This window comes from Hippopotamus amphibius, chromosome 1 (genome assembly GCF_030028045.1).
Source record: "Hippopotamus amphibius kiboko isolate mHipAmp2 chromosome 1, mHipAmp2.hap2, whole genome shotgun sequence".
Lineage (NCBI taxonomy): Eukaryota > Metazoa > Chordata > Mammalia > Artiodactyla > Hippopotamidae > Hippopotamus > Hippopotamus amphibius.
In genome coordinates this window covers 38,891,170-38,962,002 of record NC_080186.1, presented here as the reverse complement: position 1 = coordinate 38,962,002, position 70,833 = coordinate 38,891,170, and the positions used below count along the sequence as shown (strand labels likewise).

The window sequence follows — 70,833 nt, the reverse complement described above, 5'->3', positions numbered from 1 at the left end:
GAAAGAAAAAGAAAAGAAAAACACATGGACTATTGCCCAGTATATAGTTAGTGCACACAATGAATGTCAGCTTTTGTTTTTTATTACTATTGTTATTCTTACAGGATGAACTCGGTTGGATGCAAGACCACACTGTGTCTGAGCTAGCAAAATCCTTAGAGTCACTGAGCCCAGTTTACGAATATCGCGCTGTGGAATCTGTGAGAAATAAAGCTCACTTGTCCGATTACCAAAGAAAGGACACGGAAGCCCAGAGTACAGCAAGGCGAGACTTTAATATTTGTCTTGCGGGAATGGGTGTCTGCATGCAGGCCCACGCGTGATGACCATGGCAATTCTTTTATTAGTCTGCAAATGCCTCCCCTGGTTCCTCATTGGCTGAGTACTACAGGGTTCACACGCTTTCCTGAACGTCGCCCACCAACGAGGTTACAATGTGTACTCTACTACTATTTGATTGGAGGGCTTAGGCCTCCTCTATGACGTCGTGACAGCTACCATGCCTCCCTTTGTTCTGCTACTTTTGGCGGGAAACTTTGCCTGTTACTTTCTGGTATGAGCCTTTGGCCATGTCCGCAAACTTTTACTACTTTCCTTGGAAATGAATCACCAGACATCTGTTATCTCTCACAATTCCCTCCTCTTTTTGTTTATCACTTCTGATTCATTTCCACTTTTTTATTAGGCCCTTAAGACTTGTTGTTCAAACATATCAAGCAAATATTGACTTTCTTTTTCATGGTTGACTTTCTCATCTAACAGTAGGAGGTTATTTTGGGTATAAGTCATGGGCATTCATTTGGTTACAGCTGCTTCTATTAGCCTCTGGGCTAATCCCCTTACACAGGGAATACTATAACATCCTGTGGCTGTTAGGACTGCTGCAACAATGACCAGGGAAGTACGGACTGGAGCAACCATCCACTTCCACTTGCCAAACCATCCCTCTATCCAGTCTGTGAATGGGTCTTCACTTTTTGAATTTTCAGCTAGTTTGTTAGCCAAGGTTGTTAATCCCTGTAATGCTCTAGTTATCGTACCCTCTGGGGCTGTGTTGTCAGGGATGAAGGTGCAACATTTTCCTCCCAACATGACACATACTCCCCCTCTTTCTGCTAAAATCATGTGCAGGGCTATTCTATTTTCCCAGGCCATCCAACTGGTGGCATCTAGTTGGCTTGCTACTCCTTGCAGTGCATCTCTAGTATAGTTAATAAATCTCTGATTGTAATAAATATAATTAATCGAATCAACATTTTTATTAATGGTGGACCACCAAAAGAGAGCTGACTCAAATCCTACAGCCATCTGATTCCTGGCATTGAATTCATTAGGAACTCCCCTAGGTATCCCTATTGAGTCTATATACACATTAGAATCAAATGATCCCTATATAGACCTCTCACTTCTACGCTGAAGTTTTCCTTTGGAGTTAGAGCAAAATGCCAGGGTGAGTGGAGTGGCCAATTGGAGCAAAGCACAGATCCCAGTCCAGCTGTACGGCAACTGGTTACGCAAGCTTTTCCCTCCACAGTATCACCAAACATCCACTCCGGGGATGTGCAGCCTCGAGTAGTTGCTGCCAGGTTCCTTGGAGACATCTAGGACATGGGCATAAGTCAGCAGTTGCCCCACAGGAGTTGTGAAACCTTCCCCTTGCCTAAAGAGACAGGAGGAGTGATTCATCATCCCTGTGGAGAAGGAGGGGATTGCCCTTGGGTCTGACTTCTGCAATGCAGGGAAGAGCAGAGAGAAGCTTTTACAATCCTCGTTTCCCCAAGTGTCCTTGTCTTTGTATAGGGCAAGCATACAGCTCATCCCAGTGGGGTCTGTGTCCCAATTTAGAGGAAACAGGACCACTTGCACCTGTGGCCATCCTGCGGCGCATACATAGTAATTGCTTTTGTTCAAAGCTAGTACTGAAAATTTGACCCATTCTACCCAGGCATTAGTGTCCCCATAACCTGTCTCAATTTCTAGAGTTTGCCTTAAGTCTTAAACTTCAATTACTTTCACCTGAGATTTGTTCAGGACAGAGATATTTGTCTACCTGTGAGAGTTGCCTCTGAGCTTCTAGATTCCCACAAGGTAAAACTTGACAAGCATCAAACTTTACAGTTAAGGGTGTAGCTGAATTGGTTACATTAATTGTTAACTTAGCGGGGTAGTAATTGGGATCTTCATTATAAACTGAGTCCCACCCTATGTAGGATGCGCTAGAGACCATTATCTGGTCTACCCACATTAACCCTCATGGAGTTCGCCAGCATTTAGTTGTCATTTTTGAACATCTTCCTTAAGACATCTTTCTTAAAGTCAGCTTTAAAGTTTTCCCAGGCACTTTGTGCACTTCCCACCGTTCTTCCTCCTTTCCCCCTTTTAAGTCCTCTATTAATCCCTTGACACGCGTATAATGAGTCCAGCCCTTTTCTGCTGTCCGTATGGCGGTCTCAGTGGTCAGGAGCACTTGATAGGGGCCTTTCCGGCTGGGCTGGAGTCAATCTTCCTTCCAGGACTTAATCAGCACCAGGTCTCCAGGCTGGAAACAGTGAGTGAGGAACTCAAGTGGAGGAGTCTGGGCAAGGAGTCCTTTCAACCTGAGGGAAGACAAGGTGGAGGACAAGGCCAGCACATATTCTCTTAGAAACTGATCTTTTGTTTCCATAGTGGGCAGGTCAGCTGCCCTTCCCAGGTATGGCAATCCACATAATAACTCCTAAGGGAAAGTCCTAGATCCCTCCTGGGAGCCATTCTGATTCTTAGGTGTGCTATAGGAAGATATGTAATCCAAGGTAACTCAGTCTCCAGCATTAATTTGGTTAAATGTTTCTTAAGGGTCTGATTCATTCTCTTTACTTTCCCTGAGGATGGTGGATGCCAGGGTGTATGGAAGTCCCACTGCACCTGGAGGGCCCCCATTATCCCTTGTAACACCTTTGAGGTAAAGTGACTCCTGTTATCCGAATCAACGTTTTCTATTAAACTGAACCTAGGAATCACCTGTTCCAAAAGTACCCTTATTATTGACCCTGTTGTTGCAGTCGTTAACAGGTATGCTTCCACCCATCCAGTGAGATGGTCAACGATTACCAGTAAATATCTGAATCTTCCACTCTTTGGCATCCCAGTAAAGTCAACTTGAATGCTCTGGAATAGCCTTAGCCCTGGGGGCCTACCCCTCTTCACTGATTTTCTGATAACCTTCTTGTTTACTTTCTGACAAACTATACATCCTCTACAGACCTGTTTAGCAATGGTACAAATGCCCATACACCCATAGGTTTTCAAAAGTGCATCACACATCGCTTGAGATCCCCAGTGGCTTCCCTTGTGTAATATGGTCATTAATTCCCTCATAATTGGTTTACTGACAATATCCTTCCCATCTGGGAGAAACCATTTCCCCTCTCCATTTGGGGAAGCTCCTAATACTTTCATTCTCTTCATTTCTTCTTCAGTAAACTGTGGCCTTATGGTGACCGCAGGTATTTTGGGGGTGAGGATTAGGAGTTCAGCCTCATTCTCTAAGGTGGCTTCTTTGGCTATTTCATCAGCAAGTCTATTACCAACTGCCTCAAAGGAGCACCTCCTCTGATGGCCACGGACATGTGTTAGTGCTATCTCCGCAGGGGGTAACAGATTTTCTAAAACTTCTTTAATCAATTCTCCATCAATTCTCCTCACAGTCATTGCTTTAAATATAGGAACTTGAAACTCTTCTTTTTCCAATGGGGGGGCACTATCTCTTGAAGTGACCCCCCTTTTTTTAGATATTTGTAACATTTCTTTTTTCTAGAAAACTTGTCCTCTTAGAGAGAAAAGCCAAATTCAAGTTTTGCACCAGCTTACTTTTAAAATTCATTTACTCAACTAAATTTATTCTAAATTTAGTCAATCCTGACCATGCACAAGACTCTTTTCTCAGGGTCCTCTTTCCACAAAACTTCTTATCACTTTCTATATCATTACTTTCCTATTAAAAAACAGCCACATGTAATTCAGACCTACTTTCTTTTCCCTAAAATGAAATTCCATTCCTCATCTCCTCGTCCCATTTCACAAACACTTTCTGTGCCTCTAAAGAATTCTTCTACCGGTTTTTCATTTTACCCTTCAAGTTTTCCTGTATATTTGTTTACCTGGCTGGGTTGTCAGCCAGAGGCTGGCTTTCTGACGTCCCTTGTTCCTGTTTGAAAGGTCCTATCTTCTGATTTTAAAACTGAATTTGTCAAGGATAAAATTTACTAGGGAAACTGTGTGGTGGGCCAGTGTGCTGTTTGTGAGCTTAATTCCTCTAGGAGTCACCCCAGAGTCGTTTCAGCTTTCTTGACCACTGCGCGGTATGAGGACTCTGCCTCTACCACGCCCATAAATTTCTCAGTCACCTGAGAAAGCCGTAACCCACCGGGAGGAGTCTTTGTCCCTTTTCTTTGGAGCAAAGCTCTCATGTAAAATTCTCAATTTTTATCCCAACAAATTCTCCTGGAGCAGCTAATTTGAGGAAAACCATCAGGTCAGCAGCCTTGTATCTAACTCTTCACCATTCAGCCAAGACCGCTCAGTTCTCTACAACTGAGCAAACCTCAGTGTTTTCAACTGAGCCCTTCCCCTAGTGGACTACCCAGGGGAATATCCAGGGGAAATCTTCTGAACTTAATTTCCCTAGGCCTAGACTTTTTCTTTCCCATTCTCGTTTGCCAGGTGAGTGATTTAGTTCCCAAGCCCCCCTGAGGTACTCACCCCCCCTTCATGGAGGTCTCTCGCACACATCAGGACCCACTTGTCTGTCTCCAGTCGTGTCCCCTGCTCCCTGGGAGAAGAGAGCCGCGGATTGAGACTCTGCACTTGCTTTGTATCTGGGATACGTCTCAGTTATTCACACTCAGCCTCTGAGAATTCCCCACCCCCAAGGCAGTACATAGTCCAATTTTCCTACCTTGGCTCATGCACAAGATTACCGGGTCACTGCAGTGCCTGTCATTTTCTCTCTCTCTTTTTCTTTTTCCCCCAGCATGGTCTTAGCTGTCTCCAAAAATCAGTCTCGGGTTCTGTGGATCCGTGGAGGCCAGGAACTTCCCGAACAAAGGGAGGCCACCCAAAACTGGGGCAGGATGCGTCTCCCTCCCCAGCAGGAAGACCCAGGCCTCACGAATCGAAATAAATCCCGAATGAGCCTCCAGATTGTGAGAAATAAAGCTCACTTGTCCGATTACCAAAGAAAGGACATGGAAGCCCAGAGTACAGTGAGGAGAGATTTAATAATTGTCTCACAAGAACGGGTGTCTGTGCACAGGCACATGTGTGAGGATCACAGCAATTCTTTTATCCTAGTCTGCAAATCCCTCCCTTGGTTCCTCATTGGCTGAGTACTACAGGGTTCACATGCTTTCCGAACATCGCCTACCAATGAGGTTACAATATGTACTCTACTACTATTTGATTGGCAGGCTTAGGCCTCCTCCATGACGTCATGACAGCTACTATGCCTCCTTTTGTTCTGCTACCTTTGGCGGGAACATTTGTCTGTTACTTTCTGGTACTAGCCTTTGGTCAAGTTTGCAAACTTTTATTACATTCCTTGGAAATGAATCACCAGACATCTGTAATCTCTCACAGAATCTGAAGCCCAAGGAAGGGATGGCACCTGCCCAAGGTCATGTGACAAGTTGAGGTGAGAGGCAGGCTAGAGGCTCTGCATGGCTGGTGGGTACAGAACATATTGCACCCAGCTGCTCCCCTGGACCTCCGGAGGCATCAACATAATGGGGCTGGTTTGCTCTGCATTGCTGAGGCCGGTACAGTTCTATACATGGAGTTTGCAAATGAATAACCGGGCTCCTGACCGGTTCTGGCTGTGAGCTTGGGGTGTGGGATGGGAGTGGTGGTGAGGATGGGTGCTGGCAAAGTGGGGATGGGATCAAGGAGGAGAGGGAGCTCCAGGGAGCAGAGGGGAAAGGGAGAGAGAGGGATGGGAAGAAGCCAATGGAAGAATCTTCCAGATGCCAAAAGATAAGTTGGAACAAGAGACTGGGAAGGGCCTTCCCTCAAACCCAAATGCAGTGATGGTTGTGGCGATGGTGGTGGTGGTTTACACGTTGAAGCTGACGGTGACTGTATGGTGTGTAGGATGCTGTTTGGAGACTCATTTTTTTTTTTAAAGCTCTTTATTGGAATATAATTGCTTTACACTCTTGTGCCAATTTTTGAGGTACACCAAAGTGAATCAGCTGTATTTATACATATGTCCCCTTATCCCCTCCCTCCTGCGACTCCCTCCCACCCTCCCTATCTTGGCCCTCTAAGGCATCACCCACCATTGAGTTTATCTCCCTATGTTATGCAGGAACTTCCCATGAGCTATCGTAAGTGTATCTATGTCGATGCTACTATCTCACTTCGTCCCAGCTTCACCTTTGCCGCCCCCCCACCCCACCATGTCCTCAAGTCCATTCTCTACATCTGCATCTTTATTCTTGCCCTGTCACTGGGTTCACTAGTACCATTATTATTTTTTTTTTTAGATTCCATATATACGAGTTAGCATACGGTATTTGTTTTTCTCTTTCTCGCTTACTTCACTCTGTATGACAGACTCTGTCTATCCACCTCATTAAAAATAACTCCATTTCATTCTTTTTTATGGCTGAGTAATATTCCATTGTATATATGTGCTACATCTTCTTTATCCATCCATATGTTGATGGGCATTTAGGTTGCTTCCATGTCCTGACTATTGTAAACAGTGCTGCAGTGAACATTATGGTACATGTTTCTTTTTGGATTATGGTTTTCTTAGGCTATATGCCCAGTAGTGGGATTGCTGGTAGTTCCATTTTTAGTTTTTTAAGGAACCTCCAAACTGTTTTCCATAGTAGCTGTACCAACTTACATTCCCACCAACAGTATAGGAGGGTTCCATTTTCTCCACACCCTCTCCAGCATTTATTGCTTCTAGATTTTTTGATGATGGCCATTCTGTCTGGTGTGAGGTGATACCTCATTGTGGCTTTGACTTTCATTTCTCTAATGATTAGTGATGTTGAGCATTTTTTCATGTGTTTGCTAGCCATCTGTATGTCTTCTTTGGAGAAATGTCTATTTAGGTCTTCCGCCCGTTTGTGCATTGGGTTATTTGCTTTCTGGTTGTTGTTTTTTAAGCTCTTTATTGGAATATAATTGCTTTACACTCTTGTACCAGCTTTTGAGGTACACCAAAGTGAATCAGCTGTATTTATACATATATTCCCATAAGCCCTCCCTCCTGCGACTCCCTCCCACCCTCCCTGTCCTGGCCCTCTTAAGGCATCACCCATCATCGAGTTGATCTCCCTTCGTTATACAGAAACTTCCCACTAGCTATCTATTTTACAGTTGGTAGTGTATATATGTCTATGTTACTCTCTCACTTCATCCCAGGTTCCCCTTCGTCCCCCCCACCCCCCCAACCCCGTGTCCTCCAGTCCATTCTCTGCATCTGCACCCTCATAGAATGAGTTTGGGAGTGTTCCTCCTTCTGCTATATTTTGGAAGAGTTTGAGAAGGATAGGTGTTAGCTCTTCTCTAAATGTTTGATAGAATCCGCCTGTGAAGCCATCTGGCCCTGGGCTTTTGTTTGTTGGGAGATTTTTAATCAGTCTCAATTTCAGTGCTTGTGATTGGTCTGTTCATAGTTTCCATTTCTTCCTGGTTCAGTCTTGGAAGATTGTATTTTTCTAAGAATTCATCCTTTTCTTCCAGGTTATCCAATTTATTGGCATATAGTTACTTGTAGTAGTCTCTCATGAGCTTTTGTATTTCTGTGGTGTCCGTTGTTACTTCTCCTTTTTCATTTCTAATTCTGTTGATTTGTGTCTTTTCCCTTTCTTTCCTGATGAGTCTGGCTAATGGTTTATCAATTTTGTTTATCTTCTCAAAGAACCAGCTTTTAGTTTCATTAATCTTTGCTATTGTTTCTTTTATTTCTTTTTCATTTATTTCTGGTCTGATCTTTATAATTTCTTTCCTTCTGCTCACTTTGGGGTTTTTTTGTTCTTTCTCTAATTGTTTTAGGTGTAAGGTTAGGTTGTTTATTTGAAATTTTTCTTATTTCTTGAGGTAGGACTGTATTGCTATAAACTTCCCTCTTAGAACTGCTTTTGCTGCATCCCATAGGTTTTGGGTCATCGTGTTTTCATTGTCATTTGTTTCTAGGTATTTTTTGATTTCCTCTTTGATTTCTGCAGTGACTTCTTGGTTGTTTAATAGCGTATTGTTTAGCCTCCATGTGTTGTATTTTTTACAGTTTTTTTCATGTAATTGATATCTAGTCTCATGGTGCTGTAGTCAGAGAAGATACCTGATACGATTTCAATTTTCTTGAATTTACTGAGGCTTGATTTATGCCCCAAGATGTGTCCACTATATACAGAGCAGTCTTGAATAAACTGCACACATGTAACTGTTATAATCTGAAAGTGTCTTCAAAATATGAGCATTCTAGCCTAAGAACAACCCCCTTCTTTCTCTCCCCCCTCCACCAACCCAGAGGGCTATAATGCTCAAATTTTCAGAAGAAAATCTTTCCTAGAAATTTTAACACAAGATGTACAAAATGTACTATTTACTAACTCTATTTCTGTCATACACTGGCAACCTCTTTAACATCTAGAAAGACTAAATGTTGTAAATTAGGACTCATTTGTCCATTATATACAGTATATACACAGCAAAGTGAAACAAAATGCACGAACATAAAAAAGGCAATGGTTAATCCTGCCTCACTATAAACACACTGGCACAGAGCTCTCTGCATGTCCTTCTCCTCCCCCTACCACCTTGAACACTGGTTCAAACACAATGCGTACTGTTCAAAAAGGTGATTTGGCAAATCACCCCCCACCCCAACAACATTTCATATGAATTTTAACAAAAAGATATTTACAAAGTGTCTTTTTACTACCTCTACTTCTAACATATATCGGGCACTTCAGAACATCTAGAAAGACTAAATATTTCAAAAAAGTAGTTATTGTCAACTATATACAGCAGTGAGGAGTAAAATGCACACACAAAACAATGGTTATAATATGGAAATGCCTTCTAAGTATGACCAGTCTGGCATAGAACCTTCTTTTCTTCTTCAAGGTCTTCCATTCCATGTCCTCTAACCCACTGAACAAACGTGGACCTCTGTGGCTCCTAATGTCGCTTCTAGAGGTGGTCAAACAACTCCATTTCGAGAAGTCATTTCCCATTTTCCATGGTTTGTTTGTTTTTTTAAATAAAAACAAATGGGCATTTACAAGCGTGATTTTCTAACTCTACTTTATCATGCGTGGGCAACCTCTTTACATCTAGAAGGCCTAGATGTAGTAAAAGTTTTCTTTTGAAAGGTTGGGGGGTAAGTTGAGAGCAGCTTTTTCATATTATATACACAGGCCTTCTATAAACGGCCAGTACATCTTCCCAAAGGGTGGTGGGCACTTCCTACTGGCCACATGCTGTCTGTTATTCTACCATTTCTATCTTCCCACATCAAGGTTTCGGGAGAACGACGACCAACGGCCCGATGACCCGCTGACGTTGCACCGGTCCTCGACCCGGGCTCCGCTCACCTTCCGGGCCCGTTAAGGCCTCTGTCCGTCCTCGTCCAGACGAGGTGAGGCTCGTCCAACTGGGACAGAGAGGTCACCTCAGGTCTCGGGTCCGCGCGGGCTCCAAGGCCTAACGGCGGCCGAGCTGGCGTCCACGTAGTCCCGCTTTCCTGGGCCGTCGAGGCTCTAACGGGCCCTCCGCGGTGTTCGGTGTTCGAGTGGCCGCCATTCTTCTCGCTCTGCCACGCCCGACGCCCAAAGGCGCCACGTCCTCGGTGGCCCGGCGGAGGCTTCGCTGCAGCGTTGGGTCTAGAGACCCGGCGGTCGGCGGGCTCCGGGCTCTGAGGGGCCGCCGCTGTTAGGTCGTGGAGGTGGGCATGGGGGAGAGGGTCGCTGCGGCGTCCAGGCTTGGGTCCAGCCAGTGGGCGGCTGCGGCGAGGACTCTGGGGCTCGGCAAGACCCAGCCCGAGCCGGTCCCGGGGCCCCCCAGTTCACAGGCCGACCGGAAGCCGGAGGACCTGGAGGGCCCCGGGCTAGAAGGCCGCAATCCGCTTCTCACCCCGCTCTCTGCTGGACCTGGAGACTCATTCTGATCCTATTTTCTTGAGGGAAAAATGCAGACTTACAGAGGGAGGTGACTTGCTCAAGGTCACACAGCCTGGTAGTGGCATTGGACTCTGGTCTTTTGACTTTAAATTCATCGCTAGTTCTACCTCAGTATAGGGTTCTGTGTGTGCTCGTGTGTATGTGAGCGAGAGAGAGAGAGAAATGGGGAGCTGAAGAAGAAAATAGAGTGTTTGCCACTGCAGCGCTCACAGTCCATTTGGAAAGAGGCATCTGTGAACGTGGAGAGCGGTCCCTTCAGCATCTCAACACAGTGGTTGGCAGTGGCTGCTTCAGCCTCTATCCTTCCTGCCAGCTCCTCCACATCTTCCACCCCCAGCACTCTGCCAAGATGGCTCTCACCAGGAGCACCAGAGTCCCGTCTTCTTGTTGCAAGATACAGTGGCCTGTCTGATCCTCTGCTCTCAGCATAATAGGATGGTGGCTGTCTTCTCTGGGGAGCTGTTGTTGACCACCTGCCATCAGCTCACCAGGCTCCCAGAGGCTGGTGGACTCAGCCTCATGTTGGTCATGGCATTGCTCTGTGAACAAGGCTGTGAACACTGATCTCCTCAAGGCCACAGAGACCACAGCTGTCTTGTGATGTCCAAGTGTCCAGCACAGGTCTGGAATACAGGAGGCCCCCGGTCAATGGTGGTTGAATAAATGACACAGGGACCTTATCCTCTCCATTCATTTACATCACTTCCCACGAAGTATCAGCTTCCGAGTCAGCACCTTCAGCCCTGTCCCCTCCAGGACCCAGTTGCCTCCTGCACAACTTCATGGGCACCAGGCCCAGATGGAATTCCTGATCTCTCACCCACCTGAGTCCCCTGTGCTGTTAGTGGCACCACCACTCATCCACCCAAGACAGAGGTGGGATGCACCCTGAAGCCTCCTCCCTTACTCCCCTGCTTCAGGTCTGCGGCTTGCCTGAATGTTTGCAGCTACCCTCCACTCTTCTTGTTTTCACTCTCCCTGCATGCTCAAACTGTCCTCCACACAGCCACTAGAGAGACCTTTCCCAAACACAGAGTCACCTGGGACCCAGCCCTTCATGCCTGCAAGGTGAGCCTCCATCCTCTAGGCAGGTGTAGCTTAGTGGCTGTGGGCCCCATGCTTGAAGCCAGACTTCCCTGGGCAAATTCTACCCTGCCAATTTTATATTAGTGGGACACTGGACAAGTTAGTAACAAAGACGCCTCAGCGCCTGAATCTGAAAATTAGCAGCAAAATGATTCCCATCTTATTGGGCTGCAGTGAAGACTAAATGAGCTAAGTTATGTATAGGAAGCATAGAGTAAATTAATGCTCAGTGAGTGTTAGCCACGGACATCTTAATTTCCCCTCCTGCTTTGCCTGCAATGTCTTAAGCAGCCACTAGATGGCCACACTGCAGGCTCTTTGTGATTTCCTACTCCAAGCTCTCCTTCCTTCCCTCCCACAAGGTTCCACGTCTGAGTGCCTATTTGTTCATGTTCTGGACTCATGTTTTCCCTTTTGCCAGTCTCACTGCCTTCAAGCAAGCTGTCTTATACATCTTTACCACTCCACGCTCACCAAGTGGGCTATGCTTTATGTTTGTGAGCTCCCGGAGGAGGTCCTCTCCTGGACACCTGGTAGAGTCCCTGCAGAGAGTTAAGTGCTCAGTGTTTGTCAGATGAATGAATACGTGTCAGCCAGTCCCAGCTCAGCCACTTAAATAATTTGCATCGGGCAAATCACTTAACCTCTCAGTTTTCTTTTCCTTAAATGGACGTCAGAAAGAGGCTCTACATCATATTTGTGGAGACAGTCCAGTGTAAAGCCCTAGCATAAGATCTGGCATGCTGTGGCCCCAGGGCTGCCACGCACCAGGCTCCTGTCTACCAACCACAGCTCATTCTCATCACCCACTAGCTATTACCTACTTGTGCTTACCCCTGTCCCCTGTCCCAGTCGAAGTTTTTAAAAATTGTTTTATTTCTTCCCAAAGGTCTATCTTTACCAAGTATGGTCTGGAACTCATCTGCAAGCTGGCTGGGCTGGGTAGGCCTAGGCTGAGTTGATGGTTCAGCAGAGCCCAGTGGGCTCCCATTTGCCTGGAAAGCACAGGCTCAGCCTCCCTGTCCCTGAAGGCCCCACCATCCTCCAGAATGAGGCCCTCCTGGGCTTCATTTTCTCCACCCCAGTTCCTGATGTCCCGCCTCTGGCTGGGGTGGGGCAGAAGTTCTGGTTCCTGGATCTTGGCATTCTGATACTGCTTTTGTCTGGATGACCCTAGTCATTGTGCCTCTCCCATCAAACCTCTGCCCTTCCTTAGGACAGACTCTCAGGAATGGGATGTCTCCATCAAAGAATATGAGCATTTTTGAGGCTCTTGTAAGATACGTACTAACTTGTGATTTCCTTCAGAGTTGAATCCATTTACACTTAAACAGTTCACTGTAAACAGTGGGGGTGGGGGTGGGGATGGGGGGAAGACTTCAGTTTGCTTTGAGGCCAAACACTGTCTAAAAGGTTGTTCACAAAGTATAGTGCTTTCTTTTTGCGGGATGTCTGTTCTGTCCTTTACCTTCTCCCTATTGCTTGCAATATCTTGAACAGCCACCAGATGGCAGAGCTCACACACTCTGTGATGCTCAATGCTGGACCAGCAAACCACTTTTCCTGTGCGTAGAGGGGAGTCTGCCCAAGTTGGGGGTCTGAGTGTAGTGGCCACTGATAGGATCCCTGGGGATATTTGGGGGTGGCCCAAATGGAGACATCCCTGGCTGGAAGTCAGGGAGTTGTGTGTAAGGGCAATTCTGCAGCCCAAATCCATCAGGATCTCAACAGATTTATCCGAAGCGAAGAAAGTTACCCACAATAGTAAAAAAAAAAGTGACAAAAAAGTAAAAGCAAAATGAACCAGAGAGCACCTGGATGGGAAAAATTAAAAGGCATGTTGATTCATATTTTGTACATGTAGCTTTTGTGTGAGCACAGGGATTATAAAATTGCATGGATTATGGGCTTTAGGGGATCTAGAATAGAGGCAGAGAAAAGACTTTTCTTGAGTTGGAAGGCAGCAATAAATCATTTTATGAGGTTGGAAAATCTAAAACATTGACCAGATTGAGGTATAATTGAAATAGAAAGATAAGGTAAAAGATAGTAAAAGTTGACCCTGAGTTGTCTAGTTGAGCAGCTAGGCACATGGAAAGTTACGTAGGTAATAAACATTATGAGGAATAGTGTGTGAAAAATACCATTGCATTGAATTAAAAAGAGAAAACTTCTATATCTACTAGGTGATAGCAGAGATCCTCATGAACAAGTAACAGGAGAGACCTCAGAGAAAATTGGAATTATTGCTTCAATATTGTAGCTAGAAGAGCTTAGTTAGACCCTGCAGTCTAACTACTTCGCTTCATATCCTCGCTCCACCATTTACCAGTGGTAAAATTTCACCTCTTTGTGCCGCAGTTTGTCTAAAATGTGCTTTTTAGGCCCTTCTAGTCCCTAGGAGCTTCATAGCAGAACTATTGAGAGGATCAAATGAGTTAACACATGAAAAACATATAGAACAATGCTTAGTAACTAGAAAATACTATATAACTGCTTTTTTTAAAGCAACTCTACTGCCTTTTATTACACTCTTTACTAAATTCTTCTTCTTCTTCTTCTTCTTCTTCTTCTTTTTTTGGCTGCACAGTGTGGCATGCAGGATCTTAGTTCCCTGCCCAGGGGTTGAACCCGTGCCCCCTGCAGTGGAAGAGCAGAGTCTTAACCACTGGACTGCCAGGGAAGTCCCTGTTTGCTTTTTTTATGGCAGTAAAGTTGATTTTGTAGGACACAAACACTTAACTGCTGTTGGGCAACTATAGTAACAGAGCTTCAATAGAATATAGCTACATTTTTTTTTTCCTTTGGCTGTGTCGGGTCTTAGTTGTGGCACATGGGCGTGTATGGGCGTGCATGGGCCTCTTTCTAGTTGTGGTGGTGGGCTCAGTAGCCCCACTGCATGTGGGATCTTAGTTCCCCCACCATGGGTTGGACCTATTTCCCCTGCACTGGAAGGCAGATTCCTAACCACTGGACCACCAGGGAAGCCCCTACGGCTACAATTTAATTGGACTACTACATCTGCCTAGCACTTGAAAGAGGATTTAGAGGAAGCTGTAGAAAAACACCCAACATAGTGAAAGATAAATTTTGGCCTATTCCTTTATATGTCTCTAATGTCATCTTTTCCAATTTGTCTTGCATTCCACCAGCAGATTCATTTTTCTAAAAAAAAGGACTATAATTATGGCACCCAGCTCAGGTGTCTTACATATTCTCCTGCTTGGCCAAGAAAGGCTGAACGAGAGCTCTATGATCTGGCTACGTCAGGGCTCCATGTGTGGTCCTGCAGCTTCCCTCTGTGGATCCTGGAGCCTGGTGGGTTGTAGGAGCTGTTCCAGTGACATGCTGCCTGGTGTGTAGGGAGGGGAGAAGGCAGGCTGACTGCGGCTTCACATTTGTACTTCAGCCTGCCCGCAATGCTGCCTCTTTCATCCTCACAAGTCTCCCAATCTTTCAGGGTTCAACACTGAAGCCATGATGCTTCATTAGGTCCCCCAGCCCACCCCTCTGTCCGTGTGGCAGGATTCTGAGGCTTCTGCATCTTTGCAGCTTGAATAATCCTGCGCAGGTTTGGGGAGTTCTGAGAGCTCTCTCCTCTTTCTTTTTAATACATTTATTTATTTCTTTATTGGCTGCATTGGGTCTTTGTTGTTGCGCCCAGGCTTTCTCTAGCCGAGGCAAGCGGGGGCTACTCTTTGTTGCGGTGCTTGGGCTTATTGTGGTGGCTTCTCTTGCTGTGGAGCATGGGTGCTAGGCATGTGGGTTTCAGTAGTTGCAGCATGTGAGCTCAGTAGTTGTGGCGCATGGGCTTAGTTGCTCCACAGTGTGTGGGATCTTCCCCGCCCAGGGATCGAACCCGTGTCCCCTGCATTGGCAGGCAGATCTTAACCACTGCGCCACCAGGGAAGTCCCCTCTTTCTTTCTGAGAAATAAAAACTCCTATGGCCTGAGGCACCACAGATTCTAAGGACAAATATCGGTTGGAAACATGAGCGTGTTAAGGCGTTTCAAGACCTGCAGGTCAGGAGCATCCATATGGAAAGGTCATGAATCTGTTGAGAACCTGGGAGAGGTTTGGGGCAGGTGGGTTGGGGCAGAGGCACTCCTTGCCACACAGTATGGTGCAGGGCATCTGGCTCAGCTGTTCTCTGAGTGGAAGCACAGTGGGAAGATGGAGGAAAGGTAGGCAGTTAGCCACTGTATTGAAAAACCAGGCTTCTTCCAATTCTGTAACTGGGAACATTTTTTTTTCTTTACCCAAAGGTAGAATTCTGATGTACCAAATACCTCTTTTTTTTAAGGAAAAGCAAAATGTGAGTATTAGCCAATTTTCACAGATGTGACTGGAAAGTTTATTTTATTTTATTATTTATTGGCTGTGTTGGGTCTTTGTTGCTGCATACGGGCTTTCTCTAGTTGCTGTGAGTGGGGGCTACTCTTCATTGTGGTGCTCAGGCTCCTCATTGTAGTGGCTTCTTTTGTTGTGGAGCACGGGCCCTAGGTGCATGGGCTTCAGTAGTTGCGGCACATGGGCTCAATAGTTGTGGCTCACAGGCTCTAGAGCACAGGCTCAATAGTTGTGGCGCATGGGCTTAGTTGCTCCGTGGCATGTGGAATCTTCCCAGGGAAGGGCTCGAACCCGTGTCCCCTGCATTGGCAGGCGGATTCTTTACCACTGCGCCACCTAGGAAGTCCAAAAGTTTTCATTTTTGTTTTTCTCACAGATATAAAGGTCTTGCCCTGAGACACACCTACTCAGAGTCTAGAAGCGGTATTTGTACACCCATGTTCACTGCAACAGTACTCACAACAGAAGCAACCTAAGGGCCCGTTGGTGCTGATAGGATAAGCAAACTGTGGTGTATACATACAATGGGGTATCATTCAGCTTTGAAAAGAAAGGAAATTCTGACAGTTGCTACAACATGAATAAACCTTGAGGACATTATGCTGAGTAAAATAAACTAGTCACAAAAATAGAAATACATTATGATTTCACTTGTATGAGGTATTTAGAGTAGTCAAAGTAATAAAGACAGAGAGTGTAATGGTAGTTGCCAGGGGCTGGGGAAAGGCAGAAATGGGGAGTTAATGTTTGATTGGTGTAGAGTTTCGGTAGTACAAGGTGCAAGAATTATGGGATGGATGGTGGTTATGGTTACATAACAATGTGAAGGTATTTAATACCATTCTGTACACTTGAAAATGGTTAAGATGGTAAATCTTATAAGCTCACACACCTAAAGTCAATTTATCTTTGACAAAGGAGGCAAGATTTTACACTGGAGAAAAGACATTCTCTTCAGCAAGTGGTGCTGGGAAAGCTGAACATTTGCATGTAAATCAATGAAGTTAGAACATTCCCTCACATCATACACAAAAATACACTCAAAATGGCATAAAGACTTAAATATAAGACATGGCACCATAAAAATCCTAGAAGAGAACGTAGGCAAAACATTCTCTGATGTAAATCGTAGCAAGGTTTTCTTAGGTCAGTCTCCCTTGACAACAGAAATGAAAGCAAAAATAAACAAATTGGACCAACAAAACTTATAAGCTTTTGCACAGTAAAGGTAACCATAAACAAAACGAAAAGACAACCTATGGATTGGGAGAAAATACTTGCAAACGATGCGACTGACAAGGGCTTAATTTCCAAAATACACAAACAGCTCATACAACTCAATAACAACAAAACAACAAGAACCCAGAAACAACCCAATCAAAAAATGAGCAGAAGATCAAAATAGATATTTCTCCAAAGAAGACATACAGATGGCCAATAAACACATGAACAGATGCTCAACATTGCTAATTATTAGAGAAATGCAAATCAAGACTACGAGGTACCACCTCACAGTGGTCAGAATGACCGTCATTAAAAAGTCTACAAATAGGGCTTCCCTGGTGGTGCAGTGGTTAAGAATCCACCTACCAATGCAGGGGACACGGGTTTGACCCCTGAGGTCATGTGCATGAAATTGCCTCACCCAGTGCCTGGCATCCAATGAGTGACCAATGAAGACCACTACTGTCGTTTTCTCTGTGTCTGTACCCTGTAAGTTGTCAAACCACATGAAGCTCGAAAGCTTCTGTCTCCTTCAGTGCGTCACTGGACCCAGCCTACAGGTCACAGAATTCAGCCTTCTGAAATTACAAGATCTTTCCTGGGAGTGAATGAGTTTTGTTGCTTCCCTGGGCTACCTGAGACATTTACAGTTTGTAAATCACTTAGGCTTTAGGCTGGCTTTAGGTTCTGACAATCACCTCATTCAGGATGGCTAAACAGATCCAAACACCAAGAGGAGGGGCTTGGAGACTTAAAACTGTCTCCCCTATGGGTTATATATGATCTCACGAAAGCCTCTGAACCCTCTCCTGCCTCAGCTGAAGCTAAATTTCCCCTTCCCTCCTACCGCAGGGTTGTCCTCTGTCTGATATCCCATATCTATAAATCCTGCCTGTTCTCCAAGCCCTAGCTTACAAAGACTCACTTACGAAGTCTTTCCTGATTGCTCCCGAGTAGGAATTTTCTGCCATGTGGGCATTCCTACTCCTATTTTGTCTGAGCCATAGGATGTGATGCTTTGCTCTTCTGTCTTGTTTTCTCTCAATGCGGTGAGTCTACTGGACTGAGTCACGCCTTCATTCAAGTAACTCTCACTGAGCACCTACCCTAAATGCATCCCTAGAATAGATACTGGCTATATAAACATGGTAAGATAAGGGCCTTGCCTTTCTGATGCTCATGGCCCAAGAATAATATAACCCTATACAAATGGCTGTGAGCATAGTTCTGAGGGAGCTCAGAGTCTCCTGTACCATGTGCCTGGTAGCACCTCAGTCCAGGGGCTTGGTAGGAATGCTCTCGCCTCCTTTTACCAGCAACACCTGTACTTTCTCAGATATCATGGTTATGCAAGTTTTCAGAATGTGATGTTGAAGCCAGGTCTTACAATCTGGAGCTGCTGTAGCCACTTAGAACCATGCAGGGTCACCAGTCCTCGACCTTATGAAATGAGAAGGGCAAATACTCAGATTGCAGCCCAGGGAAATGAGGAGAGACTGGTGCCCAGGCAGTAATCCTTTGTCTATGGCCCTGGAGGGGAGAAGTCAGAGCAAACAGAGCTCCGAAAGAGTGAATGAGTGTGAGTAGATCTTACATTTTGGGAGTTAAGTCCAAACCATGCTTGATTAACTAGTAATTTCACACCTTAGTCATTTTATCCAGCTGGATTCTGAGCTGCTGCTCAAAACTAGGGTAGCTTGTCCTTCTCTAAATGCACTGTGGTACCTGGAACAGTGGCTCCTCTCTATAGATGCTCGCTCATTGAACAACCTGGTTTTTTTTAAGAACTTTTATTGAGATACAATTAACATACAATAAATTGCATATATTTAGAGTGTACAGTTTGGTATCCCAATCTTGCAGTTCATTCCCCCTAACTCTCCTTGCTTTCCCCACTTGGTGTCCATATGTTTGTTCTCTACATCTGTGTCTCTATTTCTCCCTTGCAATCCTGTTGATTTGTACCATTTTTCTATATTCCGCATATATGTGTTAATATATTTGGTTTTCTCTTGCTGACTCACTTCACTCTGTATGACAGTCTCTAGGTCCATCCATGTCTCTACATATGTCTCAGTTTCATTGCTTTTTACAGCTGAGTAATATTCCATTGTATATATGTACCACATCTTCTTGATCCATTCATCTGTTGATGGACATTTAGGTTGTTTCCATGTCCTGGCTATTGGAAATAGTGCTGCAGTGAGCATTGGAGTGCATGTGTCTTTTTGAATTATGGTTGAACAACCTGATTTTATTGCTGCGAGTGACAGTGGCTCCTGAGGCTTGTACACATCCTTTCCCTTCCCATGGTTTGACTGTTCTGTAGGTTCCATAAGCCAATAAATTATCATTTTGCCTAGTTTGTGTTTTTCTCACTTATAATTGAAATAGTCACGATTAAAACAAAACTTACAAGAGTTGCGCTTTTAAAAAATCACTGTAGGAACTTCCCTGATGGTCCAGTGGCTAAGACTCCACGCTCCCAATGCTGGGGGCCCAGGTTCGATCCCTGGTCAGGGAACTAGATCCCGCATGCATGCCGTAACTAAGAGTCCATATGCTGCAACTAAGATCCAGTGCAGCCAAATGAATAATTTTTTTTTTAAAAAGACCACCATACTATTTCCCCTTCTTTGCCCCTTCAGCTCTGGCCATGGCTGTGGTATCCACTCCGTGTGGGCCAGCTTCACTTGGGCACAACTGCACAGCCCTCTCCTGGTGCCCATACTGCTCGTGAACACTGCTGTTGATGTCAGGGTGTGAGATGCTTGAGACCCGCTCAGTGTCCATGTAGGTATAACCAGGTACAAGGAAATTAACTCATCAGGACACAAGCCTATGAGCAATCAGAACTGAGAGCTGGTAAATAAATCTGCCTTCCTTGCCTGAATGGGCAGCCCTAAGAAGCATAAAGCTTTTAAGTGCTCTCCAAAGATGGGCCCATAACATCCAACAAGCAGGCAACCTTGATGCTAAGCACTGATCAGATCAGTCACACACTGTTGACTGGTCTTCCTTGGTCCCTGCCCCAATTCCTTCCCCCCTTATTCCTGCTACCTTGAATCGTGCCCTCTAATGAAACAGCAGCGCATGTGTCTTGCCTCACTCTCTGCTTTCAGGGGAACCTAGGGAAAGAAGCTTTGGTGGTCAAGCAAAACATAGATTGGATCATGGTGAGAGTGGATGCGGAAGACCAGTTAGGAAGAGACCAGGAAGGAAAAGGCTTGAACTTAGGTGACCGCAGTAGGAAGGAGAAAAGTAAATGGATTCATATAATAAGGTAAAGGAGAGGGAGGAATCAGAGATGATACTGTCTCAGGCCTAAGCAAATGGGTGGCTGGTTCTTTATCTTCAGCCTTTGAGCTCCAAGTCCACTCTTGTGTATACTCTGCTCTCTATTGCTGGGGCCGGGGCTCTGCCTACCACATTTCAATACTCCTTTTCCAGCTGGCTTCCTAATAGGTCCTGACAATAGGGAAGAAGAGAGAAGAGACTTCCTGTTTTTCAGGTTCTTTCAGCATCACTCCCCTCTAGCCTCTAGTTTCTTTGAGCACTCCCAGCACCAGCCATGCAGTGTCCTCTCCTGAGACATCTGAGCACAGCTGCACAGAGCTTCCGGGTCTGAGGTCTGAGCACCAGCCCCGCTGGCCCCTCCCCTGAGCTCGTACTTTCTGATAACCCCATCTCTGCCCTTTGTTACCTCAGCCCTAGGGGTGGTAACTGCTTCCCCTGGGTCACCTCACTGTGCTTAATTTTTTTCCCCTCTTTCAGTCTTGCAAAACTGGTATTAACAATTACCTGTATTCCTTTTCTCTATTTGAAATACCTAGTGTGATTTCTGTTATCATGACTGGAATTTAACTGTTACAGTTGCATTCTTGTAAGCTGATGAGACTCTATTGTGCATGTCAGGTATACAAAATTCATTTTCTCTTTTTAAAAAAAGTACAGAAAACAACATTTCTAACAATCACAAACAGCTCTCCCTATTTCCTTCCCCCATTCAACCCTGATCTTCTGAAATGCATACAAATGGAATGTTTGCAAATTAAGTATTGATTTCCCATTGACTGACACACTCTTTCCAGAATGACTTTCTTTCCCTGTTGAAGTATTTTCACAGAAAATAGTTTTATATTATACTAAGCATAAAAATACATGCTAATCTAGAAGCTCAAAAAACTCCTTTCAGGAATTAGAAAAATAGAGAAAAAGAGTATATCAAGGGAGAAAGCTTCTGGCAAGGGATACCATCTTGTTCCCACGAATGGAGAAAGGGGTATAGTTGCCAACTCTTCTTACTTCACAGGCAGAAAGGTACATTTCTTCCCTGTTTCCAAAAGAGGTCAGATTAGATGGAGCAGCAATAAGAATGCTATTTTCAAGGAGAAAAGAGCACAGGGAACCACAAATACTGAAAATAAAACCAGGGATCATCTCAGCCTCCCATAGGAAATGAAACCATTGCTTGCCGGCTCTATGCCTGGCACTGTGATATGTCTTTGCCTGCATTCTGTCATTTCCTCTTCTCAACAACCTTCTGAAAGAAGTTTTGTTATGCTCAGTTCTGCAGGGGAAAACCCAGGCTGATGGAGGAATTAACTCAAGATGAATTCAGCTGTTAGGAAAGGGAGCCAGGATTTTGAGATCAAATGTGATTCTGATTCTAAAGCCCAAATCCTCTCAAATGGAGACAGGAAGCATTGTTTAAACATTTGCTAAATAGTTCTTCTTTTTAAAAAAAAAATTATTTATTTGGCTGCGCTGGGTCTCAGTTGCAGCATGCATGTGGGATCTAGTTCCCTGACCAGGGACTGAAGCTGGGCGCCCTGCATTGGGAGTGTGGAGTCTTAACCACTGCACCACAAGAGAAGTCCCTTGCTAAATAATTCTAATGCTTTTTTTTCCCTACCCTACACTCCTGTCAAAGAAGAGAGACACAGCAAGATGGGCCTAGAGGAAACTTGGGAAGGAGACCTAAGAAGAAACTTGGCCAGGAACCTGTGGGTCTGGAAGGGGTTGGAAATATTAAGCAGAGAGGAATCTGGAGAAATGTCCCTGTGGCTGCTTGTGAGAATACAGTAGTCATCAGATCTTGGGCAAACCATTGTTTTCAGTAATTATTCCACCTCACCAAGTCTGCCAGAATCCTCAGCGGGGTGAGTGGTGCACTGTTCAGCATGACACTAAATCACTAGTCCCCCTACCTTTCTGCCCATAGACCAAGGGTGAGTCGCTATTTCCCCTGATATGTACCATAGTCGATGTGCAGCTATTGGAGTTACACATCTAGTTCCTGGTTACAGCAGACACTGTTGCCTGTGCAGCAGTCCTCCCTCTCTTCTGCCTGTGGGCAGAGTCCCAGATTTGCTCATCGCCACCCTCCATCCATGTAACTCAAGAGCAAATTTAGCTCAGTCAAAGCTAATCACTACAATTCTATTCCCTTCACCAGTGACTGGTTCAGGAGGGAGCATATTCCCAATCCTGTGCTGTGAACCAGGAGGGAATGTCTGCTCTGTGTCTCATAAAAGTTCTGCTTACAAATAAAAAGGGATGCCTGGAAATAGACAATGCTTTCTTTGTCACTGAATGCCTGTGAGACCTGGAACTTGCATGAGATGGGCAGAGTGAGAAGACGGAAGGGACCAGGGCTAATACTACTGAGCTGATGAATTAGCCAAGCCTGGAGGGAACTTTCCTTGGGATATTTTATTGTGGGAAATATATTTTCCTTATTATGAGAAACAGTTGAATGGAGATTTTATGTTATTTGGCACTGAAGGCACATATTATTAGTTTGGGTGAAGGTCAACAACTGTAACAGAGACCCAAAATACAGAGCTTCAATAGACATGATTATTTCTCTTTCATATAATCATCTGGACAATCCAGGCTGGTGGGGCAGGTCTGCTTCATGAAGTCATTCAAGAACCCAGCTTTCTTCCATCTTTATCTACCATTCCCTAAAAACGTTGTTCTCATCTGCAGGTCGAGGCTGCGTGCTGCCATGTCTGCTTTCTAGTCCTTGGAAAGGAGAGAGGAAATCCAGGGAGAGCAGCTTGTTTTATTTTATTTTATTTTTTTATTTAAAAAATTTTTGTATTTTTAAAAAATTTATTTATTTTTTATTTATTGGCTGCATTGGGTCTTCATTGCTGCTCGTGGGCTTTCTGTAGTTGAGGAGAGCGGGGGCTACTCTTCATTGTGGTGCATGGGCTTCTCATTGTGATGGCTGCTCTTGTTGCGGAGCACAGGTTCTAGGCACTCGGGCTTCAGTAGTTGAGGCATGTGGGCTCAATAGTTGTGGCATGTGGGCCCTAGAGCGCAGGCTCAGTAGTTGTGGCACACGGAGTAGTTGCTCTACGACATGTGGGACCTTCCTGGCCCAGGGCTTGAACCTGTGTCCCCTGCATTGGCAGGTGGATTCTTAACCACTGCACCACCAGGGAAGCCTGAGCAGCTTGTTTTAAATTGGCACAAGCCAAGAGTTGCAGACATCAATTTTGCTCACATCCCACTGGCCCAAACTAAGCCACACAGCCACAGTTAATAGCAAGAGCATCTGGGATATAGAGTCTTATTTGGGGATAGAGTTCAGGGTTCTTATTTTAGTTTTCTTGTCTCTGCTCCATCATTGGGTATTGGGTAAGGAGTGAACAGAACTGGTCTGTTAGTTCACAGACCCTGGAACACAGGGCACCAAACCAAGGCCTGAAGAGAAATGTGCATCACTCAGAGATTTTGGATATCTAGTGAGGTGGTACTTTTGTTGTTATCCTGAGGAGGGGGCGAATATGTTCTATATTCAGGAAAAAAACAAACCCAGATATTTGGTGGCCGAAGGAATAGTCCAGTGCAGAGAGTGGCAGTATTTGTGACTCTTCCTCCAGAATGTAGAGTCGTTGCTGTCCAGCCAGGGGCTCCATTCCCACCTCTCACCCTCACGACTTGTTCTCAGCAACGCAGTGTGTTCAGAAGTGACGTGTATCACGTCTGAGGCAAGGAAATTAGGAAGCAGGAGTGCCTTCTCCACACTCTGTTCCTCTGTCTGCTGGATGGTTACAGAGAACTCCAAAACCCTAGGGGAGAGCAGAGCCACAGAGGAAGGATCTTGGGTCCTGAAATCTCACATGGAAGCCTGCCAGCCCTCCAACAATGCCTGTGTTGAACTGCTATGTGGATGGGAAATAAACTTCTTGTACTGTGTTGTGGTAAGCCACTGGAATTTGGAGTTTTGTTGGTTACTACAGCTGGCATAAACTTAATGGATTGATTTGTTCATTCATTTTTTAATTGTTTGCATCTCCTCTAGACTGTAAGTTTCAAGAGGTCAGTCTTTGTCTGTCTATTCATTGCTATGTCCCCAGTGCCTAGAACAGTGCCTGGCACACAGCGGGTATTCAGTAAATATTTGTGAGTGAAGAATAAGTGCAGACTGAGTGGTCTCCCCTGCAAGAGTCATGAACTGTGTCGAGCCACACACCCTCTTACCAAACCCTGGTGGAGACTGAGGTCACGTGTCTGTGAGTCAGAGCTGCAACATCTGTTTCTCAGAACATAAATAACTCTTCTTTGGCTAGGCAGTCATATAATGGCTGGGGATAAATGTTAGCTTGTGGTCATGGTTAATTTGTTGATTCCTACATCCATGAATTCATTCATTCATTAAACAAATTCATGTTGAGCTCCTACCATATGCCTTTGCTAAGGCATGGGTATACAGAGATATGAGGTTCAACCTGTGGCTACAGTTAAAACTGATCTAAAGTTAGATTTGTTAGGCAGCTATAGCTCTGTATTCCACAAAGAAATGTCACTAGTTTCAAGTGAGAAAGACAGAGAAACAGGAGTGGTTCAATACAGCCTAGGAGGTGCACACAGAGCAGGAGGAGGCCTTAGGGCACCACCTGGTGGCTGGTGCAGTCATTCTCAGAACAGTGGGTTAGCGTGGGGGAAAGAAGTAAGGAAAAATCAGTGTCCTTATTAGACATTTTAGGGAAGATTGCCAGGGAAGCTGTAGTGCTCTATTCAGGGGAAGGTATTCACATGTTTCTATTTGAATTTTTAAAAAGTCTTTATCGAATTTGTTACAATATTGCTTCTGTTTTATGATTTGGTTTTTTGGCCTGGAAGCATGTGGGATCTTAGCTCCCTGACCAGGGATCAGACCACACCCCCTGCATTGGAAAGTAAAGTCTTAACCACTGGACAGCTGGGGAAGTCCCCAATTCCATTTGAATTTGTGGGGCGGAGGCCCTCATTGTCACAAGCCCTCTCAAGATTGGAGAGAGAGATGGGGACAATTTTCTTCAGCTTTTGCAGCTCTTCTCAGGGAGACTCTGGTTCCTAGAGTGTTAAATCTTCAAGATACATTCTGATTCATCAAATGTCTCTGGTGTCCCTATTTGAAGCAGCCTTGAGTGCCAGGAAAAGTAGGCTTATAACATCTTGGATTATTTTGTTCATTTCCAAGTAGTGTGCGGTAAGGGGGGATGTTGTTAAACTGGTTTGAGTTCAGAAGAGGCAAACCAGGAAAGTGCTGAATAAGAGGATGATGACATCTGAGGAAAAGCTCAGGACAGAGGTCAGAATGCCCATTCAAGGGGGATCCGATGCGGCTGCTTGAAGCACTAGCCAGCCACTGGGCCAGAAACTAGGTGTTGAATGGTCAAGTGTGTTACTGGCCAGGGTTCTTGTCCTCCTTAATCAGCAGAAATTGATTAGACCCCAGACGAGAAATTCAGGACAGGTTTTACTGGGGCCCCTGCTGCCGCCGGGGGGAGTGGGAACAACCAACAGGTTCCCTTGCGGGCTTGCTCCCCAAAGGGGTCAAGCTTGTTCCTTATATGGGGTGAAGGTAGGGGCGTGGCTTAGGTGGTTTGCCCACCCCCAGGTGGTATTGCATGTAGGGGGCATGCACAGTATCCTGCTTTTGCTCGTGACCCCCAGCTTTTGCTCGTGACCCCCTGCTTTTGCTCGTGACCCCCTGCTTTTGCTACAGGCTCTTCAAAAGTGGAAGTGGGTTTTTGGTCTCTTTGTATCTTGTCCAGCATTTGCCCCAACTGGGCATGCACGCAGTTATTTTTAGTCTCATACAGTTTGTTTGTATTTTGTTGCTCAAAGAGAGGCGTGTCCAGATGCAAGCATTGCAGCACTGCAGCAAAGGGTCCCAGGTCCCAGCCTGTCTCAGCTGGGCCCCTCTGAAGATGTCGTGAGGAAGCTACCATGCAACAGCAGGGAGGCTCCTTCCCCAACAGGTGCCAGGTGTGAACTTCTTCCCTCTGAGCCTTTGGAGATGAGCTCTTTCTCCTGACTCAGCTGCTATGGGAGCCTCAGATGACAGGCAGGGTGTGGGGCATGAGGGACCCCAGAGTGAGAGGCTGCAGGGGCCCTGGGGCACGCTCGCGCTGCTGGAGTCCTGGCTCCACAGAGCAGGGGCCATCTCCCGTCCTTGTCTCCTCTATCTTCCCTCCCCTTCTCTCTCTCTTCCATTCCATTCAGCTCCTTTCAAGGGAAGACACACACACTCCATATGACATTGTGAATGTATCCAAGGAGTGGGAAAGAGGGGAAGCCATGTGAGTGAAAAACAGGTAGACCCATAACACACGGGAGAGATCGGGGGCCCAGGGCGCTGGCAGTGACACGGGACTTAGTAGGTACAGTAATGGCTGCCCACTGTGTCCTTGTCCTAGTCCCTGGAAGAGGGGAATAAGCCTGTTTTCTCTGAGTGGGCCTGTGTCAATTCAAAGGTCCTTATGAAAGAGAAGGTGATGTGAGGACAGAGCAGGGGAACATTTGAAGATGCTGCTGGATTTGAATATGGACGAGGGCCCAGGAGCCGAGGAGTGCAAGGATGGCAGCTCTAGATGGAGGAAAAGGCAAAGAGAGGGATCCTCTCCTAGATCTCTGGATAGGGGGCCCTGTCAACATCATGGTCATGCTCAGGGAAACCCATTGCAGACCTCTGACTCCAGAGCCGTCAGAGAACAACTTTGTGTTGTTCTAAGTCCCAGAGGCTGTGGTCAAATATTTTAGCAGCAAAAGGAAGTGAATACAAGAAGAGACAGGCAAGCAGAAGGCGAGAAAGAGAGGGAGAGTGTAGACAGACTGGAGGAGGCAGGCGGTCAGGACGTAGGTGGACGGTCAGAGATACAGGGGGGTCAGAGACAGACGGAGAGATAACAGAGAGGGAGCCTGGAGAAAGGAGAGAGGAGAAGGGAGAGAGTCTGATGGCAGGAGGCAGGAGATGAAGTAGACTGGCAGGTGGGCAGAGAGAAGCAGGAAGTGGGCAAAGAGGCAAGGCCAAGAGAGAGTGACAGGGAGACAGGATGGCAGGCAGGGGCCTTCAGAGCTCGTCCTTGTCCCCACAAGGATTACAGGAGCTTCCTCAGCTGCAAGTGGATCCCATTTTTGGACATCAGCACAATTCTTGGGCTGGGAACAGGGACCCTGGAGGGATCTGGTGTCAGCTCAAAGTGAAGCAAGTTCAGGGCCATGACCACCTTCATCTCATTCATGGCAAACTGCTTCCTGATGCAGTTCCTGGGTCCGGGAGGGAAAAGGAAGTGAGCAGAGGCTTGTAATCCCTGCCAGGCACAGGGCATCCAGGGGTCTTCTCCATGGGCCCAGCCCCCATCCCTTCCTTACAGGGACACTGAACGTGCTGCCCAGCCCTTGGTCTAGCACATGCTCAAGGTTCTATCCATTGACTACCAAGACTCACCCCCTTTGTGGGCAGCACCTCCTCCTCCCTGGACCCCCAAGGCACCATGAGTGTTAACTCAAGACACATCATGGTCGAGTGACCAGAACAGTGCCAGAAACATGGAATGTTCAATAATCTGCTTAATGAATGAATGAGTGAAAGAGTTGATGAATGTATGATGTCTGTCTTATAAGGCAAACATACTGACCACTACACATAGAAATGTCGCATGTCTGTCTTGAATACAGGTAGCTGTTTCTTGACTGTGAACCCTTGGAGGCAGGGAGAGTGTCTTTGGTCTCTCAGTTCCCATGTCCTAATACATGACTTGGCACAGAGAGATAGGCCTAATAAATAGCTTCATGTTTGAACAAAGTTAATTGAATCAAAAAAAAAAAAAGGATTGGAATAAAGTTAATTATTATTTCTGAGCTAGGATTTGAGTTGCCAGGTACCGCTTGTCCTCTAGAGGCAGCCACATGATGTGCAGCCAGTGTCTACAAGGAAGAATAGGACCCTGGCAGAAACCAAATCCTAGAGCTAATCCTGGAAGCATGTTTGCTTCAAGCCTGTTCTGTGAAGGTTGCTTCACCAACTGCAAAGTTCCCAGAATTATAGATTCAGCAAAAACTTGTTTTACGAAGTAGTTACCAAGTAATGAAAGTTACTATTTTAGGGGAGGCTCTGTAGCCTTTGAGATTGTCACAGCAGTCATTTTGGAGTCTATCAGCCAGCTTAACAGCTATTTCCAGTGTGGTTTATATTTTACATGCCATGAACTTCTTAAATGCATGTGGTCAAAAACAAAATGGTGAGTTTTCTCTCAAAAGCACTTGATTGCCTTCCATTTTATGCTTTTTTTTTTTTTTTGCCAACGTTAGACTGTGTAGATTCTGGGATTATGGTATATAATCGCTGCTATATATAAAGAATTTTGCCAACTAGGAAAGCTGTTATACTTATGTGAATATGCAGTCACAACTGTTGGGTTCGACTACAGAAACAGAGAAGATGCACATGGCTGTGTAACTTTCTTCAAACGGCAACTGTAAGTGATCACACATGTGGCTTGAACAGTCAGGACAAGGAAGGCAGTTGGAAAACCAAACCCATGAAAACACCACTGATACAGTGGAAGGCTGGTTGGTGAATTAAGTAGAAGCGGCAGTGGGCTGGTTAGGAATGTGCATAGAGAGAAAACCACCTTTGAAGATGACTGATAGTTGGGAAAAGCAAACATCTGAAACATAACTTTCATGGAAAAATCTAATCCTAAAAAGTCTGATTCCTAAACTGAGGAAAATCCCCGAATGCTTTGGAACGGCCACTGACATGGAAATATGGCTGGCCACATTTGTGGGAGTCAGGAGATCAAGGTCACTGTGCCGTGTCCCAAAGACCTTCTTGTACATGGAGAGCCACGCCTCCTTGTACACACCAACATACAAGGACATAACTGCATACACCAGATATGAATGTAGACAGTCACATACATTAGGAAGTACCCAGTAACACCCGGCTGCCCCAAGTACAGAAAGTGGTACCTGGATCCTCCTGAGAAGGGCAGGAAAGCATGACTGTGTTGAGAAGAGCCCGGGGCAAAGCAGGATGCATCAAACTCCTGCAGAGAGAGCACTGGGGCCAGGATGGGGGGGTCACACTCCTCGCACCAATCCACCAGGGAACAAGAATCCCAGAGAAGGGAGCAGGAGGAGGTGTTGGTCTGGAGAGAGCATTCCATTCCCCAGACCCACTGCCATCATACCTTCTGGTTGTTGTGAAGCCCATAAAGGGAGAGGAAGAGTGTGGTTCCTGTGGGGCAGGGGGGAGAGAGAGAAGCCTGATGGTACCCAGAGCAGCAGGGGGCATGTGCAGCACAAAAGGCCTGGGAGCCACCATGAGAGCCAGCCTCCATCACCCTGAATGCAACGATGCTCTTGCAAGACACTGTGGGTGTGGGCTGTGGGTGATAAAGGACATGAGCACAGATTAGGAGTAGGGAACCATGTCCCAGGATTGAGAAGTAAAAGAATTAGAGGTTTACTATTAGAAGTGAATCAAGCATTGGGAGATTGGGATACCAAATTTTACACTCTAAATATATGCAGTTTATTGTATGTTAACTGTATCTCAATAAAAGTTCTTAAAAAAAAAGTGAATCTAGTGACAACTCACATTTATCAAGTGTCATCATGAGCCCTTGGGGGAGGTGCATTAACTCATGCAATCCTCAGAGCAGCCCTCAAGGAAGGCACTCACATCCCCATGCGCAGGTGGGGCACCTGAGCCTCTGAGAGGTTAAGGGACGGGTCTACGATCCCACAGTTAGGAGGTGGCAGGGCTGGGATTCAGACTCACTGGGAGGTGAGCCAATGGGTGGCCTCCAACCACAGCAGGGCTCTCAGACCTGGTCATCAGCTGCTCTCTGCATCCACCTGAGGGCCCCTCGGAGACTGGACCACCTGACCCAGGACAGTGGACTCCCTGAGCTCCCTTGTTTACTGAGATCCCCTAAGGAAAGAACCACATCTCTACGTACTACTGTCTGCTTTTCTCTAAAGCCTTCACATCTCAAGGAATTAGAATTTTAGGGCTCATTTAGAAGACCACACTTGGGGGCCAGCATTTCTTTATTGAATTTTTGTTGGGTTCAAGTTGTGTGTCAAGCATTTTAAAGCTCATCTAAACTAGACAGTAAATATCAATTATCCTGAGGGTGAAATAATACAGCATCCTGGAAGTAGACAAGCCCATGTGTATTTCAGATCTTCCATGTGGTTTTGCAGAGTGCTTAGGTGAGTGGGTGTGGTGAAGTTCATACCTGAACATAAGAGGTGTCGACTAGGGAAGGTAATGGGCTTGCTGAGGTCACGGAAAATGAATAGTACTGGTGGAGAAAGTTGCAGTGTGTCCTTGATGCCCATGGTGGCATAGGACATGTAGACCGGGTGGTTCCTGAAAGGAAGCCCATCTGAGGGAGGGCAGGGGTGGTCCACTCGCTGAGGGCCAGGGTTTCCCCATCTCTTGGGCACTCGTCAGGTAAAGGAGGCACTATCCCCCAGGAAGCTGTGGATCTCTTCTCAGCTGATGCTCAGGGTGGGAGGCCAGAGCACAGAGGATCCAGGAGATGCCACAGGCTGTGCTGTCGTGACCAGCAAACATGAATGTGTCCACTTCGGCATGGAGGTCCATGTCAGACAAGCTGCTCCCATTCTCCATCTGCGAAGGCAGGGCGAGAGTACAGGTCTGGCTTTTCTTCTGTGCTTCTGGCCAAAGCCTCAGGCCTCTCCTGCCCACACTCACTCTGGCAAAGAGGAGGATGTCCAGGAAATCCAAGTGCCTCTTGTTCCTCACCTTATCCACCTCTCGCTCCTTCTGCAGGTGAGCCTTCCTCAGCTGGATCACTCTGTCTGTCCCAGAACATGGTTCCCACCAGAGCTGAGGCCTCTGGGGGCCCAGTTCCAGCTCCCACTGTAGCCCATCTGCCCCTCAGGTCCAATCTGCATGCCAGGTGGAGGAGGATGAGGGTGGGAGTGGGTGTGCATGGCGGGGCTGAGAGCTCCAGCATCATCTGAGGCAGGTCGGGCATCCCCTCAATAGCGCAGCCCGGGGAGGCTCTGCCTGAATGCTGCTGGGAGGGGGCCTCATTCACTCATCACCAACGTGGTGACACATGTACCTCCCTGCACATCACCTGATCCCCACAACATCTCGGTTCCCAGCCCCTGCCCCAGGGAAGCACCCAGCGTGTGTGTGTGTGCCAGCTCCTGTAGAGGAAGCAGGAGTCTGGGCTCTGCCTGAGGGGTCCAGGCCAGGCCCTTTCACGTGTGCCTGGTGATGGGGGGGAGGGGGGAGCAGCCCCGAAGGAAGAGCAGAACCTGTGTGTTGATGGGCAAGCTGGCAGGCCCGGTGGTGCCAGCGGCCTTTAGGAGTCAGTCTGTAGATGATGTCATTCTGGTGGAAAATATTCTTCACTAGGGAAAAAAACATATTGCCAAGGTCCCTGATGGCCTGGATTGTGGGACTGGGAGTTCCTGAAGGGAAAGGATGCAGAAGAGACTGGCGTGGAGGGAGCCTCTGGGCTGGAGACAGAGTGGGTCTCTGGGTGGGGATTCCTCAGTGAGAGGGGACAGTCAGCACTGAGGCTTTGTCATTTCTGCCTTACAGCCCTGGAGACCCTCTTTACCAGTGGCCTGAGCAGCCAGGCTTGTCCCTGTGCAGGAATCAGGGACCTGTGACTGAGTCAAGGTTGGTCTTGGTGGAATGTGACTGCGGTCCATGGCTCTCTGCACAATGTTGCCTTTTGTGCTGATAAGCATCCTCGCTGCCCTACCTGCCTCTCAGGTGAGTCCTCCCAGCTGGTGAGATCAGGACCCTGCTGTTGAAGGGTTGTCACTGACCTGTCCTCAGCTCCTTTCAAGGGAAGACACACACACTCCATGTGACATTGTGAGTGTATCCAGGGAGTGGGAAAGAGGGGAAGCCACGTGAGTGACAAACAGGTAGACCCAAAACACATGGGAGAGATCAGGGCCCAGGGCATTGGCAGTGACACGGGACTTAGCAGGTAGAGTCATGACTGCCCAAGGTGTCCTTGTCCTAGTCCCTGCAAGAGGGGAACAAGCCTGTTTTATCTGAGTGAGCCTGTGTCCTCACAAAGGTCTTTATGGAAGAGAAGGCGATGTGAAGACCAAAGCAGGGGAAACGCTTTGAAGATGCTGCTGGTTTTGACATGAAGGAGGGCCCAGGAGCTAAGGATGGCAGCTCTAGCTGTGGGGAAAGGCAAGGAGAGGGATCCTCTCCTAGATCCCTGGATGGGTGACCCTGTCAACATCATGGTCCTGCTCAGGGAAATTCATTTCAGACTTCTACTCCAAAGCCAACAGAGAATCACTTGGTGTCGTTCTAAGTCACTATGGTTTTGGTCAAATATTTTGGCAGTGAAAGGAAGTGACTCCAGGGAGAGACAGGCAGGCAGAAGGGGAGAAAGACAGGGAGAGAGTAGACAGACTGGAGGAGGGCAGGTGATCAGGGTTTAGGTGGACAGTCAGAGATACGGGGGCAGGGGGTGGTCAGAGACAGATGGAGAGATAACAGAGAGGCAGCCTGGAGAAAGGTGAGAGGAGAAGGGAGAGAGTGTGATATCAGTGCAGGAGGCAGGAGATGAGGTAGGCTGACAGGTGGGCAGAGAGAAGCAAGAAGTGTGCAAAGAGGCAAGGATAGGACAGAGTGACAGGGAGACAGAATGGCAGGAAGGGGCCTTCAGAGCTTGTCCTTGTCCCCACAAGGATTACAGGAGCTTCCTGAGCTGCAAGTGGATCCCCTTTTTGGACTTCAACACAAGTCTTGGAATGGGAACAGTGGCCCTGGAGGGATCGGGTGCCAGCTCAAAGGGAAGCAAGGTCAGGGCCACGGCCACTGTCATCTCACCCATGGCAAGCTGCTTCCCGATGCAATTCCTGAATCAGGGAGGGAAAAGAAAGTGAGCAGAGGCTTGTAATCCCTGCCGGGCACAGGGCATCCAGGGCTCTCCTCCACGGGCCCAGCCCCCATCCCTTCCTTACAGGTCACACTGAACGTACTGCCCAAGCCTTGGTCCACACCTCTCCCTCTGACCTTTATAAAGCGCACCTCTCTCCAGGACTAGCTCCTAACTCCTACCTCTACTCTAAGTAGCAGGAAATCCTGCTGGGCAGGGTCAGTGCTCTAGGCAACAGAATCAAGTCAAATGAGGCAGTAAATGTGAATTAGTACTTTGTTCACTCAGCCACAGGCAGTTTCTGCCTTCAGGCCAGGTCAGGGTCCTGTGTGGGGTGGGGTGGGCCACACCCTTGGGCCCTCACCATCTGTGGCAGAGAAACAGGGGCCCTAATCCCCAGACAGACAGGACAGAGTGGTGTAAGGAAGTCAGAATGGCAACAGGGCGGCTTCCTGCAGGGGCCACGGGTTAGCCACCCTCAACCTCTTGGACCACTTGCCACCCAATTAATGGTCTGACCTCCTGCCTCCCCTCAACCCCTCAGTCAACCTGCCTCTGGAACCTTCCCTTTCTACGCCAGAAATGACCCTCCTCCCATCTGTTGGGCTCCTCACGGGCCTTTTCAGTCTCCCTGTCTCCCTCCCTTAACAGAAGCCACGACAGCTCCAGGCCTGCTGTGTCCGCCATCACAGGAAGGACACGTCCCAGGGCCTCAGCCGGCATCACTGCCCTCTCTGGGTAGTTCCTCACTTACCTCACACCCGTCCAGCTCCTCCTCCTCACTCAGCTCCTGTTGAGGACCCCGCCCCCCACCTCTGCCGGCCACATGCTCAAGCCACTATCCATTGACCACCAGTCCTCTCCGCCTCTGCCGGCTGCACCTCTTCCTCCCTGGACCCCCAAGGCACCATTAGTGTTAACTCAAGACACATCACCGTCCAGGGCCCAGGACAGTGCCAGAAACATGGGACATTCAACTATCTGCTCAACGAACGAATGAGTCAGTGAAAGAGAAAATGAGTGTACGATGTCTGTCTTGTAAGGCAAATGTACTGACCACTACACATGGAAACGTCACATGTCTTCCTCTTGACTGCGAACTCTTGGAGGCAGGGAGAGTGTCTTTGGTCTCTGTGCTCCCATGTCCTAATACAGGACTTGGCACACAGAGACAGGCCTCATAAATAGCTTCATATTTGAACAAAGTTAACTGAATTGAAAGATAAAAGGATTGGAATAAAGTTAATTATTATTTCTGAGCTAGGATTTGAGTTGCCAGGTACCCCGTGTCCTCTAGAGGCAGCCACATGATGTGCAGCCAATGTCTACAAGGAAGAACAGGACCCTGGCAGAAACCAAATCCTAGAGCTAATCCTGGAAGCATGTTTGCTTCAAGCCTGTTCTGTGAAGGTTGCTTCACCAACTGCAAGGTTCCCAGAATTATAGATTCAGCAAAAACTTGTTTCACGAAGTAGTTACCAAGTAATGGAAGTTACTATTTTAGGGGAGGCTCTATAGCCTTTGAGATTGTCACAGCAGTCATTTTGGAGTCTATCACCCAGCTTAACAGCTATTTCCAGTGTGGTTTATATTTTACATGCCATGAACTTCTTAAATGCATGTGGTCAAACACAAAATGGTGAGTTTTCTCGCAAAAGCACCTGATTACCTTCCATTTTATGCTCTTTTTTGCCAATGTTACGTGCTATAGATTCTGGGATTATGTTATATAATCCTCACTATACGTAAAGACTTTTGGCAGTTAGAAAAGATATCATGTTTCTGTGAATACACAGTCACAGCTGTTGGCTTTGACTAGAGAAGCCGAGAAACATATGGTTGTGTAACTTTCTTCAAACGGCCACTGTAGCTGATCACACACGTGGCTTGAACCGTCAGGACAAGGAAGGCAGCTGGTAATCTAAACTCATGAAAATACCACAATGCAGTGAAAGGCTGGTTGGTGAATTGAGTAGAAGAGGCAGTGGGCTGGTTAGGAATGTGCATAGAGAGAAAACCACCTTTTTAGATGACCGATAGTTGAGAAAAATAAACATCTGAAACATAACTTTCATGAAAATTCTAATCCTGAAAAGTCAGATTCTTAAACTGAGGAAAATCCCCAAATGCTTTGGAATGGCCACTGATATGGAACTGTGGCTGGCCACATTTGTGGGAGTCAGGAGATCAAGGTCTCTGTGCCGTGCCCTGAAGACCTTCTTACACATGGAGACCCATGCCTTCTTCTCAACACACCACCATGCAAGGACATAACTGCATACACCGCAAACGAATGTAGACAGTCACATATATCAGGTAGCACCCTGTGACACCCAGCTGTCCCAAATACAAAAAGTCACCTCTGGATCCTCCTGAGATGGGCAGGAAAGAATGGTTGTGTCGAGAAGAACCCGGGGCAAAGCGGGATGCCTCAAACTCCTGCAGAGAGAGCACTGGGGCCAGGACAGGTGGGGTCACACTCCTCGCACCAATCCACCAGGGGACAAGAATCCCAGAGGGGGGAGCAGGAGGAGGTGTTGGTGTGGAGAAGAGCATCCCATCCCCTCCTCCCACAGCCATCATACCTCTGGGTTTGGCCACACGTTCGGGTTGCGGTGAAGCCCATAAAGGGAGAGGGAGACTGTGATTCCTGTGGGGGATGGAGGAGAGAGAGAAGCCTGATGGGACCCAGAGCAGCAGGGGGCATGTGCAGCACAAAAGGCCTGGGAGCCACCATGAGAGCCAGCCTCCATCACTCTGAATGCAACGATGCTCTTGCACGACAGATGAGCTGGGCGTGACAAAGCACATGAGCACCGGTTAGGAGTAGGGAACCATGGCCCAGGATTGAAAAGTAAAAGGAATTGGAGGCTTACATTTGAGAGCACCTCACATGACAAGTCACATTTATCAAGTGTCATCATGAGCCCTTGGGGGAGGTGCATTAACTCATTCAATCCTCAGAGCAGCCCTCAAGGAAGGCACTCACATCCCCTTGTGCAGATGGGGCACCCGAGCCTCCGAGACGTTAAAGGGCATGACCATGATCCCACAGTTAGGAGGTGGCCGGGCTGGGATTCACACCCACCGGGAGGTGAGCCCGTGGGTGGCCTCCAACCACAGCAGGGCTCTCAGGCCTGGGCATCAGCTGCTCTCTGGCATCTGCCTGAGGGTTCCTCAGAGGCTGGACCATCTGACCCAGGACAGTGGATTCCCTGAGCTCCCTCATTTAATGAGACACCACATGAGAAGAACTGCATCTCCCTCTGCTTCTGTCTGCTTTGCTCTAAAGCCTTCACATCTCAAGGAATTAGAATTGTAGGGCTCATTTATAAGACCACATTCAGCAGCCAGCATTTGTTTTTTGAGTTTTGGTTGAGTTCAAGTTCTGGGTCAAGCATTTTTTAAAACTCATCCAAATTATAGAGTAAATGTCAATTATACTGAGGCTGAAATAACACAGCATCACGGAAGTGGACAAGCACATGCGTATTCCTGATCTTCCATGTGGTTTTGCAGAATGCATAGGTTACTGGGTGTGGTGAAGTTCATACCTGAATGTAAGGAGAGTCCATTATGGAAGGTAATGGCCTTGCTGAGCTCTTGGAAAATGAGTGTTACTGGCAGCGAGAGTCGCAGTGCCTCCTTGATACATATGGTGGTGTAGGGATTCTGATCCAGGCGGTTCCTGAACCAAAGCCCATGCTAAGGCCAGGCAGGGCCAGACAACCAGGGGTTCTCCCCTAGCTGAGGGCCAGGGCTGTCCCATTTGTTCGATACTCCCCAGGTGATGGAGGCGTCCTCCCCAGGAGGCCCTGGATCTCTTCCCAGCATCTCTGCTGATGTTCAGGGTGGGAGGCCAGAGCACAGGGGATCCAGGAGATGCCACTGGCTGTGGTGTCATGACCTTCAAACATGAACATGTCCATTTTGACACGCAGGTCCATGTCTGACAAGCTCTTCCCTTTCTCCATCTGTGGAGTCCAGGTGAGGGTCCAGGGTTTGCCCGTCTTCTCTACTTCTGGACAAAACCGCAGGCCTCCCTTGCCCACACTCACTCTGGCAAAGAGCAGGATGTCCAGGAAATCCAAGTGCCTCTCGCTCCTCACCTTCTCCAGCTCTCCCTCCTCCTGCAGGTGAGCCTTCCTCAGCTGGATCACTCTCTCTGTCCCAGAACAGTGGTTCCCACCACAACCAGGGGCTGTGGGGACGCAGATGCAGCTCCCACTATAGCCCCATCTGCCCCTCAGGCCCAATCTGTGTGCCAGGTGGATGAGGATGAGGGTGGGAATGGGTGTGCATGGCGGGGCGGAGAGCTCCAGCATTGTCTGATCCAGGTTGGGCAAACCCTCAGTAGCACAGCCCAGGGAGCCTCTGCCTGAATGCTGCTGGGAGGGGGCCTCATTCACTCATCACCAATGTGGTGACACATGTAACTTCCTACACAACACATGGCCCCCTGACATCTGGGTCCCAATCACTGCCCCAGGGAAGCACCCAGTGTGGGTGTGTGTGCCAAGTCCTGTGGAGGAAGCAGGATTCTGGGCTCTGCCTCAGGAGTCAAGGCCAGGCCCTTTCACGTGTGCCTGATGAAGTTGGGGGGGAGTGTGGGGGAAGGCCAGAAGGAGGAGCAGAACCTGTATTTTGATGGGCAAGCTGGGAGGCCCGGTGGCTCCAGTGGCCTTGGGGGTCAGCCTGTAAATGACATCATTCTGGCAGAAGATAGTCCTCACTCGGAAAAATATCAGACTTGGGAGGTCCCTGATGGACTGGATGTAGGACTGGGAGTTCCTGAAGGGAGAGGGTTCAGAAGAGACTGGCGTGGAGGGAGCCTCTAACCTGGAGACGGAGTGGAGCACTGGGTGCAGATCCCTCAGTCAGTGGGGACAGGCAGCACCGAGGTTTTGTCATTTCTGCCTTATGGCCCTGGAGACCCTCAGTGCTTTACCAGTGGCCTACGCAGCCAGGCTTGTTCCTGTGTAGGAGTCAGGGACCTGTGACTGAGGCAAGGTTGGCCTTGGTGGAATGTGACTGTGGTCCATGGCTCTCTGCACAATGTTGCCTTTTGGGCTGATAAGCATCCTCACTGCCCTACCTGCCTCTCAGCTGAGTCCCCTGCAGCTGGTGAGATGAGGACCCTGCCACTGCAGGGTTGTCACTGACCTGTCTGTCTGGATGCTGCCCTGGTGACTGAAGGTGCACTTCATGATGGTGTCCAGGGTATCAAGGAGACGTGTCCAAAGATCTGCAGATGTGATGAAGTTGACGAGCTCCTCCCAGTTGTCCTGTGGTGGGAGGGGGACATTGACCCTGCTCTGCTCCCCCAGAAAGCCTGTGCTGTCAAGGCCAGACTCTCTCTCTAAATCTTTGGTGGAGATTTTCTCACTTTCTAAGAAGCTGTGTCATTTAAGACTGTCAAATAAGTGTGTAATGTGATGGCTATTTTCCCAGAAAGTTCCATTTTGTAATTAATCATCATCTCTTATAGATCGGATTAGGTTTGAATTTTAGAAATTATTTACTATGCTAATCAATTTTTACCAACCAGCAAACACTGCTTCTCAACTGCTAAAGGGGTGTGTGTTTTGTTGGGAGATGAGTTGCACATTTTGCACAGCGACGTTCACCTGTAGGGAGTAAACATCTCCAGTCCACAGAAGGGCTAAGGGGATGATATTGGGGATCCTAAGGAAGGGCCACCAGAGACTTTAGTTCCTTTTGCTCAACAAATGTTAGCTGAGCACAGTTGGGCGAGAAATCGGAATCCTGATGGGAGGCGATGCGTTGGCAGGACAAAGCTCTATGTGGATTGTAGACCTGGTTTCCAATTCTTCCCATCACTGGCTCAGTTCCATGTAGAAACCTGCATCCTGGGCAGAGCCCTCCTGAACGCCATCCTGGGATGCCTCACCTGCTACTGAAACTGACCCTGCTCAGCCCAGACAAGGGCAGCCTGTCCTGCCGTCCAGGGAGAATGACAATTATTCAGCCTACCCTGCTGAAGACTTGCAAGCAGGGGGAGAGTGAACCCTGTACCCACCATGGCCCTCCTTTCCCTTGGCAACGAGCAAAGTGTGGATTTTGACCAATTCATTTTATGTGGAGCCCTGCGTCATAGTCATGACCTGAGACTCTGCCTTTGGAAGCATCTTAGAGGGACTTTCCATCCAAGGAAGAGGGATTAATTTATAGCAATTTGAGAAGGAGGCTTCTTTCTAAGAGATGGAAAGTTAGTGTATTTGGACATGCATATTGTGAGTGTGTAAATGCATGTCTGTGTACATCTGTCAAGTACGTCTCAATGTGTCCAAGTATGTGTGTATGTATTGCAATGAGTGTGTCCAAATTCTTACCTGCATATGGCAGTAGTACATGTGTGTTGAGGTGTGTGAGTCACATAGGGTGTGTGATAATATGTCTATGAGTCTGCAAGAGGAAACAGGGCCTGGCTGTACAGGGCAGTCTGAGCACTTGACACTGTGTATGTGTACTTCTAATGTGTGATGTGCCTGTCTGTTTGCATGAGCACATTATTCTGGGGGCTGTGTCTGATGGATGGCTGAGGCACACACGTGTCTGAGAGTGGACTGTGAATTGAGCTTGGTGTGAGTGTATGCAGGGGAGAGAGAGATGTACTCACCAGCATCACTCAGACAGAGTCAGTCTTGAGACCCATGCAAGGCTTCCGGATGTCACAGTGGAAGGCTGGGGTAAGCAACCTAAATGCCCATCAACAGATGAATGCATAAAGAAAATGTGGCACATATATACAATGGAATATTAGCCATAAAAAGGAATGAAATGGAGCTATACGTAATGAGGTTGATAGACCTAGAATCTGTCATACAGTGAAGAAAGCCAGAAAGAGAAAAACAAATATCATATGCTAACTCATATATATGGAATCTAAAAAAATGGTACTGAAGAACCCAGTGACAGGGCAAGAATAAAGACGCAGATGCAGAGAACGGACTTGAGGACATCGGGTGGGGGGGTGGGGGGGGTGGTGGGGGCCAAGGGGAAGCCAGGACGAAGTGAGAGAACAGCATTGACATATATACATTACCGCATGTAAAATAGCCAGTGGGAAGCAGCTGCATAACCCAGGGAGATGAACTCAATGATGGATGATGACTTATGGGGCTGGCATAGGGAAGGTGGGAAGGAGCCATGGGAGGGAGGGGATGTGGAGATGTATGTATACATACAGCTGATTCACTTCGTTGTACAGCAAAAACTGGCACAACAGTGTAAAGCAATTATATTCCAATAAAGAGCTTAAAAAAAAAAGACAGTGTGGCCACAGAAGTTTTAATATAACCAGAGTGCAGATAATTTTTGACTCACCCTTGTAAATCAACTACACTCCAATAAACATATTTAAAAATGTATTATAAAAGACTAATGTATGTTTGAAATAAGTTCACAATCTGAAAACATGGAATAATTTATTTCCTTGGATAGTCAAAATTAATTATTTCTTGTTCAGAGAAAAGAAGACAAACAAGACATTTACCTCAAAAATTTTGTCCATAGTGATAGGTCATGAAATATCACCTCCTCCTTTGTAGTATATGAAGAACACTATGTTACTTGCAGGGCTTTTTTAAAGATTAAACGAGGCAATAAATATACGTTGTATAGACCCTATCTGGCACTTAATGAGAAGAGGTCACGTCAATAAGAGTTCTTGTTACCTCTTAGGCTAGAGACCTGAAAAAACACTTCAGAGCGTTATTGCTACTATTTTATTGCTACTACTTTTCATAATACTCATGCCACGGGCTGCCTTCCCTTTTCTGATGCTTGTCAGCTGGCAGTCCGTCTCCAACCACCTCCCACTTGCCTCCCATCCCCGACTCTCTTAGGCTGACGTGTGGGCTGCAAGGATGGCTGGGAGAGGCGGAACTGCCGCTGTCTTCTGGAATTTCACAGACCTCGGGGCATGTACCCAAGAGGGAAGATTTGCTCCAGCTGGGATGTGGGTTTCTGTCCACCTGATCTCCCCAGGACCACCTCCATGTACTCAGGGTCAAAGACCCACAGGGCTGACCTTGCTCCCCGCTAGTCAGTGAGGGCAGACACATGGGAATTTCTCTATGCTTTTCAGCAGCTGTTGCTGTTTCTGTTCCTTTGGAACTACAACGAGAGTAACAAACTAAAAAAACCTTATTTTAAGGTCAAGTGCTTTGGGTGGTGGTGAAAGTTTGAATAGGCATGGGGAGATAGTTCTGAAACTATCCCCAGAGATCAAAGATTAGAACTGATGAGCTGGGCTCTGATCCAGACTCTTGATATCTCTCCAGAATTGGCCTAAGATCAGATTCTGTCTGCTTGTGTGTTTCTCACTCAGAACTGCCATTTGAACTTTACACATAGTTGATGCTTGAGAGATGTTCAGGGATTAACTGCCTGGTATACAAGGCATTTTCATAGACTTCTGTAATGCTCAAGGCAAACCTGTATAAGGGAGGGATTATTACTTGATCCTGTCTCACTGAAGAATGGGGAGACCCATGTGAAAGGGTATGCCCAGGTGAGCTGCATTAAAACCCAAACCTGCTGATCCCAAGGCGTCCTTCCCCAGGGCTCCCAAGGCTCCCTGGGGGCCTCTATTATCACGTTTCAACTCAGAGTTCTCATTGCGGTCACCATGTTGGCAAACTCACCTTTCATAGCTGTCATCCCTGTGTTCTTAGAGGCAGCACAGAGCCTGGTCCACAGGGACTATTCCTCACTTTTAAAAGAAGGAGAAGCTGAGACGAAGCGAGAGAGTAGCACAGACATATATATACTACCAACTATAAAATAGATAGTGAGTGGGAAGTTGTTGTATAACAAAGGGAGTCCAACTCGAGGATGGAAGATGCCTTAGAGGACTGGGGTGGGGAGGGTGGGGGGGACTCGAAGCGGGGGAAGTCAAGGAAGGGAGGGAATACGGGGATATGTGTATAAAAACAGATGATTGAACTTGGTGTACCCCCCAAAAAATAATAAATAAATAAAAAAAAAGAAAAAGAATCAATAAGGTCATGAAGGAGAGAATGAGTACGTGCAGGCTTGTGAAGGAACACGTCTTGAGGAAGATTCTTGTTGCAAGGGACAGGTAGAAGCAGAGCGAACATAAGCAAGAGGAAAAGGACAAAAAGAAAGCTGGGGGCCCAGGGGCGTCTCACGGAGCCCAGGGCAGGGGGCAGCGGGGCTTGGAAGGGCAGCACCAGGGGCTGGAGGGCTGCCAGGGCAGCGCCTCCCGCTCTTCCTCTCTGTACGTCCACGCATTCGGCTCTCAGCAAATGGTTACGGAGGCTGTACCTCGTAGCAGACGCCCTTCTCGAAGCTGGTGACACAGCCGCAAATAAACAGACACAGTCCCCGTCCCTGTGCAGCTGGGTGCAGGCAGTGGAGGGGGGAACACCTACCCTTTCGGGGCTGGCACGTTACCACTCAGCCACCGTCGTGCCCGAGTGGCACTGCTGAATCCTTTCCTAAGAATCTGATTCTAACATCATGGCCAAGGCGTCCATCTGCCACAATCAGCTCTGGCTGGGGGGGTGAATAGAGCTTTTGAAAGCCCACCCTTTGCAGGGGAAGAGATCTCAGAGCAGATGTCACATAATTGTTCCACTACAGTGAATGTCAGATGCGTGAATGAGGAGATGGTAGATGAACTCAGTTTTTCCTTTATTTGGTAACTATGTGTTGAGTATTACTTTGGGTCGATTGCCAACCCAGGAACTCGAGATTTAGCAGGGAACCACAAAAGTCCCTGCTATTGTGGAGCTCCTGTGCCAGTGGCGGTGCAGGTGGGGCTGACAGTCCCGCCCTGAACTGAGAGGTCTCCTGCTTGAATTCATTCTGGGGGCTGCCCTGTGCTCCCGGGTCTTGTCCTCATTGGGACTGCCCTGCTCTGCTGATCCAGTGCAGGGACTGACTGGTGGGAGCCCCTTGCCACCCCAGCTATGTCACCTACTTTTCTTGGATTTCCTCTTATTGGCCCAGAGGACCTGGGGTGTCTCTGTTTCTGCGCAGCTGCATGCCTCCTTTCTGATTGCGTGGTGCCCAAGTCAGCCAGCTGCCTGCAAATCCTCCCGGGGCACTGCCTTTGTCCTACCCAATTATGTGTGGCATTCTAATTCTTGATTCTGCCAATGAGTAGAGGTGTTGAAAAAACATCCCAGTGTTATAAGAGCTAGAAATATTTGGTTGTGATTGCTATCCTAGGCCAGTAGAAATGGAGAGGTGATTAAGCACCACGAGTAATATAATTTACATAAGAGAATTGATCTACTTATTGAGTCTATAGATCATCCTCTGGTCATCAGTGTAATGAGAACATCACTGGAGGTGTTTTAGTGCTTCCATGTGTCAACTCTTAGCTGAGAAAAGTGACACCTGCAGCAATTTCTCAAAATCAAAATAATCAGCAAATCGAATACAACAATTTGCATGAACAAACTGGGCTTTGGCTGTTTCTCCGGGGCTGATTCTCATAGTTGCCGTCTTAGCTCCACTCTGCGGACTCTTGCTTGGCCTCCTTCTCTTGAGAAAAGACTGGCCTCCCTGTGGGCCCTCACCCCCTGCGTCCCTCCAGGGCTGTGTACTGGCTCACTCAGCGGGTAGGCGCTGCCCTTCCCCAGCCTATAACGTGCTCCTTTTTCTCTGTCCTCGCTCATTCCACACACCTGGGCTGAGCATCCGTCCAGGTCAAGCTCTGTGCTGGGTGCTGGGGCACTGGAAAGGGATGATACCTCAGCCCCCGGGAGCTCAGTACCGGGTACAAGGGAAGAGGCCCCAGTGATGAACAGACCCTATTGAATGGCACAAGTCAAATGCCAGTAGCCTTTGCTTCGAGGCCATCCTTGAGAACTGACTGATCAGTTTCCTGGGAAGGTCATAGCTTTAAGCATTCAAAGCCCTGCGTTCCACCCAATTGAGCCAGTTGGCCCCCTGATACCTAAGATAACCCCCCACCCAGCAGGTGGGCCTCTTATCCTGCCACCTGCCACCTTCTTAGATTCCTGTCGGTCATCTCCACAGACAGTGATCCCACAGGACAGCATCCATCAGTCTGATGTCTGTGCTCCAGGCAAGCTCAGGGCCAGGCAGAGAGGATGGGATTGAGGGATGGGGCAGGGAAGCTTCTCATAGCCTGTTCTGTGAGAATAGCTGAAGCCTCTCAGCCTGGAGAGTGGGGAGAGTCAGGAATGAACTGCCATTGTCCTTGAAGTGCAGGGTGGAAGAAGCCCCAGTTTGGTCAGGGTGACTGGGATTGTAAGGGGCTGTCCTGTGGGGGAGATGCCACCGGCTGGTCCCTGCTTGGGGTCTGCCATCCTGTTCCAGCAGCCAAGCCTTGTGCCCAGCTGGTTCTGCCCACACCTTCCTGCACAGCTGCCCACTCGTGGCCTCTGAGGAGCCTGCAGACCCTGAGTGAGGAAGGGCTGCCAGGGGGCTGGTGACATGGCCAGGCTGGGCCCTTCTCAAATCTCATTTGGATTAAAGTATTGAGTTCTGAAGGCCCTTGTGCCCGACCAAGTCTGTAGGTCTTTCCTGCTCAGCACAGGATGGGCTCTGCCTGGGCCCCTCTAAAGATGTCCTGAGGAAGCTACCACGGAACAGCAGGGGGGCTCCTACGCCAGCAGGTGCCTGGTGTGAGCTTCCTCCCTCTGAGCCTTTGGAGACGAGCCCTTTCTGCTGACTCAGCTGCCATGGGAGCCTCAGGTGACAGGCAGGGTGTGGGGCACAAGGGACCCCAGGGTGAGAGGCTGCAGGGGCCCTGGGACATGCTCTCCCTGCTGGGGTCCTGGCCCCACAGAGCAGGTGTCATCTCCCCTCCTGGTCTCCTCCGTCTTCCCTCCCTTCCCTCGGTGTCCATTCCATCCAGCTCCTTTCAAGGGAAGACACACACCCTCCATGTGACATTGTGAATTTATTCAGAGAGTGAGAAAGAGGGGAAGCCATGTGAGTGACAAACGGGTAGACCCATAACACCCGGGAGAGATCGGGGCCCAGGGCGCTGGCAGTGACACGGGACTTAGCAGGTACAGCAATGGCTGCCCAAGGTGTGCTCGTCCTAGTCCCTGGAAGAGGGGAACAAGCCTGTTCTATCTGAGTGGGCCCATGTCGTCATAAAGGTCCTGATGAAAGAGAAGGTGATGTGAGGACAGAGCAGGGGAACATTTGAAGATGCTGCTGGACTTGAATGTGGACGAGGGCCCAGGAGCCAAGGAATGCAAGCATGGCAGCTCTAGATGTGGGAGAAGGCAAAGAGAGGGATCCTCTGCTAGATCCCTGAGAGGGCGTCCGGCCACCATCGTGGCTGTGTCCAGGGGAACCCATTGCAGGCTTGGACTCCAGAGTCAGATACTTCTGACTCACAGAATAACTTTCTGCAGTTCTAAGTCCCTACGGCTGTGGTCAATTATTTTAACAGCACCAGGAAGTGAATCCAGGGACAGTCAGGCAGGCAGAAGGGAAGAAGTAGAGAGAGAGAGTAGAGAGTGGAGGAGGCAGGCGGTCAGGATGTAGGTGGACCGTCAGAGATACAGGGGGTCAGAGACAGACGGAGAGATAACAGAGAGGGAGCCTGGAGAAAGGAGAGAGGAGAAGGGAGAGAGTGTGATAGCAGGGCAGGAGGCAGGAGATGAGGTAGGCTGACAGGTGGGCAGAGAGAAGCCAGAAGTGTGCAAAGAGGCAAAGACAGGAGAGAGTGACAGGGAGACAGGATGGCGGGCAGGGGCCCTCAGAGCTTGTTCTTCTCCACACAAGGATTACAGGAGCTTCCTGAGCTGCAAGTGGATCCCATATTTGGCCTTCAACACAGCTTTTGGAATGGGAACCGGGACCCTGGAGGGATCTGGTGCCAGCTCAAAGCGAAGCAAGGTCAGGGCCACGGCCACCTTCAACTCATTCATGGCAAACTGCTTCCCGATGCAGTTCCTGGGTCCGGGAGGGAAAGGGAAGTGAGCAGAGGCTTGTAATCCCTGCCGGGCACAGGGCATCCAGGGCTCTCCTCCACGGGCCCAGCCTGGATCCCTGCCTTACGGGTGACAGTGAACGTGCCTCCCAAGCCTTGGTTCACACTCTTGCCCTGACCTTCATAAAGCCCACCTCTCTCCAGGACGATGTCCTAAGTCCTGCTTCTGCTCTCAACAGCATGAAATCCTATTGGGGAGGGTCAGTGCTTAAAGCCACAGAGTCAAGTCAAATGAAGCAGTAAATGTGAATTAGCCCTTTGTTCACGCACCCACAGGCAGTTTCTGGTGTCAGGCCAGGTCAGGGTCCTGCGGGGGGCGGCGTGGGCCACACTCTCGGGCCCTCAGCATCTTTGGCAGAGAAACAGGGGCCCTAATCCGCAGAACAGACAGGACAGAGTGGTGTGAGGACGTCAGAATGGCAACAGGGCGGCTTCCTGCAGGGGCCACGGGTTAGCCACCCTCCAGCTCATGGACCCCTTGCCTCCCAGTTAATGGTCTGGCCTCCTGACTCCCCTCAACCCCTCAGTCAACCTGCCTCTGGAACCTTCCCTTTCTACGCCAGAAATGACCCTCCTCCCATCCCTTGGCCTCTCCGCTGGCCTTTTCAATCACCCTGCCTCCCCTCTGTGTCCTGAAGTAATGGCCGCTGCAGGCCTGCTGTGTCCTCCATCACAGGGAGGACATGTTCCAGGGCCTCAGGTGCCATCACTGCCCTCTTTGGTTGTTCCCCACTCACCCTGCACCTGTCCAGCTCCTCCTCCTCACTCAGCGCCTTTTGAGGGCCCCTCCCCCGATGTGTGCTGGTCACATGCTCACGGCTCTAGCCTTTGACCACCAAGCCTCACCCCTCTGCCAGCTGCACCTCTTCCTCCCTGGACCCCCAAGGCACCACTGTTGTTAACTCAAGGACACATCACCGTCCAGTGCCCAGGACTGTGCCAGGAACGTGGAAGATTCAACAATCTGCTCAATGAATGAATGAGTGAGTGAAAGAATGGGTGAATGTATGAGGTCTGTCTTGTAAGGCAAATGTACTGACCACGGCACTATGGAAACATGGCCTGTCGACCTTGAGTAGAGGTAGTTGATTCTTGACTGTGAACTCTTGGAGGCAGGGACAGTGGCTTTCATCTCTGTGTTCCCATCTCCTAGCACAGGACGTGGCACCCAGAGACAGGCGTAATAGATGGTTGTATAGTTAAATAAAGTTAGTTGAATTGAAAAAAAACCCAGACAGAATTAAGTATTAATTGCGACCTAGGAACAGAGCTGCCTGGTCCCCCTGTCCTCTAGTGGCAGCCACATGACATGCAGCCAATGTCTACAAAGAAGGACTGGACCCTGGCAGAAACCAAATCCTAGAGCCAATTTTGAATATATTTTGCATCAAAGGTGTTCTGTGAAAGTTGATTCATCAGCTGAAAACCTCACAGAATTATGGATCCAGGGAAAAAATTCATTTCTCCTTGTTTCTGCTAAAAAGTTACAAAGTTATGGAGGTACTATTTCAGAGGAGGATCTGCAGTCTTTGAAGATTTTCTTTCTTTTCTTTTCTTTTCTTTTCTTTTCTTTTCTTTTCTTTTCTTTTCTTTTCTTTTCTTTTCTCTTTATTGGAATCTAATTTCCTTACACTGCTGTGCCAGTTTTTGTTGTACAACAAAGTGAATCAGCTGCATCTATACATATATCCCCATATCCTCTCCCTCCCGGCACTCCTTCCCATCCTCCCCATCCCAGCCCTCTGGGTCATCACCCATCATCGAGTGGATCTCCGTGTGTAATGCAGCAGCTTCCCACTAGCTATCTACTTTCCATTTGGTAGTGTATATATGAAGATTTTCACAGCAGTCATTTTGGAGTGTATCATTCAGGTCAACAGTTTTTTCAAGTGTGCTTTATAGTTTACACGCCAGGAACTTTCCAAATGCATGTGTCAAATACAACACAGTGAATTTTCTCTGAAAAGCAATTGACTGTCCTCCACTTTATGCTTTTTCACTTTTTTGTTTTTCTGCCAACATGACACTCTGTAGATTGTGGGACTATGGTATATAATCAATCCCTGCTATATATAAAGAATTTAGGCAACTGGAAGGTGTCATATTTATGTGAAAATGCAGTCGACACTTGTTTGGGATCGCCTACAGAAATAGGGAGCACACATGTTGGCGTGGGTCTCTCTTCACGGCAACTGTAAGTGATCACATATTGATCACATACATAGCTTGAAAAGCCAAGACAGGAAGGCAGCTGGAAATCCAAAACCAGGCAAACAGCACCGAGACAGTGAGAGGCTGGTGAGTGAATTAAGCAGAAAAGCCAGTGGGCTGGTTAGGTATGTGCAAAGAGAGAAAACGACCTTTAAAGATGACTGATAACTGCGGAAATCAAACATCTGAAGTTTGGTTTTCATGGAAAATTCAAATGCTGAGAAGCCAGACTCCTGAAGTGACAACACCCCCAGAAACTTTAGAGCGGCCTCCAACCTGGAAACGTGGCCCTCCATTGGGAAAGGCAGGAGGCCAAGGTCTCTGTGCCGTGCCCTCAAGGCCTTCTTGTATGTGGAGAGCCATGTCTCCTTCTAATACATCAATATACAAGGACATAACTGCATACAGCACATATGTGTCTACACAGTCACACACATCAGGAAGCACCCAGTGACACCTGGCTGCCTCAAGTACAGAAAGTCTCACCTGGATCCTCCTGAGAAGGGCAGGAAAGCATGACTGTGTTGAGAAGACTCCGGTGCAAACCGGGATGGGTCAAACACCTGCAGAGAGAGCACCACGGCCAGGTCACGTGGGGTCACACTCCTCTCACCAATGCAAAAGGGAACAAGAATCCCAGAGGGGGGAGCAGGTAGCGGTGTTGGTTTGGAGAGAGCATCCCATCCCCTCCTCCCGCAGCCATCATACCTCTGGGTTCAGCCACACCTTCGGGTTGTGGTGAAGCCCATAAATGGAGAGGATGAGTGTGAGTCCTGTGGGGTGGGGAGGAGAGAGGGAGACTGATGGTATCCACGACAACAGGGGGCATATGCAGCACAAAAGCCCTGGGAGCCACCACAAGAGCCACCCTCCGTCACTCTGAATGAAAGGATGCTCTTGCAAGAGACATGGGCTGGGTGTGACAAAGCACAGGAGCACAGGTTAGGCGTAGGGAACCATAGCCCAGGATAGAGAAGGAAAAGAATTGGAGGCTTACTTTTAGGAGTAAGTGAAGTGACAACTCACATCTATCAAGTGCCATCATGAGCCCTTGGGGGAGGAGCATTAACTCATTTAATCCTCAGAGCAGCCCTCAAGGAAGGCACTCACATCCCCATGTGAAGAAGGGGCACATGAGCTCCAGAGAGGTTAAGGGACGGGTCTGTGATCCCACAGTTAGGAGGTGGCAGGGCTGGGATTCACACCCACTGGGAGGTGAGCCAATAGGTGGACGGCAACCACAGCAGGGCTCTCAGACCCGGTCATCAGCTGCTCTCTGCATCCACCTGAGGGCCCCTCGGAGACTGGACCACCTGACCCAGGACTCGGGACTCCCTCGTTTATGCGGCCCACTGTGAGTGAACCACACCTCTACCTGCTTGTGTCTCCCTCTCTCTTAAGCTTTCACGGCTCAAGGAATTAGAATTTTAGCTCTCCTTTACAAGACCACGTTCAGGGACTAGCAATTTGCTTATGGAGCTGCTGTGAGTTCAAGTTCTGGGTCAAACAGTTTTCAAAAGTCATCCAAACCACACAGTAAATATAATTATCTTCAGGCAGAAATAATACTCATGTCATCCCAGAACTGGGAAAGCATGTGTGTATTGCTCATCTCCCATGTGGCTGTGCAGAGAGCTCAGGTCAGTGGGTGCGGTGAGGTCATACCTGCAGGTAAGGAGCGGCCATCAGGAAAGGTGATGGGCTTGCTGAGCTCTCTGCCAACAAAAGGCACTGGCGGATAGAGTCGCAGTGCCTCCTTGATGCACATGGTGGTGTAGGGCATCTGATCCAGGTGGTTCCTGAAACAAAGCGCATCCTAAGGCCGGGCAGGGCCAGACATGCAGATGTTCTCCCCTAGCAGAGGGCCAGGGCCGTCCCACCTATGGGGCTCTCACCATGTGATGCAGGCGCTATCCCCCAGCAGGCTCTGAATCTCTTCCCGGCACCTCTGCTGATGCTCAGGGTGGGAGGCCAGAGCGTAGAGGAGCCAGGAGATGCCACTGGCTGTGGTGTCGTGACCCGCAACCATGAACGTGTCCACCTCAGCACGGAGGTCCATGTCAGACAAGCTGTTCCCATTCTCCACCTGGGGAGGCAGGGAGAGCGTGCAGGGCTGGCCCTTCCTCTCTGCTTCTGGCCAAAGCCTCAGGCCTCCCCTGCCCACACTCACTCTGGCAAAGAGGAGGATGTCCAGGAAATCCAAGTGTTTCTTGTTCCTCACCTTCTCCACCTCTTGCTCCTTCTGCAGGTGAGCCTTCCTCAGCTGGATCACTCTGTCTGTCCCAGAACATGGTTCCCACCAGAGCTGAGGCCTCTGGGGGCCCAGTTCCAGCTCCCACTGTAGCCCATCTGCCCCTCAGGCCCAATCTGGGTGCCAGGTGGAAGAGGGTGAGGGTGGGAGTGGGTGTGCATGGCGGGGCTGAGAGCTCCAGCATCATCTGAGGCAGGTCGGGCATCCCCTCAATAGCACAGCCCGGGAAGGCTCTGCCTGAATGCTGCTGGGAGGGGGCCTCATTCACTCATCACCAATGTGGTGACACATGTACCTCCCTGCACATCACCTGATCCCCACAACATCTCAGTTCCCAGCCCCTGCCCCAGGGAAGCACCCAGCGTGTGTGTGTGTGCCAGCTCCTGTAGAGGAAGCAGGAGTCTGGGCTCTGCCTGAGGGGTCCAGGCCAGGCCCTTTCACATGTGCCTGGTGATGGGGGGGAGGGGGGAGCAGCCCAGAAGGAAGAGCAGAACCTGTGTGTTGATGGGCAAGCTGGCAGGCCCGGTGGTGCCAGCGGCCTTTAGGAGTCAGTCTGTAGATGATGTCATTCTGGTGGACGATATTCCTCAATCGGGAAGAAAACAGATATTCAAGGTCCCTGACGGCCTGGATGTAGGACTGGGAGTTCCTGGAGGGAGAGGATGCAGAAGAGACTGGCGTGGAGGGAGCCTCTGGGCTGGAGACAGAGTGGGTCTCTGGGTGGGGATTCCTCAGTCAGTGGGGACAGGCCGCACTGAGGCTTTGTCATTTCTGCCCTACAGCCCTGGAGACCCTCAGTGCTTTACCAGTGGCCTGAGCAGCCAGGCTTGTCCCTGTGCAGGAATCAGGGACCTGTGACTGAGGCAAGGTTGGTCTGGGTGGAGTTTGACTGTGGCCCATGGCTCTCTGCATAATGTTGCCATTTGCTCTGAATAGCATCCTTGCTGCCCTACGTGCCTCTCAGGGGAGTCCTCCCCAGCTGGTGAGATCAGGACCCTGCCCTTGAAGGGTTGTCACTGACCTGTCTGTCTGGATGCTGCCCTGGTGGCTGAAGGCGCACTTCATGATGGTGTCCAGGGTCATCAAGGAGACGTGTCCAAAGATCTCCAGATGTGCGTCCTGGCTGATGAGCTCCTCCCACTTGTCCTGTGGTGGGAGGGGGACATTGACCCTGCTCTGCTTCTTCAGAAGACCTGTGCTGACAAGGCCACGCTCTCTCTCTTTCTCTCTTTCAATCTTTGGATGAGATATCCTCACTTTCTATGCAGATGTGTTTCAGCAATGTAAACCTGTGACAGGTGTGTAATGTGTTGCCTTTGTTTTCAGAATCCTTGATTATATAGTTAACTATGTTCTCTCCTAGTATTCTGAGTCAATCTTGAACTTGAGGAACAATTATGATGCTAACCACCTTGTGGCAGACTGGAAAGCGTTGTTTCTCTAGGGACCAAGGGGAAATGTTTTGTCCTGAGATCGGCACTGGACTGGCTATGTCCAACACAAGTAAGCACATATTTCAAGGCAAGGAAAAGCTTAAGGAGCTCTACTGGGGCTCCTAGGATGGGTCATGAGGGTCTTCCATTCCTTTCATTCATCCAGTGTTAGCTGAGACCAGGTGGTCCTCCGTCCAGATAGGAGGAGGTGTTTCTCAAGGCCCAGCATTGTGAGTGTACACCTGGCCTCAGTTCCTCCCGGGAGTGGCTCTATTCCTTGCAGAAGCCCTGGGCCCCATGTCAGAGCCCACCTGAGTGCCATCCTGGGATGTCCACTCTGCCACTGAAGCTGCCATTGCCCAGGCCAGCCAGGGGCAGCTTGTGCTGCTGTGCAGGGGAATGAACCTTGCCCTACTCCTCTCTGTTGAACATGTGGAGATGAGAGGAGAGTGGGCCCTGAAAACACCACGACCCACCTTTCCCTTGGTGAGGGGCACATTGTGCATTCAAGCTGGTGCCTGCGTCCTCCTCCGCGCACCCAGTTTAAGGCATCCCTGTCTCATAGTAAGTTCGGAATGCATCATGCTGGGTGGGCTGTATCTGATGGATGTCTGAGGGCACATGTTTCTGCGAGTGGACTTTGTCATCTGTGCTGGATGTGAGTGGGTACAGGTGATGAGGGATGGACTCACCAGCATCACGCGGACAGAGTCAGCCATGAGACGCACGTAGGGCTTCAGGATGTCATAGTGGAAGGCTGGGGTCAGCATCCGCCGGTGCTGGAACCACCTCTGCCCCTCCAACATGAGCAATCCATTCCCTGGACCACAGATGGGGGTGTGTGTGTGTCAGGCAGACTGGATCAGAGGATGACTGGGGACGACTTGGGAGGAACCAAGGGTGTCAGGAGAAGGCACGTCATGGGCAAAGGTAGGAAAGGCCAGGACGGTTCATGGTTGTGAATTTCAATGGCTCATGGATACGATTTGACAATGACATCTGGTAAACCTAATTGGACGGTGGCCCACAGTTGTGATTCAATGTACTCACCAATCCAGGGAATCAGGAATCTGTAGGACTCAGGAGACTTTGGATCTGAAAGGTAAGGATGGAAGGTGGAGGGGAGCAAACAAGGCAGGCAGCCCCCAGAGCAGCTGTGGTCCAGACCCTGGGCTGCCCTCCCTTCCCGATGCTTGTCAGCGGGCACTCTGTCTCAAGCCGCCTCCCACTTGCCTCCCATCCCCGACGCTGTCTGTCCTGGCCGTCACTTGCGGGCCCAGGAAGGCAGACTCAGTGTCCCAGGGACAGGGCACCCACAGGGCTAAGATGGAGAATCAGCAAGAAATACAGGCTCTGTCCAATGCCACAGAGTAAGAGACAAGCCTGTGGTTTTCCTCCAATTTGTGGTGGTTTGGCCATTTCATGACCCCGGACAGGCAACAGTGAGAGGGGTCAAACCTATACCCGTGTGGACGGGGAATTGTCTTCCAGATCTGGCCTCACCTCAATTGGGTTAAATAAAGGAAAGAAAAAGGAAAGAGAAATGAGCCCCAGCCAGGGGTTTAAGCATTCAGGACAAGTCAATAATGTTGGCCTTAGGCTGGCCTGTGGGCAGGAGAATGTTTAGAAGTGTTCAGGCCTTGATGGCTGAGGTGCCAGGCTCTTGTGGAATGTCACAGACCCAGGGGCATGTAGCCAAGAGGGAGGATTTTCTCCTGCTGGGATGGGGGTTTCCCTCTCACCTGATCTCCCCAGGATCAGCTTCATGTAGTCCGGGTCGTAGACCAATACTTGAGCTTTTGTCCCCCAAAACCAGCGAGCACAGGCACGCGGGTATTTCTCTACCCTTTTCAGTAGGGCTTGAAGCTCACCCTCCGCTTGGAACTGTCACCAAGGGAAAGATACATCGATAAACCCTTCTTTGAGTTCCAGTGCTGGAGTGGGGGTGAAGGGCAGGATGGGTACAAGGAGGTCCCTCTGGATGTCTCAGCAGAACTAAGAGTTTAGAACTATTTCTCATGAGCTGGGCTCTGATGCAGACCTTGCTGGCTGTCCACCTTTGTCCCAAGACCAGATTCTGTCCCCTTGACCAGTAGAGCTATGGGCCAGCACTACGAACTGCCTGCCGAAACTTACATCAGGGATAGACTCCCTGGTGTACAGAACTTTTGGAAGTCAGTCATACCACATTTGCATGAGCAATTTGTATCAGGTGGTAAGTAGTTTTGCCACAGAATTTTGCTTATTTAGAGAACAAAATAGATTATATTTTAACAATACATTGATATATTAAGTTCATTTTACTTACTGATTGTTATATATCTTCAATCTGTTCCCAGTGTACATGTAAATGTTTGCTAATATGAAAGAGTGTGTGGGATGTATATGGCTATGTCAGAAAATTAAGTACTAAATTTTGTGTGTATAATATTATTTTATATACTGAGTGTGTACCCAGTCATAGTAGAGATTCTGGATGTATACCTATGACAATAGTATTGAACTAAGGGTCTTTCTTCTCTTTAAATAAATAAATGTATAGTGTAATTAAAAGGCAGGAACACGCTTCCCATTCTTATTTCGTCTTTCTCTCATGATGTACAGCAGCAGGGAGAAACATCTCGCGAAGGTTGCTCCAAAGCCCACAGGAGTGAATGTTCCGGGAAACCTGGGGCTCTCCTGATGGGTGCTGGGCCACGTGGGGGCAATGCTGACACCAGGTTCGGTCACCTCCGGGCCACGCGTTGGTGGTCTGGTCGGTGGTGGCCAGGTACAGACAGAAGCACAGGTAGCTCCCCAGGAGGAACTCACCACCACAGCAAAACCCAACAGGAAGACATTCCTGGAGAAGGTCAGGAACAGGTACTGAGTAAGAAATACAGAGTCCACAACCTGCAAGTGTCCAAAGTCATCACCCTAAGTCTCCAGCTGCAAGTCCGACACCACCGCCAGCTGGACCAGAAACCCAGTGCTCACCACGGCCATGGTGGCAGCCGAGGCCGTTAGGTCAAGAGGTCGAAGAGGAAGCACCTGGTGTTCCAGGCCCCGATGCAGCTGTCCACCCACACACGCTGATGGTGAAACCGGTGCACACACCCGGTACACACACTGCACTGCGTGGCTCTCGCTGGTTTCCTTACATCACAAGCAGAGCCCCTCACCTCGTGTTCTTTGGGAACATCACTTCACCCAATTCATAAACTTGAAGAAAGAATAATTCGCTTGCTTTTGTTATGGTACCACGGTTAGGTACACAACTTAGGGTAACAAAACCCCAAGTTTACAATCAGCAGCAGATAAGGCAGAAAAGGTAGTACCGGGGGAACTCCAACTCTTGACAGAGGCCAAATAGTTCCCAGGGGTATTCAGTATAAACCATCCCTTGCAAGATGAGAAGCAGGATAACGAAGGTGTGGTTTCGTGTATGGAAGAGGTAAAGAAGCAGTCTCAGCGTGGCTCTCTGAAGGCATTCTGGAATCATATACGACAATATCTGCGTTCCTCTTCTGACCAGGCCTTTCGAGCGATGGATTTTCGAGCAGATGAGACCGTAACAACACCCATCAGCACAAAGCCAGGCGGAACACGAAGGGAAATGGAACGTCCATCCTGGGGATGTTTCTTTGGTTTGGATGGTTTTTAGCCGGCCGCTGTGGCATTCCTCCTCCAGACACCCAGGGGGGAGTCAAAGGGCAGCTCCTCTTGGGCAGCGGCGTGCGCCTGGCACCACAGGGGGCCCCCACAGCTGCAGGAGACGTGGCTCCTCTGGGACGCTGCATCTGGCGCCGGAACCGGCCCACTGCCGGCTGCACCAGGCCGGCGCTTCTAGGGCACATCCGCCTGAACTAAGGTTCTCATATGAGGGATAGTTTTTGTAAGTCTCCTTTTCACGTCCCAACAACCAGAAACTTGTGTGCCCTTCCCACCGCCTGGAGGAGGCTGTTGAAACTCCTCAGTGTGGACCACAAAGGCCTTTGCGCTCTGGCTTCCCCTTCTGTCTTCTTGCCTCCTGCCGGGCTGGCAACTCCACAGGACCCGTTGCTCTGCCCCCAAGATGCTGCTGCCCGTGCCCCTAGCAGGGGCTCCACCTGCTCACGCTCCTGGGCCTTTGCCCCTGTTCTTCCCTCTACCTGGTGTGCCCGTCCTCTCTGCCACCGAGCGACTGCCTCTCCTCTGCTTGGAGACACAGCTTTTCTCACCACCTCTGGATTTCTCCTCAACATTTGGTCTTAGACATGTTCCCCACCTTTAATTCAATGGCTCCTGTGTGACTCAAAGCAACCCTCTGCCACTTTGGTATGTGATCTCTGCCTGCAACCTTCTGCCATCAGGACTCACCAGCGCTGAGACAACTTCCTACTGTGGGACAGCTTCCTCCACCCAGGGCATATTTATCGGGCATTTCCTCTGTGCCAGGCACTGGTTTAAAGGTCCTGAATTAGGATGTGACTCTAGATGCTTGTCTGTTTGGAGCCACCCAGCTAGTGGAGGAGACAGAGAGATTAAGAGGCCATGATAGTCGTAGGCGGTCCTGAATGTGTGATGGAGGGAAGACCCAGCCCCTGGGGCAGCTGTGGGGATGGGGCCCTGAGTCCACTGCAGACCCAGGTGTTAGGAAGCTCCTTGTCACACACGTGCTCATTCATTGAGTCATCATTTACCAAGACACTTTCGGGTCACTAAGGTGAACAAAAGACGGGCTCTCCCAGCAGGTGCTCACAGCTATGGCACTGAAGACAAAAATGGCTGAATCCGGTTAGTGGTGCCTTTGATGAGCACAGCCTAGGAAAAAAGAGCTGCGCCCTCCGCTCCTGGGAGACCCAGAAAAATACCTTGGGGCAGGCGGCTTGGGGTTAGGCCTTGGGAGACAGACATAGAGGGGACAAGGTGATTCCAGGTACAGGGCACATGGGAGCAGAGTCCCAGAGGCCTGAGTGCCCAGGCAGGCGGGGAGGACCTCAGGTAACCTGCATGCAGGAGAGGAAGAAGGAGAGGGGAGAGAGGTGCTGGACCAACCCACATGGGGCTCTGGCTGTTTCCGGTTCCTGTCTTCTGGTCCACTCTACTCGAATCATGCTGCAGAGAGAGAGAGGCCTCAGCTCCCTGCAGCCCCTGATTTTCTCCTGACATTTGTTCAGCCCACAAAGCCTTGGTGAGCCCCTGTCCATGTGGCCCCTGACTTTCCTGTGAGCCCCCACGCCCCCAGGCTAGTGCTGCCAGAGCTGGGTGGGGAGGTGCTGCCCCTCCCCCGCCTGCACGCTGCTCCTTCCCCTCCTTCCCATCCCTCCTCTCATTGGAATGACCTCCCTCTGTGCAGGCTGCTTGCTGGGTGCTGGGGTGAGGGGGATCACACCTTAACTCCAAGAGCTCATAGTCCAGTGAGTGAGGACACCGGACAGGTGACCGCACCCTGCTGATGGTGCAACTCAGATGCCAGTTCCCCTTACCTGTCGCCATCTTGGGAACCTGGCTCATGTGTGGCAGCAACGTGTCAGGTCTTCCCCGATATCACAAGACAGGAGAATCCCTTAGTAATAACAAACTGAGCTGGTTTGTGCCTGCAGCTGCCATGACTCCCCATCCAGCAGGTGGGCCTCTTTTCCTGTGACCTGACACCTTCTGAGATTTCTGTCTGTCATCTCCCCGGACAGCGAACCCACAGGACAACATCCATCAGACTGATGTCTGTGCTCCCAGGCAAGCTGAGGGCCAGGCAGAGAGGATGGGAATGCGGGATGGGGCAGGGAAGCATCTAGCAGCCTGTTTTGGGAGAACAGCTGAAGCTGCTCAGCCTGGAGAGCAGGGAGACTTAGGATGGAGCAGCCATTGTCCTCAAAGTGCAGGGCTGCCAGGACAGGCTGCTGATCTACCTGAGGACAGAGTGAGAGACCCGAGGACACCCGCACAGGGTCTTGGGAGGGAGGGATCTTCCCGGACTGGGATGAGGAGCGAAGACCTGAGAGGTAAGCGGGGTTCTTTTGTGGGGCCATGTGCTCGTCACACAGCAAGACTCTGTCCCATGGACTTGCTGACCAGGACCATGGTCTGAGGGCCCCGGCCCTCCCTGCCCTCCCCGCCCCCCCATCCCGCTCCATCCTACCTCCCGCATGTGTCCATAGAGCCAGTGGGAAGGAGGAGACGGGAACTGCTGGAGGGCTTTGAGCAGCCACTGTCTGCGCAGGTAGAGCTGTGCCGCCTTGAGCAGAAGCAGAAGCAGGCCGAGCAGGGCGGCCACCTGCAGGAGCCCAGAGACGCCGCCCAGGGCTCTGGTGGGGCTCAGCATAGAGACGCTCATGGTGCAGCGGCGTCTGGATCGCAGACTGTCCGCGACTGTGGCTGACTGGTCCTTAGCACCCAGCCTGGTGAGGGAGGATCGCCCCGCCCACTGGGGGGAGGGATAGGGTGAGGGCAGAGCTCAGACCTGGGCCTCCACGGTTGATTAACTGTGGAGGATGCACTTTGGGAAACAGCAGGAGAAAAGCTTTCCCAGCTGGCAGTGACAATGGCAATTTCTCCGCTTTGAGCCTCAGCTTTTCCTTTGAAAAGCTGAAAAATAATTCATTTCCTATGTACCTCCTAAGAATTCTCACTCAGTCATTCATGCAACAAATATTTCTTCACCTCCCAGGATACAGGTACAAGTAGAAAACTCTATTAGTAAATAAAAATTATAAGGCTTATGCTGGAGGAATGATAGTGACTGGGCCAACCAAAAAAGGAGAAAACTGAAAAAACACATAGAAAACAAGCAAAGAAATCAAAAGAAAAGAGAATGGGGCTTTGACATGTGAATAGGAGTTCACCAAGTATAGAGCGCTGCTAGGGAGATGGGCACTGAAAAAGTCATGGAGATCATATTTGTAAGAGCAATGGCTGGGAAGACCTTCATCTTCAGTCTCTTACATCACTTTATCATATATTCTCTATCGCAAGATCCAAGCCAATGCCCATAATTTAGAAAGGAAAACACCAAAGATTTCCATGAAGAATTACTTGGAATCCAGCTCTCTCACGAGATTCAAATTTCCTCCTGTCCTGCTCCCGGATGCAGTTTACACTCACTTGGGTGCCTATACCTGCCTCCTGCACCCAAGCTCATGACCGGTGTTTACCATACAACCAGTGTGGGCACATTCTGGGCAAATGTCCAAACTAAAGGCCAGGGGCGTGTAACCACCGAACATAACCCCCTCCCAGCCCAAGCTTTCCCTCCTTCTCAGGTCCCTCTCAGGCTTCTACTTCCCCTTCCCCGAAGACTCTGAAGAACTAAAATTTCCAATGTTGATTCAGCATAGAAAGAGTAAAGAGAGTGAGTGCCCATCATCCCACGCTCTGAGAGGGCCCAGCTGAGCCGCTCTGCACCACCAGACGCCAGGGACCTGGCAAACTTCCTGTCCAGAACACTCCCAGCTACCTCTCCTGCACCTCCCCCAAGAACAGAGTGTCCACCTGGCTCCTTCTTGCACCAGAATGAACTAGCCCGCTGACCTAGGAACCAGGTAGGGGTGGGGGCCTAGTCTGAAGTTCATGGTTACAGACAGCGGCTGGGGGAGATGCCCCTCCAGGAGGCACATGGCTGCATGACAGCACAGCACAGGGCTGTAGGGAGGTCTCCTCTGGCATCCGGGGCTCTGGACTAGGAAGGGCGGGGGTGGGACGGGAGGAGGACCTGTGTGCAGAAGCAGCAAGAGAGCAGGGCTGGGTGCAGAGAGGCTGGTGGAGGAGTGCAAGGGGCCTGGCGCTGGTCAGGGCCCAGGGTCAGCAGGACTGGGCCCCGCGGTCTCCAGGAGTGGCAGGGTTGAAGAAGCCCCTCCTTGCTCAGGGTCCCCAGGCAGACATGCCCAGGAGTTTACGTGACTCCTCTGTGGGGGTGGTGCAACCTGCTGATCCCAGCTTCGGGTCTGCCATCCAGTCCCAGCAGCCAAGCCTCATGCCCTGCTGTTTCCCCTGAGACCCTCTGGCACAGCTTCCCATCTATGGCCTCTGAGGAGCCTGCAGGCCCTGAGTGTGAGGAAGGGCTGCCAGGGGACTGGTGACATGGCCAGGCAGTGCCCTTCTCAAATCTCATTTGGATTAAAGTGTTGAGTTCCAAAGGCCCTTGTGCTGGACCAAGTCTTTCAGTCTTTGCTGCTCTGCACAGGATGGGCTCTGGATGGGCCCCTCTAAAGATGTCCTGAGGAAGCTACCGTGGAATAGCAGGGGGGCTTCTTCCCTAGCAGGTGCCCGGTGTGAGCTTCCTCCCTCTGAGCCTTTGGAGAGGAGCCATTTCTCCTGACTCAGCTGCCATGGGAGTCTCAGGTGACAGGCAGGGTGTGGGGCACGAGGGACCCCAGAGTGAGCGGCTGCAGGGGCGCTGGGACCTGATTACCCTGCTGGGGTCCTGGCCCCACAGAGCAGATGCCAACTCCCCTCCTCATCACCTGTCTTTCCTCCCCTTCTCTCTGTTTTCCATTTTCCATCAAGTTCCAGTCAAGGGAAGACCCAGACACTCCATGTGAAATTGTGAATTTATCCAGGGAGTGGGAAAGGCAGGAAGATAGGTGAGTGACAAACAGGTAGACCCATAATACCGGGAGAGATCGGGGCCCAGGGCGCCGGCAGTGACATGGGACTTAGCAGGTATAGTAACGGCTGCCCAAGGTGTGCTCGTCCTAGTCTCTGGAAGAGGCAAGTAAGCCTGTTCTATCTGAGTGGGCCCGTGTCCTCACAAAGGTCCTTATGAAAGAGAAGGTGATGTGAAAACCCAGCAGGGGAACATTCGAAGATGCTGCTGGATTTGAATGTGGACAAGGGCCCAGGAGCCAAGGAGTGCCAGGATGGCAGCTCTAGATGTGGGAGAAGGCAAAGAGAGGGAACCTCTGCTAGATCCCTGAGAGGGCGCCCGGCCCCCATTGTGGCTGTGTCCAGGGAAACCCACGGCTGACTTCTGACTCCAGAGCCGTCAGAGAATAAGTGTGTGTAGTTCTATGTCCCTGAGGCTGTGGTCAATTAGTTTAGCAGGGAAAGGAAGTGAATCCAGGGACAGGCAGGCAGGCAGGCAGAAGGGGAGAAAGAGAGAGAGTAGAGAGAGTGGAAGAGGCAGGCGATCAGGGTTTAGGTGGACAGTCAGAGATACGGGATGGGGTGGGGGTGGTAGTCAGAGACAGATGGAGAGATAACAGAGAGGGAGCCTGGAGAAAGGTGAGAGCACAAGGGCAGAGAGTCTGATGGGCAGGAGGCAGGAGACGAGGTAGACTGGCAGGTGGGCAGAGAGAAGCAGGAAGTGGCAAAGAGGCAAGGCCAGGAGAGAGTGACAGGGAGACAGGATGGCGGGCAGGGGCCCTCAGAGCTTGTCCTCGTCCCCACAAGGATTACAGGAGCTTCTTGAGCTGCAAGTGGATCCCATTTTGGGACCTCAACACAACTCTTGGAATGGGAACCGCGACCCTGGAGGGATCCAGTGTGAGCTCAAAATGAAGCAAGGTCAGGGCCACGGCCACCTTCATCTCGTTCATGGCAAACGGCTTCCCGATGCAGTTCCTGGGTCCGGGAGGGAAAAGGAAGTGAGTGGGGCTTGTAACCAGGCACAGGGCATCCAGGGCTCTCCTCCATGTGCCCCAGATCAGATCGCTGCCTTACATGCCTCTCTGAACGCGCCACCCAAGCCTTGGTGGACACGCTCCCCCGACCTTTACAAGCCCACCTCTCTGCACGACTAGCTCCTGACTCCTGCCTCTGCTGTCAGCAGCACCAGATCCTCTTGGGGAGGGTCAGTGCTCTAAGCCAAAGAGTCAAGTGAAGCAGTAAATGTGAATTAGCCCTTTGTTCACTCATCCACAGGCAGTTTCTGGTTTCAGGCCAGGTCAGGGCACTGTAGGGGGCGGGCTGGGTCACTCTCGGGTCCCGGTCATCTGTGGAGAAACACGGGGACCCCAATCCCCAGAGAGGACAAGACAGAGTTGTGTAAGGAAGTCAGGATGGCGACAGGGAGGCTTCCTGGAGGGGCCACGGGTTAGTGACCCTCAATCTGCTGGACCATTTGCCTCCCAATGAAGGGTCCAAACTCCTGTCTCCCCTCAGCCCTTCAGTCAAGCTGCCTCTGGATCCTTTCTGTTCTACTCCAGAGACCACCCTCCTCCCATCCCTGGGGCTCCTCACTGGCCTTTTCAGTCACCCTGCCTCCCCTCCCTGTACTGAAGCCATGCAGCTCCAGGCCTGCTCTGCCCTCTACCGCAGGGAGGACACGTCCCAGTGCCTCAGCTGGCATCGTTGCCCTCTCTGGGTTGTTCCTCACTCACCACGCACCCGTCCAGCTCCTCTTCCTCACTCAGCTCCTGCTGAGGGCCCCTTCCCCCACCTCTGCCAGCCACATGCTCACCAGGTCGCTCCGCCTCTGCCAGCTGCACTTCTTCCTCCCTGGACCCCCAAGACACCATTAGTGTTACTCAAGATACATCATGGTCCCCTGAGCAGGGCACTGTCAGAAACATGGAATGTTCAACAGTCTGCTCAATGAAAGAATGAGTGAGTGAAAGAGATGATGAACGTTTGATGTCTGTCTTGTAAGGCAAACCTACTGACCACTACACATGGAAACGTCACATGTCTGTCTTGAAAAGAGCTTGCTGTTTTTTGACTGTGAACTCCTGGAAGCAGGGAGTGTCTTTCGTCTCCGTGTTCTCATCTCCTAGTACATGACTTGGCACACAGTGACAGGCTTAATAAATGGTTTTAGAGTTAAATAAAGTTAATTGAATTGAAAAAAAAAACCCAGATGGAATTAAGTGTTAATTCTGACCTATGAATTGAGCCACCTGGTCCCCCTGTCCTCTAGTGGCAGCTGCATGACGTGCAGCCCATGTCTACAAGGAAGGATGGACCCTACACATCCTAGAGCCAATTCTGAGCAGGTTTTGCATCAAACGTGTTCTGTGAAGGTTAATTCACCAACTGAAAACTTCACAAAATTATGGATTTATGAAAAAACCTTGCTTCTCCTTGTTTCTACTAAAAAGTTACAAAATTATGGGACTTACTCTTTCAGAGGGGGATCTGTAGTCTTTGAGATTTTCACAGAAGTCATTTTGGGGTGTATCATCCAAGTCAACAGCTATTTCCAGGGTGCTTTTCCTTCCAGGAATTTTTCAAATGCACGTGTCAAATACAAAAGTGTGGATTTTCTCTGAAAAGCAATTGATTGTCCTCCACGTCATGTTCTTGTTTGTTTGGTTGTTTGTTTGTTAGTTTCTTCCCCAACTACACTCTGTAGATTCTGGGACTATGGCATATAATCCCTGCTATACATAAAGAATTTTGTCAACTGGAAGGTGTCATAGTTATATGAAAATGCAGTCTACACTTTGGTGGCATTGACTACAGAAATAGGGAACACATACATGGCAGGGATTTTTCTCTACGGCCATGGCAACTGATCACATACATGGCTTGAACCATCAGGACAAAGGAGGCAGCTGGAAATCCAAACCCATGTAAACACCACTGATACAGTGGGAGGCTGGTTGGTGAATTAAGTAGAAAAGGCAGCAGGCTTGACTAAGAATGTGTGTAGAGAGAAAACTACCTTTTATGATGACTGATGATTGTGAAAAGCAAACATCTGAAGCTTAGTTTTCATAAAAATTCTAAAGATGAAATGTCAGACACCTTAAGGGAGGAAAACCGCAGGAACGTTGGAGTGGCCACTGACAGGGAAAAGTGGCTGGCTGTTGTGGAAGTCAGGAGGTCAAGGTCTCTGTGCCGTGCCCTCAAGGTCTTCTTAAGCATGGAGACCCATGCCTCCTTCTCAACACATTAACATACAAGGACATAGTGCATACACCACATAGGAATATACACAGTCAGACACATCAGGAAGCACCCAGTGACACCCGGCTGCCCAAGTGCAGAAAGCCTCACCTGGATCCTCCTGAGAAGGCCAGGAGAGCATGACTGTGTTGAGAAGACCCCAGTGCAAACCGGGATGGGTCAAACACCTGCAGAGAGAACACCGCGGCCGGGACACGTGGGGTCACACTCCTCTCAGCAATGCAAAAGGGAACAAGAATCCCCGATGGGGGAGCAAGAAGAGGTGTTGGTCTGGAGAGAGCATCCCATTCCCTCCTCCCACAGCCACCATACCTCTGGGTTCAGCCACACCTTCAGGTTGTGATGAAGCCCATAAAAGGAGAGGGAGACTGTGATTCCTGTGGGGAATGGAGGAGAGAGGGAAGACGGATGGTACCCAGAGCAGCAGGGGGCATGTGCAGCACAAAAGGCTGGGAGCCACCATGAGAGCCAGCCTCCATCACTCTGAATGCAACGATGCTCTTGCATGACAGGTGGGCTGGGTGTGACAAAGCACATGAGCACTGGTTAGGAGTAGGGAACCATGGCCCAGGATTGAAAAGTAAAAGGAATTGGAGGCTTACATTTACGAGCACCTCACATGACAAGTCACATTTATCAAGTGTCATCATGAGCCCTTGGGGGAGGTGCATTAACTCATTCAATCCTCAGAGCAGCCCTCAAGGAAGGCACTCACATCCCCTTGTGCAGATGGGGCACCTGAGCCTCTGAGACGTTAAAGGGCGTGACCATGATCCCACAGTTAGGAGGTGGCCGGGCTGGGATTCACACGCACCGGGAGGTGAGCCCATGGGTGGCCTCCAAGCATGACAGGGCTCTCCGACCTGGGCATCAGCTGCTCTCTGGCATCCACATGAGGGCCCCTCACAGGTTGGGCCACCTGACCGAGGACAGTGGACTCGCTGAGCTCCCTCGTTCAATGAGACCCACTATGGGAAGAAGAAGATCTCCCCCTGCTTCTGTCTGCTTCCCTCTTAAGATTTCACAACTCGAGGAATCAGAACGTTAGCCCTCCATTACAAGACTACATTTAGGAACTAGCATTTGCTTTTTGAGATTTTGTTGGTTTAATTTCTGGGTCAAGCATTTTAAAAAAGTCATCCAAACCACAGAGTCAATATTAATGATCTTCAGGCAGAAATAATCTCCATGCCATCCTGGAACTGGGAAAGCACATTTGTATTTTTGATCTCTCATGTGGTCTCGTAGAGAGTTCAGGTTAGTGGCGGCGGTCAAGTTCATACCTGCAGGTCAGGAGTGTCCATCAGGGAAGGTGATGGGCTTGCTGAGCTCTCTGCCCATGAACGGCACTGGCGGATAGAGTCACAGTGCCTCCTTGATGCACATGGTGGTGTAGGACATCTGATCCAGGTGGTCTCTGAATTCAAGTCCATCCTAAGGCCAGGCAGGGCCAGACAACCAGGGGTTCTCCCCCAGCTGAGTGTCAAGTCTGTCCTATTGCGTGTGCACTCACCTGGTGATGGAGGCACCATCCCCCAGGAGGATCTGGATGACTTCCTGGCACCTCTGCTGATGCTGAGGGTGGGAGGCCAGAGCATAGAGGGTCCAGGAGATGCCAATGGCTGTGGTTTCATGGCCTCCAAACATAAATATGTGTCCAATTTGGCACGGAGGTCCGTGTCAGACAAGATGCTCCCATTCTCCATCTGCAGAGGCAGGGCAAGAGTGCAGGGTTTGCCCTTCCTCTGTGTTTCTGGTGAAAGCCGCAGGCCTCTCCTGCCCACACTCACTCTGGCAAAGAGGAGGATGTCCAGGAAATCCAAGTGCCTCTCGCTCCTCACCTTCTCCAGCTCTCCCTGCTTCTGCAGGGGAGACTTCCTCAGCTGGATCACTTCATCTATCACAGAACAGTGGTTCCCAGCAGAACTGAGACCTCTGGGGGCCTTAATCCTGCTTCTAGTGCAATCCCATCTGCCCCACAGGCCCAATCTGGGTTCCAGGTGGACGTGGACAAGAGTGGGCTTGGGTGTGCATGGCGGGGCTGAGAGCTCCAGCATCATCTGAGGCAGGTCGGGCATCCCCTCAATAGCACAGCCCGGGAAGGCTCTGCCTGAATGCTGCTGGGAGGGGGCCTCATTCACTCATCACCAACGTGGTGACACATGTACCTCCCTGCACATCACCTGATCCCCACAACATCTTGGTTCCCAACCCCTGCCCCAGGGAAGCACTCAGCGTGGGTGTGTATGCCAGCTCCTGTAGAGGAAGCAGGAGTCTGGGCTCTGCCTGAGGGGTCCAGGCCAGGCCCTTTCACATGTGCTGGTGATGGGGGGGAGGGGGGAGCAGCCCAGAAGGAAGAGCAGAACCTGTGTGTTGATGGGTAAGCTGGCAGGCCCGGTGGTGCCAGCGGCCTTTAGGAGTCAGTCTGTAGATGATGTCATTCTGGTGGACGATATTCCTCAATCGGGAAGAAAACAGATATTCAAGGTCCCTGACGGCCTGGATGTAGGACTGGGAGTTCCTGGAGGGAGAGGATGCAGAAGAGACTGGCGTGGAGGGAGCCTCTGGGCTGGAGACAGAGTGGGTCTCTGGGTGGGGATTCCTCAGTCAGTGGGGACAGGCCGCACTGAGGCTTTGTCATTTCTGCCCTACAGCCCTGGAGACCCTCAGTGCTTTACCAGTGGCCTGAGCAGCCAGGCTTGTCCCTGTGCAGGAATCAGGGACCTGTGACTGAGGCAAGGTTGGTCTGGGTGGAGTTTGACTGTGGTCCATGGCTCTCTGCATAATGTTGCCATTTGCGCTGAATAGCATCCTTGCTGACCTACCTGCCTCTCAGGGGAGTCCTCCCCAGCTGGTGAGATCAGGACCCTGCCCGTGAAGGATTGTCACTGACCTGTCTGTCTGGATGCTGCCCCGGTGGCTGAAGGCGCACTTCATGATGGCGTCCAGCGTTATTAAGGAGATGTGTTCAAAGATCTCCAGATGTGAGTCCTGGCCGATGAGCTCCTCCCACTTGTCCTGTGGTGGGAGGGGGACATTGACCCTGCTCTGCTTCTTCAGAAGGCCTGTGCTGACAAGGCCAGGCTCTCTTTGCCTCTGTCTCTCTAAATCCTTGGATGACATTTCCTCAATTTCCACCCAGTTTAAAGCTCCAGCACATGTGTAACATGATGCCCATTTTCTCAGAATCTTTTATTATACAATTATCCATGTTGTCTCAAAATATTCTGAATTAGTTCTGACTTTTTGGAACAATTTACGATGCTCACCACCTTGTGGCAGACCAGAAAGCATAGTTTTACAGGGGACAAAGAGGGAATCCTTTGTGTCCTGAGATCGTAGCTGGACAGGTGGTGGCCAACACTAGTAGGCAAATATTTCAAGGCCAGGAGAAGCTGAAGGAGCTTTGCTGGCGCTGCCATGAAGGGGCATGAGGGTCTTCAATTCCTTTCATTCATCCAATGTTAGCTGAGACCAGCTGGTTCCCAGTATGGTTCGAAGGTGATGTTTCTGAAGACCTGTTCTGTGAATGTAGACTTGGCCTCATTTTCTGCCGTGAGTGTCTCAGTTCCATGCAGAAGCTCTGGACCCCAGGCCAGAGCCCACCTGAGTGCCATCCTGGGATGTCCAGTCTGCTACTGAAGCTGCCGTTGCCCAGGCTAGTCAGGGGCAGCTTGTGCTGCTGTGCAGGGGAACGAGCCTTGCTCTAGTGCGCTCAGTGAAGACATCTAGATGATAGGAGAGTGAATCCTGAAAACACCACAACCCAGCTTTCCCTTGGTGAGGGGCACATTGTGCATTCAAGCTGGTGCCTGCATCCTCCTCTGTGCCATCCAGTTTTAGGCATCTCTGTCTCATAGTAAGTTCGGAATGCATCATGCTGGGTTGGCTGTATCTGATGGATGTCTGAGGGCACATGTTTCTGCGAGTGGACTTTGTCATCTGTACTGGATGTGAGTGGGTACAGGTGATGAGGGATGGACTCACCAGCATCACTCGGACTGAGTCTGCAAGGAGACGCACATAGGGCTTCAGGATGTCATAGTGGAAGGCTGGGGTCAGCATCCGCCGGTGCTGGAACCACGTCTGCCCCTCCACCACGAGCACACCATTCCCTGGACCACAGATGGGGGTGTGTGTGGGTCGGGCAGACTGGATTAGAGGATGACTGGGGACAACTTGGGAGGAACCAAGGGTGTCAGAAGAAGGCACATCATGGGCAAAGACAGGAATGGCCAGGACAGTTCAAGGATGTGAATTTCCAAAATGGATGGTCCGTAGGATGTGATTATGACAGCTCTGAGATTAAGGTTGGAAAATAATAGGGAGGCAGCTGATAGAAGGACTTGACTAAAATCAGTCTGAGAATTTCACAGAGCACTGAGAAGGGGTGAAGAAGAGGCTGAGCAACAGGACAGCCTCAGCACATTACAAAGATGAGGCCATTATTAGAAGAAGAGAAATGAGGTTTGCAGCAGAGATGCGGGTGGTGACAGGGTGCCTGACCCCTGTTGTTCTCCGTTAGGCAAAGGGGCAGGTCTTGGTAAACCTAACTGGAGAGAGGACCACAGTTGTGTTTAAATGTACTTGCCAATGCAGGGAATCAGGCATCTGTAGGCACCATAAGACTTTGGATCTGAAAGGCAAGGAAGGAAGGTGGAGGGGAGTGAAGAAGGCAGGCGCCCTGCAGAGCAGCAGTGGTCCAGACCATCGGCTGCAACTGACAGTCTGTCTTAAGCCGCCTCCCCCTGGGTTCCCAGCCCTGAGACTCTCTGTCCTGACCGTCACCTGTGGGCCCAGGCAGGCAGACTCGGTGTCCTAGCAGCAGAACACCCACAGGACTAAGATGGTGAATCGGCATGAAACCTAAGTTCTGTTCAGTGCCATAGAATAAGACAGAAGCCTGTGGTTTTCCTACAATTTGTGGTGGTTTGGCCATTTCAAGACCCACGACAGGCAACAGTGAGAGGTGCCAAAGCTACATCAGTGTGGACAGGGAAGTGTCTCCCAGAATGGCATCCTCTGAGTTGTGTTTTAAAAAGAAAGAAAGGAAGAAGAGTGAAATCAGCCCCACCCAGGTGTGTAAGCATTCACTATAAATAGATAATATCGACCCTAGGCTGTCTTGCGGGCTGCAAGGATGGTTGGTAGAGAGTCAGGTATTCCTGGCTGAAGTGCTGGGAAGAGTTTCTCCTGCTGGCATGTGGGTTTCACTGTCACCTGATCTGCCCAGGACGAGCTTCATGTAGTCAGGGTCGTAGACCAATACGCCGGCTCTTGTCCCGAACAGCTGGCAAGCACAGGCACTCGGGTATTTCTCTACCCTGTTTCAGTAGGGCTTGCAGCTCGCTCTCCTCTTGGAACTGTCACCAAGGGAAAGATACATCGATAAAACCCTTCTCTGAGTTCCAGTGCTGGAGTGGGGGTGAAGAGCAGGATGGGTACAAGGAGGTCCCTCTGGATCTCTCAGCAGAACTAAGAGTTTAGATCTATTGCTTATGGCCTGGGCTTGGAGGCGGACTTGCTGGCTGTCCACCTTTGTCCCAAGACCAGATTCTGTGCCATTGTCAGGTACAGCTATGGGCCAGCACTAGCAACTGCCTACAGAAATATACATGATGGATAGACCCCCTGGTGTACAGCCTTTTGAAGGTCATTCGAACCACATTTGCATGAGCCACTTATGATAATTCTTATTACTTGGTATGCAGTTCTGTCATAGAATTTTATTATTTAAAGAATGAAATAGTTTATTTCTAAAAACAAATTTATAAACTAATTTCCTTTTGCCATACTGGTTTTAATATTTTTTTTCTGTTTTCTTTTTTGTTTTCAATTTCATTTATTTATTTTTTTTTGGGGGGGGTACACCAAGTTCAATCATCTGTTTTTATACACATATTCCCATATTCTCTCCCTCCCTTGACTCCCCCCCCCACCCTTCCTCGAGTCCCACCTACCCTCCCCGTCCCAGTCTTCTAAGGCATCTTCTATCCTTGAGTTGATCTCCCTTTGTTATACAACAACTTCCCACTGGCTATCTATTTTACAGTTGGTAGTATATATATGTCTGTGCTACTATCTCGCTTCTTCTCAGCTTCCCCTTCACCCCCCACCCCCTCCCAAACCTCGAGTTCTCCAGTCCATTCTCTGCACCTGTGTCCTTGTTCTTGTCACTGAGTTCATCACTACCATTTTTAGATTCCGTATATGTGAGTTAGCATACAATATTTGTCTTTCTCTTTCTGACTTACTTCACTCTGTATGACAGACTCTAGGTCTATCCACCTCATGACATATAGCTCCATCTCATCCCTTTTTATAGCTGAGTAATATTCCATTGCATATATATGCCACCTTTTCTTTATCCATTCGTTTGTTGATGGGCATTTAGGTTGCTTCCATGTCCTGGCTATTGGAAATAGTGCTGCAATAAACATTATGGTACATGTTTCTTTTGGGATTATGATTTTCTTTGGGTATATGGCCAGTAGTGGGATTACTGGATCATATGGTAGTTCTATTTGTAGTTTTTTAAGGAACCTCCAAATTCTTTTCCGTAGTGGCTGTACCAACTTACATTCCCACCAACAGTGCAGGAGAGTTCCCTTTTCTCCACAACCTTTCCAATATTTGTTGTTTCCAGATTTTGTGATGGTGGCCATTCTGACTGGTGTGAGGTGATACCTCATTGTGGCTTTGACATGCATTTCTCTGATGATGAGTGATGTTGAGCATCTTTTCATGTGTTTGTTGGCCATCTGTATGTCTTCTTTGGAGAAATGTCTATTTAGGTCTTCTGCCCATTTGTGGATTGGGTTATTTGCTTTGTTGGTATTAAGCTGCATGAGCTGCTTGTCTATTTTGGACTTTAATCCTTTGTCCGTTGTTTCATAGGCAACTATTTTTCCCCATTCTGAGGGTTGCCTTCTTGTCCTGTTTATGGTTTCTTTCGCTGTGCAGAAGCTTTTAAGTTTCATGAGGTCCCATTTGTTTATTCTTGATTTTATTTCCATGATTCTAGGAGGTGGGTCCAAAAGGATGTTGCTTTGATGTATGTCATAGAGTGTTCTGCCTATGTTTTCCTCTAGGAGTTTTATAGTGTCTGGCCTTACAGTTAAGTCTTTA

General features: G+C 49.3%; 1 protein-coding gene and 3 pseudogenes across 2 annotated transcripts; all 4 read right to left on the bottom strand.

The window, feature by feature from the left end:
* Positions 1 to 27,193: 27,193 nt before the first annotated feature.
* LOC130857821 (cytochrome P450 4A11-like) lies at positions 27,194 to 41,054 on the bottom strand (annotated as a pseudogene).
* A 4,745-nt stretch (positions 41,055 to 45,799) lies between these two features.
* LOC130858207 (taurochenodeoxycholic 6 alpha-hydroxylase-like) lies at positions 45,800 to 58,195 on the bottom strand. Of its 2 annotated transcripts, none has more exons than XM_057744292.1 (12): positions 58,001 to 58,195; positions 53,643 to 53,784; positions 52,951 to 52,995; positions 52,593 to 52,720; positions 51,489 to 51,613; positions 50,962 to 51,116; positions 50,387 to 50,493; positions 50,112 to 50,302; positions 49,882 to 50,015; positions 48,925 to 48,989; positions 48,703 to 48,779; positions 45,800 to 45,968 (listed from the first exon to the last, which is right to left on the bottom strand). In XM_057744292.1, exons 1-12 carry the CDS (start codon positions 58,193 to 58,195, stop codon positions 45,800 to 45,802), a joined length of 1,533 nt encoding a protein of 510 aa, XP_057600275.1. The 2 variants fall into 2 exon arrangements, with proteins under 2 accessions (XP_057600275.1, XP_057600283.1); XM_057744300.1 differs by having other exon boundaries at positions 50,962 to 51,020.
* On the bottom strand, positions 54,476 to 55,736 carry LOC130858461 (palmitoyltransferase ZDHHC4-like; annotated as a pseudogene).
* Positions 58,196 to 61,222: 3,027 nt separating the features above from the next.
* Positions 61,223 to 70,833, bottom strand: part of LOC130858248 (cytochrome P450 4A11-like) — a 12,963-nt pseudogene continuing 3,352 nt past the window's right edge.

Bases quoted from the DNA above. Each gene is read 5' to 3' on its own strand.
- LOC130858207 (XM_057744292.1), bottom strand. From the start codon at position 58,195: ATGAGCGTCTCTATGCTGAGCCCCACCAGAGCCCTGGGCGGCGTCTCT. The intron at 52,721-52,950 runs GTGAGTACATTG...TCTGTGGTCCAG, and splicing joins ATTCCTGATTCCCTGGATTG to GGAATGGATTGCTCATGTTG. The intron at 50,016-50,111 runs GTGAGAGCCCCA...GCTTTGTTTCAG, and splicing joins GATAGCGCCTGCATCACATG to GAACCACCTGGATCAGATGC.